General features: G+C 37.4%; 1 protein-coding gene across 1 annotated transcript; it reads left to right on the forward strand.

Annotated features, from left to right (window-relative positions):
- The first annotated feature begins 37,927 nt into the window (after positions 1 to 37,927).
- LOC145108725 (protein TEEBE-like) lies at positions 37,928 to 39,472 on the forward strand. Its single transcript, XM_079045801.1, has 3 exons — positions 37,928 to 38,067; positions 38,155 to 38,652; positions 38,730 to 39,472. Exons 1-3 carry the CDS (start codon positions 37,980 to 37,982, stop codon positions 39,251 to 39,253), a joined length of 1,110 nt encoding a protein of 369 aa, XP_078901927.1. The 5' UTR covers positions 37,928 to 37,979; the 3' UTR covers positions 39,254 to 39,472.
- Positions 39,473 to 72,089: the final 32,617 nt, after the last annotated feature.

Raw genomic sequence — 72,089 nt, forward strand, 5'->3', positions numbered from 1 at the left:
GTCAAGTCTCTCATTGCGTGCAAGCTAAAGGAGGGATAATCTGTCTGTGCTCAAGTACGAAAGATGCAAAGATACGTGGAGCAATTACAAAGTCTCAATGTTTCGTTTGATCAGGAGGTTGACATTGACATGGTCCTTGACTCATTGCGTCCTAGTTATGATATGTTCGTCTTGACTTATCATCTGAACAACATGGAGACGACATTGACACAACTCCATAACTTGTTTCAAACTACTGTGTCAGGAACGAAGAAAAATCATGCCCCTTCTGCAACAAGTGCTCCTGTCCTGGCCATTGGATCTGGCAAAGGGAAAAAGAAGAAGGCTCAGGGATGACCCATGTTGGAAGGTGTAGCAATGTGTCCAAGTCGAAACCCAACTTTGATGTCCCTACGATCAGTGATCCAAAGGAGGCTAGTTGCTTCCATTGTGGTGAGAAGGGTCATTGGAGAAGAAGCTTCCCAAAATAATTGTAGGACATGAAGGATGGGAAGATTAAGGCATCCTCATTAGGTATTTACTCTATCCAAGTCATCCTCATTAGGCATCCTCATTAGGATGGGAAGATCAAGTCATCCTCTAGTTTCTATCTTTATCTTTAGATTACTAGATCTTGTAGCTGATCATTTATGTCCTTTTTGATCCTTGATAGCTTATGCTCTTGGGTTGAGTGAACTTTAGCACCTCTTGAGCTTATTTTGTCATCTCTTAATCTTGTTGGATTGGGAAAGTTTGCATCTTGATCTTATTCTTGACGCCATGCATATTTTGGGACGAGTTTTATGTGATTAAGGATTTAGGGTTGTAGATAGTTTGGAGATCGTGTCCTAACGGATAAAGTTGGAAACTTTATCCATTAAGTCAGTGAAAGAAGCTAGATCTGAAGTTTGGGGCCTTTGCCTAAAGGAATTCAGCACTTAATGAAGATTTTGGCTTTCTGCCAGAAGTCACGACGTGACTTAAGGATTTTCATGACGTGATGGAGCTTAGAGTCACAAATGTTTTGTCTATTATCTCTCATGAAATGACCAAGGAATGGTCACGACGTGACGTTGACTTTGACTGGGTTGCCTGTTGACTTTTGACCAGTTTGACTTGGGGTCAAACTTGGAGGATTAGGTTGATAATTGAAGATTTATCTATTTTGGGTGTTAGTTTGTTCGAGGGGTTGATCAATTCAAGGAGTTAGAGTTATGTTGTGCTTCTCCGTTTCTACTAATCAAGTGAGTTTCTCACTATGTTATGTATCCTATTGTATATCCTTTGTATTGTAGGATAGAGGTACTGATAGGGTACAACTATGATAGTTGGCTAGGATGACTCATTTGTATGAATGTGCAATATAGGACACCTGATGTATTGATATGCTAGACTAGTAGGGTCTTGCCTATTGATCGTATGGTACTGATATGAGTTATATTTGGATAGGGTAACCGGGTTAGTCCAGTTATCAGGACTATATATGACTGACCAGTGAAGGACTTAATTGAGAAATGGTCAAGAGTATGGGAACTAGGGAAGGCTAATTGCCAAAGGGAATATACCATGTTAGGTTATGATATGAATGCATGCTATATGGTTATGTGGTGGCGCTAACTTGGTTTCTAAGTAGTCTAAGTTGGATAGCGTACAAACTCTTGATCTAATGACTGATTGTGATATTCTCGTAAGATTGTTCGCTCTCGGATGGATTATATGTTCGACTGTCTATTCAATCCCTAACTACATATGACTTTGTGCAATGTAGGGAAAGACCATGGGGGAAGCCTGTGGAACTTGATTGTAATACCATGGGGGTAGCCCATGGCATTTGCTCGTAAGACCATGGTGGCATCCAATGGAATTACAGTGAAAGACCATGGGGATAACCCATGGCAAGATGTAAGAGTATGAATTAGATCATAGCATTCATCCAAGGTTGGAGTAGACCCGTTATTTTATGTATGATTGTTGTGTATGCTTATGTGGATATGATATTTGGCGTTTTGGCGATAGGCCAAACTTTTGTGTGCATGTATTGTATGTATGATGGAATATGTCATATATTAAGGACATACTAAGCTTTATGCTTACAGTTGTGGATTAAATATTTTACAGGTCATTCGTGAGAAGACCTCGGCGAGACTGTACACACGCAGTGAAGATGTTCATTTCCACAGTTTTGTAAACTTAACTCTAATATTGTATTATTTTAATTAAACAAGTGTTACTTAACGGTTCTTGGTATAAAGGTTTTAATTGGTTATCATATTTTTAAAATTGAAAAATCTCTTTGTAATTTTTGGGACGTTACAATCGTAATATACTCGCCTCTCGATGCACTGAGTGCCTGCTTTGGTGTACAAAACGTCATGGTGAGAACTCGTAGCAGGAGAGGAAATGATAACAGAAATAGATAGCCTGAGAATGTGCTTGGCTGTGCACTGGTCATCAAATCTGCACCCAAACCTATCACAATGGCAGAAGTGCATGAAATAATACAAGCAATGCTAGTTTAGCATATGGAGGAGACTAGGAAACTGCTCCAAGAGAGTAATATAAAATTTACGAAACCGATCGTTGAACCAGTTTTGAATAAAGTTCAACATAAGGAAGGAAGTTGTAGTAAAGCTGTAAATCAAACTGAAAGACAAAGGGTTTGGAGAAACAACACCGAAGAGGAAGTTGATGGAAATTGATGCAAGTATGAGGACTTCATGGCATCGCAACCACCAAGTCTTTTTGGAGAACCAATGCTAGCGATGGTTATGGATCGGATCTATGAAATGGAAATGGTGTTTGGATGTTGCAACTATAGCAACAAATGGAAAACAATCTTCATAGCCACACAACTAAAGAATGGAGTATTGAGTTGATGGAAACGGTTGGCTAATATCATGCCAAAAGGAGAGGCAAGGAATATATCATGGTAGAATTTCCTTGTTCAATTGAAAAGAGAATACTACTCGGAGAGAGACCTTCTGGAGATAACCAATGAATTGCAGAACTTGAAGAAAGGAGAAATGAGCATCAGCCAGTACGTTGTAGTTTTTAATGGGAAGATGAAATTAGTTCCTTACCTGGTTCCTACTGAACTCTCCAAGGTAGAAAGATTTGCTAATAGATTACCAGTGGATTTTGGTCCAATGGTTAAATTAGAAACTACCTTGGAAGCAGCTATCCGAGTTGCCAAATCCCTTGAAGACATATTCAAAAGGAAAGCCATCAACCAGGCTGGAGTCGGAGAAAGGAGGATTAATGAAGGATCCTCATAATCTGGAAAAAAGCATTGTTTTCAAAACCTAGCACAAATGGAATGAAGCTCGAGGGAAAAAAGGATGCAAAATGGTGTGAAAAATACAGAACAAAGCATTTTGGACACTGCATAGAAGATGTGATCTGCCACAAATGTGGCAAGACAGGTCACTAATCTAACCAATGTACATCCGATCAAAGTATGTGCTTTAAGTGTGGAGGACCTGGGCATTTCGATAAAGATTCCCCAAGGAAGGAAGAAGTTGCACGAGCATTGAAAACGACTCTTAGGGCTATAAAGGAGGAAGTCGATGTCGCTTTAGAAGTCAATGGAAGGAATCTATTTATCCAAGGAGTTCAAGACATGAAGTGGTCACCCCACATAGATAGTCTTGTAATATGTATCCTAATAGAGGCATAGAGTGTAATAAACTTTGAATATGATTGTAATCATTTTCATAAGTTACGAAAAATCTCAATTATGATAAATGTGTTAAGTCACTATGTGATTTTCTTGGATGGTGACATAGAGAACTGAGAGGTAATACTTGGGACGAGTATGAGTAGGTGTGAGAGGTAGTAGAGGCGTACATTATTGAAGCACTGGACTCGCACTTCAATCAGGAAAAGTTACAAGGTTACTAAGTCTCTAAGTAGTTGAGTTATTTTATTCATTTCCATCATTACCTTTCTTCGGTAACGACTACAAAGATAAATACTATTCCTACCCTAGTGGTCATATCGAATCGAGTTTGACTTTAGATAATCAAAACGATCAGTAGAAGTATCGTGATCGCAGTTAAAATTTAGCAGCATGTAGCCAGAAGTGCTACATGCTAGAATGTGATTATATCATATTATAACATGAAGGAGGGTATCACCCATTCTAGAGTCTAAATCAAAGAGACATGAATCTAGCCATTTCATCACGCGATGAAAGATCATTAAAGGATGACCCATTGGTTTTTTCCGTTAGTCAAAGTAAAGAACTTATCTTAGTTTAAGTCAATTCTAGAAAGAGTAGGAGCCTCCAATGGGGACCAAATTTAAAAGGAAGAGTATGTGTAGGACGGAGCATAGTCAGTTGTCAAGAAGTCTAAGAAACTAAATCGAGAAGATATAAGAGTTACGTTTGTTACCAAGGATGGAAAGGTAATGTGCGGAGTCATTATACAGTTAAAAATGAGTTTTTGATATAAGATTATTTAGGATAAATAATCTTAACCAAAGTTATTGTATGTGACAAGGAATTTGTACATATAAAGAATGCTGAAATCTGACTTCGTATGAAGAAGTTATGCTTCTTCGAAGTTTTCACATTAAAGCTGAATTTTTCATAAATTTCTTTATATCTTGATTAATCTAAATGAAATTTGTAGTACTCGTAAAACCGAGAGCGTACATATAAAGAACGTCCAAATCTCACTTCATATAAGGAAGTTATGATTTTTCAAAGTTTCAATGTATTTGTGTTAGCACATAAATCAAATTTTAGATCGGTTGATTATTAGACGAAACAACATAAACGAGATTCGAAGATCTCATTAATATAAGTTTTTGATATAAAGAGAGCTGAGAAAGGATCACGTCGATAGCTACACATGGATATAAAGAACGTCAAATATGAAGTTTATATGACGAAGTTACAAATTTTTGAAATTTTTCCGAGTGCGCCACACGTAAAAGCGGCACGAGGCGCATGCTTCTAGAAGGTGAGGCATTTACCACCATTTTTCAACACATGTCAGCACCAGGTGCATCCTTGCTACGCTGGGCGTAGCCCCTCCTGAATTCCTATAAGTAGCTACGAAAGTTAGCTCATTTTCTCACAATCACTTCAAAAATTATCTCTTAATTCCTCTAAGTTTTAAACTCAACTTTTCTTTAGATTTTAGGAAATTTATCTAGGCTCTGAAGCATCTAAAAGCCTGGCAATCAGAAGCTTTCGGTTTTGGGGTTCTGCCTGCGTGTTTTCCTGGTTTTCACTAAAACCTTTGTAAGTTAAGCTACACTCTTTTGCTTTTAATGTAACTTATATTTATAGTCATAAGTCATTATTATAAAGCTATAAATAAGATTTATCATAATTCCAAGTCATTATACTAATTGATCTAGTTACAGGGATGGTGTTTATGCTAGATTTTATGAAGTGTTTAAAGTGGGATTTCCAAACAATATACTCTGTAAACGAAACGAACCCTACCTTCGATATGATCCTACCTCACTTGATAGATATTGATGTAGAAATTGGGATTAGTGAGTAATCTAGACTATCATTAGTCAGCAAGATTATAAGACTAAGACTTAGTAATGTGAATCTAGGTCATGTCAGAGGAAAAGATAAAGTACCAAGGCAAAGTTTTGTCTAAATTCCAAGGCATCCACTTTTATCATGTGAGTGCATAGTCCTTTTCATGAACATGATTTTAATACAAGTATTAAATATCTATTAGAAAGTTTATATGTGAGATATATGCTCATTTGTAAGATCCTATGGAAGATGATACATGCGGACTTAAGAATCAAAACATAATGAATAAGACCCAATCTAAAATTTAAGCACAATTTGTAAAGATAATTGAAAAGGTTAAAAATGTAGAAGCATGTGCTTGCTTACTACAATACTCTCTCTCTCTCTCACTCTCTCACTCTCTCTTTCTCTCTAGAAGTACACTAGAAATCTATACAATGGGAACTCTCTCAAACCTATAGAATGAATACTATACAAGTATTTATAGCCTAGCTCAACCCATAAATCATATCAAATAAGGGAAAGCCTAAGACACCATCCAATGAAGAGATTTGTCCCATAACATTCTTCCCCTCAAAGCTTGGAATGGATTAGAGGTGAGCATGGTGCGGTTCGGTGTGGTTTTTGGCCAAAACCGAACCGAAAACCGAAACTTTGGTTTTTTGAAGTTTAAAAACCGCACCGTTCGGTTTTTATGCGGTTCGGTTTTTGCGTTTTTTTTCGGTTTTTTGCGGTTCGGTTTTTTCTTTGCGGTTTTTAGCCAGTTCTTTTTATTTGGTTTTGTTTTGCCTTTTGACTAAAACTCAGGTAACTCAACGAGTTACTTTGACTCGGATGAGAAGTCTTAATCATTTTTTGAGAAACTTTATGTAGAGATGAGGAGCCCCAAAATTTTCATCCCCAACAATGTGCGACTCCTCAAAGATGTGAGTTAAAAGCCATAGACTTGACTCTCTTATATAAAATGTGAGAATGGTGAAGGTTTTATCTCAAATGCGATGAGAGATACTCTTATAAGGCTGGAAAAATTAAAGCCCAAATGATATCTTGGAGATGAACCAATACCACCACCTCTTGGTTTGAAATCAAATAACATAATCACTCATCCAACACGCTTCTAATGCTTGAATATAATACGAATTAAATATAATATTTGTTTCACAGTTACATACGATAATAGCAATTAATGTATTCATAAAAATGACACTATCATCACTAGTACTCTTAATATTAAAATGTTAAAAAATATAATAACATTATTTGTTCTTGTAAATATCACTATACTTAAAATAATACAATCATTCTCTGATAAGATAGATATTTATATTTATAGAAATTTTAATTGTCATGAGTTCTTCGTTCTTACAAAGATCAATACTTAATTAATATATATATATATATATATATATATATATATATATATATATATATATATATATTCAATGCGGTTTGGTTTTTTGCGGTTTTTGCAAGACTAGAAACCGCACCGTAACGAACATTTTTGGTTTTTACGAAACAAAAAACCGCACTGTCGGTTTTTATTTCGGTTTCGGTTTATGCGGTTTTTTCGGTATTTTGGGTTTGCGGTTCGGTTTTTGCTCACCCCTAGAATGGATGACCCGGCTTCAATTTCCAAAAAGAGCAAATTTGCGAACAAGACCTAAATCATGACAAAAATGTAGAAGCAATCAACAAATCTTCAAGTTTTCAATGGTCTTCTAATTCGGGTTCTCGAATGTGAGACATTACAATCCAATACAACAAGAACCAAGAGGCAATTTTAGGTCCTTGAGTATCTAAAACTCCAAGGCAAATTACACATCCATGAGCTTAAAAACACACCCCAAAAATATTCAATAAGTACAAAACCTTCATAAAAATGAATCATTTTGAAAAATTGAATCCATATCACTTTATAAACAATTCCCCTTCAAGGTCACATGAGTCTTCAACCATAAATGATCATTTGCCAAATATGAATATCATAAAACTTTCTATTTCAAATACCCATATCTTAATCTCTCCCCATTTTATAATCAAAACATAATTATAAAACTCCAAATGGGAATGAGAAAGTGCTAAATATGGATTTGGCAATACAATTCTCTCCCACAATATGAGATAAAAATGAAGCCTCAAAAAACAGAAAACCCGAAAAATATAATAATTTTCATAAACTTGACTTCCCGGACCACTTTGACTTCAAAATAAACAAGATCTGTTCATGTTACTGGAAAACGTTTTTCAAAAATAATAATCTAAATCCCAAAAAAAATCTCCAAAAGTTGCAAAGATTTAAATGTCTGGGAAATAATTGTCATTTTTTTGAAACTATAGGGACCAAATGTGAAAATATATTATCATCTTCTCCGATTAGTTCCAGATGAAGAAAAAAAAGAGCGAACAAGCAACAACAATAGCAAAGCACATCACCAAATGCAAATAATCCACTTCCCATCGAAGCATAGACTTCCATACGAAACACTCAAAATTTGTTATCAGCCTTTCCTTCCCAATCATTCAACCACTTGACATCCAAATTTGACATTCAACTATCTCCCTATCTAATAAAAGACTCTTTTTTTTTGTCTATGTGTCATCTCTTTAGCCCAAAATTGTTTAAAGTGAACTTCCAACTTTGCCCCTCTAAAACCCGTTTGTCATTGCAGTGCTATTTCAATCCTATTTCAATTCAATCCCTTAAAATTAGGTGGTAATTGATACATTAATTGAATACCATAGAAATCAATTACCAGTCCACGGATTATATGTAAAATGATAACTTCGATTTCAGTATATGAACAAGAAAATCTTTTCCAAGATTAATCCTCTATGGCATCTTTTATGCGATTATAGATACTCCTATGTGGCTTATACATTCTCTTGTGATCTCCATTTAATCATCGAAACGCTATTTAATGGTATCGTTTTCGTTGATTTCTTCTTCTAGTGTTTTTATTTTTAAATTGGTTGTTGTTCTATATTCATAAAATTGCAATCTTAATTTTATCGAATTTTGAGATGACCAGCAAGGATGCTTTCGATTTTGTCATCAAGGGAAATGAGGTCGTGATTTCTCTGTCCATCTCATTTTGTATATCAATGAACCAGTTGAAGATTGGGATACTGATCTGCATCTCTCTTAATAACAGGTTAGATTATTTTCGTAATCTCAAATTTAAGTATGTGTATGGATTTCTTTTTCGATTTTATGTATTCATGGGTTTTTCATGATTTCTGATTTTTCTATAAATAATGAAAGGTTTCCAATAGAGAAACCAAGTTTTTCCCTTCCAATTTGAAGTATTGTTGCTCAATTTGTCGTTATGGTTGATCAATTTCTAGTTAGAGATGTCTGTGTATGTCTCTTAACTTGGAAATCATCTTTTGCCTACCACTTGATTGATAAAATGCATAAGAGAAAAATATTTCGTTAATTTATGGTATGCTCTAAATTATTCTAAAGTACATGTATGTAGTTTTAATTTAATTACAATCATTCTCATTCATAACAAAGTGTTTAAATATGTTAATGGATGTAGCTATGAAATAGATACAAATTTGATGAAATGGCAAGTTTGGAAACAGTCATAGAGACTTTGTTCAAGGTTAATAAAATGTATGGTTTTTGGCTTTAGGCATTGAGTTCATGTTCAAGGATATGCCTATGAGAGATATTACCAACAATGAAGTAGACCTTGGTTTTTTATAAACGGTGAACTACAAAAAGAACTTATAAAAAGTTACCTAATTGTATTCTATATCTTTCTAATAAACACTTTATGATGTAATTTTTTAATGTTCATTTTATGCCAATCTTGTAGCAAATGTATAAGTTCAAAAGTTGATGTTTTGATTAGATGCAGATACACAAAAAGTCATTAAATTTCTTGCAACGAAGAGAATTTGAGGTAAAACATGTACCATTCTGGTAGGAGGAAAAATGATAAAAATATAAATATGGTGAAATGGTACGTTTGTTTTTATATTTTTGTTTCAATAAATCTATCAATTTGTACTTTCGTGTAGACATTTACTAATTGTATATTTCCTTTGTATGGTAAGAGCTTTCATTTTATTACTTGAGAAAAGTAAGTTTTCTTGCACTATCTCCCCTTATCTCTATCCTTTAACAAACGATGATTATTAAGGTTATATACTTTCTAATCAATATCTTAATTCTTTCTTGCTTTGTACACATGCATGTAATTATCTAGTGTTTGATGAATTTAACAAGTCAATTAGCATTTGTTGACTTTTATGTATTTATTTCTATGTTGGGCTTCCCATTATACCCTTTTTATTCACTTTATTGTCACTAATCAGTTAAACCATGCGTTTTTGTTAGGACTTGGATTTGAACGTTGGTCAAACCATACGTGCTTATGGCATGTAAGTCTTTTTTGTAAATTTATATTTTGTTATTAGTGGTTTTTTTAATGCTATGCTTATTGTGAAATTGTATTTCTTGCCAAATAATTAAAAAAAAATCGTTCTCATTTATCTTTTTAGCAATGTATTATTCATACACCTTTGGTAGTGGAAATTTTTTGATTCATTGCAAGTTGGGTCTTTTAAAGCTTAGTCATGAAGCCACTTAAATTACTTCATATTCCAGAAACCAAGTTTTGCCGTTCTAATTTGAGGTATTGCTACTCAATTTGTAGATTGAGATGTTTGTGTATATCTGTTAATTTGGATATATGTGATAGTATTTGTAGTAAACCAGAGGTAAAAGGTGTATATGTTAGACATTTTTATATAACAATGTACTTTCAAAGTACATTTCAAATTTTAGTTTTTAATTTCATTAATTTGATTTTTTTTAGTTTTTATAAAATTATGCTATATTAAAAAAATTATGTTGCTATTTCTTTAATTTCTATTTATAAAATCTACGTTATTTTAACTTGTAGTTTTTGTGTTGTGTTTATTTATTTTTATTACATTTATGTTATATTTAATTTTTCGTAATGTCGTTTGCATGATTGATTGCATTTTTTACACTTTATTCAAATTTATATTCTGTTCTATAAATCATAATTTTATTAAATGTATATACATACAACACATATATTAAATGTGATTTTATTAACTTAATATCACTTTATAAATCTTTTACCAATGATTTCTACAGATTATAATCTAGTTGGAGTACACTTCTACTCCGAAATCATACTGTGAAGACTTTATTCAACCTTCCCAAAAAAAAAAAGTCGATAACAACTCAATTGAAACAATCAACTTCACAATCGATTCTCAAGTCTTCGACCACAAATCTTCATTCTCTCACTATTGAAATTTGACCATAAAGGTTGACTTTGACCCCAGTATGAAAAATTCAAGTCGATATCACCAAAAAAAAAATTCACGAGTCCAAAGGTTCAAGTTTTCGACTTGAACTATCATCTCACTCCAGTGGACATCGAAATGGATTTTGCAATTCAAAATTCGTTACTTCTTGCAATCGAAAATCAGATTTTGACATTTCATTTTTGGTTTTGGAAATTATACGTCCTTTTTTCTTCGTCCTTCATCCAATAATCAACGGAACATTTCGATTAAGCCATCAGAACCAAATCACTTCATTTTCGTATGTTTCGTTATCATGAAACCATCGAAACTGATTCTGATTTCGTAACTTTGGCTTTCGATCAACACCAACAACTCTCACGATTCCAATTTTGACTTTTCTTTGTTTGACCCCTATAAACAGTTATCGACAAACACCAAAATCATTTTTCTCAAATCTATTTTTAGATTAATCACACCGATTCAACAAATTCATCACCAACTTCATCATTCATCGTGTTATTCATCTGATCTTTAGTGTTCTATCAGTTCTTCAAAATCTTGTTTTACCAACAAGTTCATTCAAGCTACCAAATTCTTTTCAAATCGATATTGACTCGGCAATCAGATTACGTAAGTATCGATCAGCAACAATCATCGAAGTTATCAATTATTCATCAAACATTGCTTCACTAATTCCATCCATAAACATTTATTACTCGATCGTAATTTTAAATCAATTCAGATTCAACTCAAGAACACTCGATGGTTAAAAAAATTGAATAAAGATAAAGATTGAACAACTCAATATGATTGATAACAAAGTGTGAAGAAACAATCAGAAGATGTAGGATTTGTAAATTTCAATTCACTGAAAGAACAAAGTATGCGTGAAGAACCGGAAATGTTGAGAATCAACACGAGTAAAATATGAAAACAATTAGATGCGAATAATCTGATTTTTGGCTCAAAATTCGATTATGAATAAATATCATATAGATTGTTTTGGGCTCAAACATTTGGATTGGATTTTTTGCTGAACAGTAACAGATTCAAGATTATGGGCTTAATCAATGAACAAAAATTGTATCACAAAGGATTGGGCTCAAAAGCGTATGGATCAATGAATAGAAAATATGATTGGGCTCTGAATTAAATTCCGATGAACAGTAAAATATCAAAAGACTTTCGGCTTGATTTTGAATAAAACGAATCAAATTTTGGGCTATATCAAAAGATAATTGGGTCAACAAATTTAGAATTAAAAGCAAATAGATTCAATGGAGAGACACACCAGAGATTTCAAATATTTAGGTCAATTACACGAAATTGGTGTCATCTAGGATCGGTGATCGTGAAAAAGTTGTTAAACATTCAAGATTAAGCTCTGATACCACATGTAAGATCTCATGGAAGATGATAAATGCAGAATTAAGAATCAATGCATACTCGATAAGACCCGATGTAACATTTAAGTTATGATACCTTCTTGTTGGAAGACTTGTCATCATTTCCTTTAAACTTCATTTTTTTCATTTGAGAAGAGAAACAAACTTGGTTCTTGCCTTTAGGATTATTATCAAGATCTTGAGTCCGTAAGAACTCTTTAATTTGTAAACATCTTCCAAGTTGAGTCAAAGTTAAATCTTTTTTCTTTTTCTGTTTCAGATTAGGTTTAAAATCTTTTTAGGAAGAGGCAGTTTATCAATGTTCACAACCATATAAATGGTTTCATCCATTTGCAGATTGTGTTGAGCAAATTGTCCCATGATCCTTAACATTTCATGGAATTGTTCCATAACAGGAATGGAGTCAGTCATCTTGTAACCCATAAAGTTAATGACAAGAAACTTCTTTCTAGAAGCATCTTCAATTATGTACTTGGATTCAAGAGAATCCCACGGTTCTTTTGCAGTTTCAACATTTTGAGAGATATCAAATAGAGCATCAGACATACCATTGATAATATGACCACAACAAATGTAGTTATCAATATCCTACTTTGCTCTTCTTCTTGTTGCCTCCAAAGTCTCATCTTCAGCAAATTCTAGCATAGGTGTACTCAGAACATAGATCTGAAGTTGGACGTTATGTCTTAATGGATTAAGACCTCAAAATTGGAAATTGGTCATCTAGGGTGTACACATATGTACGTTGCGAGTACATGCCGAAGGTCCCGATGCTGTGAGGATTTTGAGTACATTGGGCGTACTCCGAGGGTATGCTGAGCGTACTCACCAAAGGGGAGACTTGGGCTTATTTCGGGCTATTTTGGGAATTAGAGACTTTGGGCCCTTGTTGGGCCGTGAGTTTTTCTATGATGGGATTTTTAGACTTGGACCCATTTTTGACATGGTATATCTTTTGGTCCTTGGGACTAATTGTGTATGGGCCATGGTGGGTTAGGCCCAATAAGGCAAGGATTAAGTAGCTTTTTCCCTTAAAGATAAGATTTAGAGTTTGGACCCTCGTGCTGGTCTATTGACCTCATTTCTAATTAGGGTTTATTTTACTTGTGATTTAGAGTGAGAGGACTGTGCGAGTCAGCAACTCAAGTGTGATTTGATACCTTTTGTCTGATGTGAGTTTCCTTTACTGTATCTGTGGGTCGAAGGGACCAATGTCAACCCACTAGTTTATGTTGTAGTATGATGATTGTTTTCGTGACAACGATCAGTTATGCCTATATTTGCTTGATGACTCTGTGATTCTTTTATTATGATATTATGTGGTAGTGGTAGGGGTGAAATATACCCGATCCGGTTAAAATAGACCGAAGGGGATTGTAAGCACCCAGATGTGCTTGACTGTGTCTGGTGGAAATAAACCGAAGGGGATTGAAAGCACCCATATATGCTTGATTGTATCCGGTAGAAATAGATTGATGGTGATTGCAAGCACCCAAATATGCTTGACTATATTTTTGTATGGTATGGAGTATTTTGAGGGAACTCACTAAGCTTTGGTCTTATGATTTTCAGTTTATATTTTAGGTACTTCCAGCTCGAAAGGGAAGGGCCCAACCTGATCGCACTGCATCCACCTATGTTTTTCCGCATCACGTGATTTTGAGATTTTGTACTCTGATAATATTTATTATGATATACTCTCGATTGTTTTGATATGATAATCGTATGATAGGAATGAATGTAAAAATGAAAACTTTATCTGAATTTTTGGGACGCTACAAGTTGGTATCAGAGCCTTAGTTTGAGGGATTCGGGCATACTCTTGGCTGTTTTCTGAAATCAAAATGAGGGCTTGGTATATTTTTCATAAAATAAAAGTTTTATTAAAGGATTTTCAAATAAAAGAAAAGAGGTGTGGTGCTTGCGATCAGCCGAGCTCAAGTAAGTGATTCCCAAAATACTCATATATATTTGTTTTGTTATATGTTATAAGAACTACACACTAGATTAGGGCTAAGGAGCGACTCATGATTTCATGCTACGAGAGATGCCTTTATATACCTGATTGTTTGAGCTTCTAGAATTGCATGCTAGTATGGATTTTAGATGATTGGATGGATTGGCATAATATGTGATTCCTTGTAGCATAAGAGGAATTGGATGTTATATTAGATTTGAATCTTTCTTGGTAGGAAGTGAGATTGAGATGTCCTCTATTTGCCTATGGCTTGGAGTGTTACTGCACGAGTATTGCTTGCTTTGTGCTTTATGGGACCCTTGATGATGTGAGTTAACTATTAAGTGAATATGTTAAGTCACATGTTGCATAGGTTAAATAATCTCAGAGTGACGGATTTGACCCCACTACGCAGCTCTTGTCTGAGGCTGACTGTTGTAAGGATGACTCTTTTACTAAAATGATTATCTAAGCTTTGTTCCATGTGATTGTATTCATGAAGTAGTTAACTGACATTATTGCGAGTCCTTCAGCAGCTGATGGTACGGTGAGGTCGGGAACCTAGAGAGACTAGGATGTGTTGTAGTGGGTTGGTTTGTGCTGCTTAGCGATGGGTATTCGTTTGAGAATGGTTGTATAAGAATTTATGAGATGGATGTAGTCATGAGTAGTTACTTAGAGGATTCGAGATGATTCTTAAGGAAAGTATGGATAAGTGTGGAAGGTAGTAATGGGCCCGTACTATTAGAAGCACAAGATCTATACTTGACTCGAGGAAATTTTAAGGGATTGTAAGGAACTGGTTAAAGAAGATGGCACGGTTTGGCACCATGATGGTTGCAGTGTATTTCCTCATTTATCGGTTTATCAGGTACGGTCATTCAGGCTAATGATGGGTCTGGTGATTGTTTGGGCCTTAGTGGTCATGTCTGTTGGGTTTCAATGGTGCATACCCATGAGAGGTAGTTAATATCGAGGTCTGGAGGGCCTTGATAAAGTAGTGACAGTTGAGTCGTGGGACTCGAGAAGGAAGCAATCATGATAAATGGCTCGAGGATTGTAGTCGTAGGTTAAGTGATTGGCAGATGGATTGGGATGTCACTATCATCGATAGGGGTTATGTACTTCCAGCTTTCCGCATTCGGCGGAAAGAAAGAGTAGATGTGTGATTTTCAAATTTTGGATGTAGTCCCGACATGAGTCTAGAAGATTATGGTTTTCTTTGTCGATAGGTATGGCAGCGTGGGAATGCACAAAAAGATTTTTGTGGTATGGTTGCCTTGAGATGAGATCACGGGTCTGCCTTTTTGAATTTAGTTAGGTCAGGTGCTAGTCAATTGTTTCAGGAACCAAGGAAAGTGAATCAGTAAGAGAAACTTTTGTTGTCTCTAATGTATCCTGACTAAGAGAATGACATTTCTTATATTTATGAGTAATGCTCGCAATGAATTGTTTGTTGGGGAATTATAGGCGAGGTGTGTGGTAGCTCATTTGTCTCTAGATGGAGAATCGGTGTCATGAATGGACAAAATTATTGTGTATCTGCATGAGATTCTGATGTTAGAGGCGATTATGATTGGGAGGTTTTCTAGGCCTCCATTTGAGATTCGGAATAACTGAGTTCGCTTGGTCTTTATCTGGAAGACCAACTTATGTTGTATTTATATTCTAAAGATTCGACGATAATATGCATCCGGTTGAACCGATTTGAGATGTGGTTTGTCTGCAATGTCATTTGGTGAAAGTTCGAATCATAAGTAAGGGAGAACTGGCTAATTATTCTTGAAGGATCATCGCTATGTTCAAGTTTATGATTTCAGAAGAATGAGTCTAAGGGAATTTCAGTTCGGTTATGCGAAACTTTGTTTCATGATTTGGACATGATGGAGCTGTAGAGTAAGTTTTCATCAAATGTATGTGTTCAGAAATGCAAGAGTCGTCTTCGCAGCAAGAAGATGTTGGGTAAGGAGCTTGGTGTAGCCAGTGGTTCTTTTCAGAATGTTCCTGAATAGATCAAGAGGCGTGTGGGATGCTCAATTTGAGCACCGAGAGTTGAGGGATTCCTCAACTCGTTGTATAGATTGCTATCCATGTTCTAGGGTGAGAAGTTATTGATCGGTAAATCAGCTTTAGTGTTTGGTATGTTTAGTTTCACATGGGTTTTGTTCAGTAGTGTATTGGGTTAGTTGTAGTGTCTTCTCGATCGTTAGTCATTTCGTTCATCGTCAAAAGTGGAGGTTTTACGAAAGCTTCGATTGGTGTCAGTTGAAGTTCAATGGATGCGTCAACCTATCATCAAGTTCTGTATGTTTTATATTTTCTTTGGTTTCTGGGTATGTTTACCCTTAATTATGGTGTGGAATTTTGGTTCATAGCAGACTCAAGTTTGATAGTTATCCTTGGCTATTGGAAGTTCGGATGTTGGGGCAGTGTTGTTCAGCTTTCTAAGTGTGACCTTGATCTACATAGAATATAATTTGGCATGTTGTGTCGGTAGGATTTGTAGTGGGATTGATATGACTAAAGTTTTGGTAGCATTTCTAGATCACCTTGGAAGTTTTCTCGAGCTAGTTATATATTTGTGGAATCTGTTCAGTTTCATTCAAGGTGTGGGATCTTGAATTGAACGTTCATGAGGATGCTTTTGTTAACGGTTGAGGTTCGTCATTTCGTTAAATCTATTGGTACTTCACCCTTTGGGTAAGGTTGTAAGGATGAAAGAGTGCAGTAGATCCAAGGTAGGTTATGTGTCTGCCGTTGGGGGTGTACATTGTGGTAGTGCCTCAATTATGGTCATAAGGGGTGCAAGTGTTCTGAGTATGAAAGCATGAGACCGCTTGGTTAGTATGTTGGATAAGGTGTCTAAGTCCATAACTATATTTAGTATGTACTTGACCTGGTTTGGCATGGTCCATTTGGGTTTCATGGCATCATAACAATTGGATAGACAAAATGAGAAAAGGACACTTATGGTTTGTTAATATATTATATGTTCTAATATATTAATATGAAATTATATTATTTAATTAGTATTGATCAAGAATTAATTTGGAATTAATTTTGTGATCAAAAGGAGACTAATTAAATATATGGGGATTGATTTGTAAATCATTCATTCTTATATAATGGGCTTATGGTCTATGATTCACTAGATTGGGCTAGGACCCATTGGGTGCTCCATGGATGCTCCATGGAGGTTAAAACCCATGGATCATGGGGGAAATGAAAAGCCATGCACATTAGGGTTTACATGGTGTAACCCTACATGTGACACACTATATAAAGAACCTCATGGTAAGCAAAATCGGCCACTAAGACAAGAACAAGGAGTGCTAGCCGATTTTGAGTGAAAGTGTTCTTCTCTCAGGTTATTCCAAGAGTTGTGGTGTTGTGTGAAACATTTAAGGCATCACATTTGGGGTGCTAGGCTCAAAAGGTCTTAAGGAATCCAAGCTACAAGAAAGGTATGTCATTCTACTAGTTTTTATATTACAGGTACCCCATGCCATGCTAGTTAGGATGAGAACCTTGGAAAAATCAAATTTGCATGAATATTAGAGAAAACATAGATCGAAGGTTTCTAGGGTTTCATGTACACCATAGGAGTGTTAGAATGCTTAAAACCCATCAGTGGTATCAAAGACAGGTTTGTTTTCTTGATATTTGATGCAAACTGCTTGAAAAATTCAAAAATTTTGTTCACCGTTCAGTGGACTCACCGAGTCCATGGGGGGACACGACGAGTCCAAGTGAAAATGCATCCTACTCGTCGAGTAGGTTCTTGCACTCGACGACTAGGAGGCCCTGTGTGCATAATTTCGAGTTTTGCTGCTGGAAATGAACTAGAATCATTACCCTAAACTGTTTTGGACTTATAAAACCTATTTTTGATGGTGTAATGATTATGCTAATCCATTTTCAATGGTTATTATCAAAATTTTCAAGTTTTATATATATATGTTTATATGATTCTTGAAATAGTTGATATGAATGTTCAGGCTTATGAGTTTAAGTAAGATCATAGGAATTATTTGCAAATTGTTTGATGATGTAATTCTTGATCTAAATGTTATCGATGGAGTCCATAATTTGTCCTCAAGTTATGGATTACCAAAAGTCATTTATTTAAAGAGTCATTAAAGAACCATAGGTTACATAAAATGAAGAGTCTTCATTTTAATAGACCATTAAACTCATAAGTTATTGAATATGAAAGGTTTTGAATAGTTTCAAAACTTGCCCTCAAGTTTTGGAATTTGTAAAGTCACTTTAGAAAACTTTAATTCCAAACCCTAGAGTTTTAAAAATTAAAATTCAACCCTTATACTTTATAGTATTATAAGTTAATAATATATATATGTATAAGAGCAAGTCAGTTTTACCGTTAGTAGGCCTCATTCACGAAGCCGGTCTATAAGGGGGTATAAGATTGTTGCCTATAAAATGGCAGCTTAATGGGTGTCCACTCTCACCCACCGCTTCCTTGACTGGTGGAGGGTTGTTAGCTGAATGGGTAGGACAAGGACTATAATTCTCATTAAAAGTATAATGATAAATATAAAGTAACTAAACTTTTTATAAATTCCCATTCTTAGTTACTTTAGGAAAATGTGAATTTGGTGCTAACTATGAAATTACACTTTGTACCTTACCAAGTCGTTGGTGGAGCGTGTGTGGGTAACCGGCACACTAACATAGACTAGTAAGAGTGGCAAAGGGTGAATTAATATTTATCATAGATCGATGGAGCGCGTGTGGGTAACTGGCACACTGATTAGGTGATAAAGATTAAGGGTACCAAGTTAATTTGCATGGTTATTCACACCTTGTTTGTGATCCTCGGTATCCTAATCACAAACTTGAGAGGGCGCAATCGAGATTTAAACATGCCATTGAAAAGTTCAATGAATCTCAAAAGATCTAGGAGTTTCATTCCAATTAAAACCTAATAATTTATTTCGTTTTTCATGGTGGAAATTGGTGAATTGTCATTCGCCTACCTTCAAATATTTTATAGCTTGGATTACGGCATCCCTCTTCCAAGTTATAAAGTATTGTGTTGGGTCCTAGCCTTAATATTACATTTGGGTGTCTTATTAAGGATCTTATATCTAATCAAAACTTCTCTTTCTTCTTTTCAGATGTCTTCCAACAATGCTGCTTCTGGCTCAAACCCTACCGGCTCGTTCTCTCTCATGAACCTTTATGGGAGAGTCATCTTTGATGGTTCAAACTTTAATGATTGGATCAGGAACATCAGGATGGTCACGCGTTACGAGGACAAGGAATATGTCCTCGACAAGGAGCTGAAAGAAATTGATGAGTCTACTGCTACTCTAGAGGATATCGCTGACTTTAGGGAACATGAGAGATATGCTACCAAAGTGGCATGTATCATGTTGGCCACAATGACAGCTGAACTCTAGAAGTCCTATGAGGACTTTTACCCTTTTGAGATGCACATGGACCTGGTGGACCGCTACCATCAGAGTGCTCATAAAGAGAGGTATGAAATCATCTCTTCAATGATAACAACCCGAATGAAAGATGGTGAATCCATCACGGGCCACATGCAGAAAATGCAAAGGTTTGTGGACCGTTTGATGAAGTTGAATGTGAACTTCCCCGAGGAGTTGGCTATTGACATCATACTGCACTCTTTACCTACTTGTTATGATCAGTTCTGAATGACCTATCACATGAACACGGAGGAGGTCACACTCAGCATGCTTCAAGGAATTTTGAAGACCGCAGAAAGTGGTCTCAAAGGTAAATCGGTTGTTACTACTCCTACTCCTAACACCGCCCCTGTTATGGCAATTGGGCAAAGTAGAGGGAAGAAGAGGAAGACCCCTTCGAAGGGTACCAAGGGAAAGTCTCTTTATGGCTCCTCTTCAAGTGGAACCAAAGGTGGTTCTGTCACTCCTTCTTCCAACCCAAAAGAAGCTCAATGCTTCTATTGTCAGGAAAAGGGGCACTGGAAACGAAACTTCCCCAAGTACCTGCAAGATGTTAAGGATGGGAAGGTCAAACCTACCCATGCAGGTATTTACACTATATTGTCTAATAACTCACCGTATACTAATTTTTGGGTCCTTGGTACAGGTTGTGGTATTCATATATGTTCTGATTTGCAGGGCCTAAGAAGAAGTGAGGATGTGGAGCACGGAAAGATAAACTTGATCATAGGGAATAAGAAAGCTTCACCTGTCACCAAGATTGGAGTTTATTCTTTGTTGCTAAGTAGTGGGTTAGTGTTAGATTTGAATAACTGTTGTTACTCGTCTGAAATGGCGAGAAATATTATTTCTTTTCACGGTTTGTACAAACAAGGATTTACTTTTCATTTTATAATGAATGTGGTGGTATTAATGCTTTTTATAATAATGCTCTTTATTTTAAAGCATTACCTTGTGCTGGTGTATATGAAATTGTCTCGGTTGTAGATAACTTAGGAAATAATGTATTGCATATCGATTCTTCCACTAGTTTGGATAAAGCATCCTTGTGGCATTGTCGTCTTGGACATGTTAACAAGAAGCGCATAGGCCAACTCCAGAAGGCTGGAATCTTGGAGTCATTTGACTTAAGGTCAGATGATAGTTGCGAGTCTTGTTTACTTGGAAAAATGACAAAGTCACCCTTCACTGGTACTTGTGCTAGGGGTGAAGGTTTGTTGGACCTCATACACACAGATGTGTGTGGACCCTTCAGAACCGCCACAAAGGATGCTAACCGCTTCTATGTGACTTTTACTGATGATTACAGTAGATATGGTTATGTCTACTTAATCAAGCATAAGTCAGAAACCTTTGAAAAATTCAAAGAGTTTAAACAGGAAGTGGAGAATCAGCTGGGCAGGAACATTAAGATGCTTCAATCCGAACGAGGATGAGAGTATCCTAGTACAGAGTTCCTTGACTATCTTAAGGAATGTGAAATTGTTTCACAATTGACACCTCCCAGAACACCACAGCTTAATGGTATGGCTGAGAGGCGCAATCGAACCTTGTTAGACATGGTTCGTTCCATGATGAGTCGAGCTTCGTTACCAATCTCATTCTGATGGGGGTATGCCTTAGAGACTGCCGCCCATATCCTAAATCTGGTCCCTACCAAAAAGGTTTCCAAAACACCTCACGAGATGTGGAATGGGAGAGTTCCTAATTTAGACCACATCAAGGTTTGGGGTTGCGAGGCTTTCGTGAGACGTGAGACTCAGGACAAGCTCGAACCTCGTAGTGAGCGGTGTATTTTCATCGGCTACCCAAAGAAATCCTTTGGTTACTTCTTCTACAGACCCAGTGAGAATGTGGTATTTGTGGTAAGGAGAGGGGTCTTTCGAGAGAGTTTATAAGCCAAGGAAACAGTGGCAGGCAAATTGACCTTGAAAAACTTCAAGAGTCAAGCGGTGAGGGAACCTCAAACCCTAGCAATCAACCTGAGGAGGAAACTCCTGTTGATGAGTCCGTACCTCTGAGGCGTTCCACAAGAGTTAGGAATCCACCTAAGCATTACTATGGTTTTCACATTACTGCGGAAGGTGATGCATTTATCAGTGATAGTACACTGGTAAAGTTGGATGAGCCTAACAACTTTGAGGAAGCCATGGCAGTGATGGGTTTTATACAAAAGAACATCCTATGTGCTCATGCAAACCCTAATGCTTGGATCTAGGTTTCTCTATTGTAGATGCAATTCATCCAAGACTCAAGAACCCTAATCTAGCATACAACAATCAATATTATTATAATAAAAGGTTTTAGATCTTACCTTTGATTGTTATGTAGCAATAACAATCTATTCCTTCTTGTAATCTTCTGAAAGCTTAGAGTTACAAGTGTCACACCTCTAATGGCTCACAAACACCAAGAGCAAGAGGATGACTTAGGAGAAGAGAAGGAGGAACCAAAAACGTCCAAGAAACCCTAAGGAATGCTTAGCCACGTTTTTGGGTTCCCTAGGGGTCTTTATATATGGAGGCCATTAGGGTTTTGAACTAGGAAACCCTAATATGACTGCTTAGGCCCTAAGCAGCCCATGGACTCCCTCCTTAGAGGCCTTGGACGAATTCTCATGGGGTTTCCCTCAGATTTGTTCCACTCCAACCTCTATGGAGTCCATTAGCCCAATATCCAACTATCACACAATTGATAGTTCTAGTCCCCTTTATTTAATTAATGTCTTTTAGCCACAAAATTAATTCTTATTAATTCTTGACTAATATTAATTAAACAATATGATTTCTCTTTTAATATATTATTCATATAATATATTAATAAATCATAATTAATCTCTTTCTCCACAAATCATCCTATCAAGTTGCTTTGGTGAAGGCAACCCAAAAGGACCATGCTCACAATCAGGTCAAGTACATACCAAAATAGTTATGGACTTAGACATTAATCCAACAGTCTCCCACTTGGATATGTCTAATAACTATTCTGCGTATGACTTCAAACCTGATCAGCAATCGTAGCTTTCAAAAGCCGCTGTCAACTCTGATCTTATCATAAGCGTGTCCTTTAGATAAAGGATCATATATTCCTCCATTCTAGATATCGTATAGACGTGAGACATGGATTGAAATCATTCTCTCAGTCTATGTGTTGTTTCCCAATTTCCGATTTATGACGACTGACAACAGACTACAATTGAACACATCAACTCAGTCCCAGCTTGGCCAAGCGCTTAGGGTGTGATCACTAAATCATCGAGGGGCCCACATATATCACTTTTATCCCACCTTGGGTAAAAGGAACGGATAAACTTCAACTCAATGCTCGCTTGTACTCACTCACCGATTCACACACAACAATACGTTTTATAACACCAAGTTACTGGTGCGTTTACATATTATCAATGTGTAATCGACTCGCAAGATACAACTCACACATCTCGGTTTCAAGAATATAAGATATTATCGTCTCACCAATCACTCGTGATAAAATCCATGAAGTGATCCAAGTGAGCGTGGGTTTAATCCAATACTCTAATCTTATAGCATCACTCATGAACTCTGCAACAAACTTGTGTTATGTCTAAATTCTTTAGACAATCTACAGACGGATTCATGACAGTCTTCTTTCATACTTACTTCCAAAGTATGAGCGATTGTGGAGGGTTTGAATAATCTTATTATTCGGGAAGTCAAAACATGCAAAGTGAAACACAAGAATAGTACTAATCCTATATGGTCCCAAACCTTTGAGTATAAATAAAACATTTTATTTAATCACCATTTTTATTACTCATTATTTGTTGTTTCGGGTAATCAACTTCTTACTTGAATTATAACAACAGTTGTCCCATGCTCTTAGCATGCACACTATGTTTACCTATGGTCCTTACTTTGTGAAATAGATCAAATGAACACATTTCCAATGATGCTCATTTCACAATTCCTAATCCATTAGTGTAAGAATACAAAATTCTCGCCACTACTAGAATATGTTAGATTCTAATATTTTATGCAACGGTTCTTTCGTAAAATCATAGCGCCAAAGTCACCAAGACTTTGCCAATGAAATTACAAAGTACTCTATTGGAGATTGTTACAAGACAATTCCATAGATGTGAAGTATCACATTCAAAGTACATTCCTTTGAACATCCTTCTTGCATAAAAGTTTCTAATCTAGACATTGATTCTCGATATCCAACTCCCAATATGGAAACATTTCCATATTTGCCATATGACAACTCATTCTAAATAGAATCTTATCTATTCATAATAATGCCAATATAATCCATCTATGACTATACCTCCAATTGTCCGCAAACAACCAATCCTTGGAGAACCTTAGATTGTCCTTGACAATTGTTTAATTATTTTAGCCAAATCCGGTTTTATTCCCTTTTTCCCTCTAAATGCCCTAGGCATTTGGAAAATTTAAAACGGTCGAATATTACAGCACTAGGTGTAAAACCCGTGTAATACACGGATTGATAAAAAAAAGATTAAATATCAAAGTGTAAACAACAAATATTTTTTAAAATAAAATTTTGAAATAATGAAAGAAAAACATATTAATTGTAATTTATTATCATATTTATTACATTTAACACTTTACATATAAAAGTATAAGTATTATGTAACTTTAATTTTAAAAATTCAAAAAATATAAAAACTGACATATGAATATTATTTTATTTTAAAAATATCAAAAATTGAGAAATGTCAAAACTTATGAGAAATTGACATGTGGCAAAATTGCTCTTCATTTATTATAGTAGATTTATAAGAAAAATATTGAATTATAAAAATTAAAGTGTTTTTTTCTCTAAATTTAAACAAATAATTTAGATAAATAAATAAAGGAAATTAATGAAGCTTTAATTTAGTAATTTTGAAATTAAAAGGAAAGTTTATTAAGGAAATTAATATGCATTTATTATTGCATTTAAATACTATGTGAAATTTAATAAAATAGAAAAAACATAAAATGACATGTGGAATAAAAATTAACTCAAAATAACCACAAAACGACATTTGGCAACTTGAATGAGAGTGTGACAAGTGGCAAAAAAACTTTCATTTATTAGAGTAGATATGCAATCGATCCTATACCCGAAGCGTGTGGGATACGATTCATAATGAAAAACGTGATACTTTACCAGGTTCTTGCTATAATATTGTCATAATATTTCTATTTGCCGTGTTCTCAAAATTCGAACTATGAAGAGGGATGTCGTAATCATAATCGAACTTTAAGAATGAAAATAATAAATATATCCTTGACTAATTTAATTAAAATTTCTCGATCTAAGCTTTTAGATTGGAAACGAAGTATAACATTCTCTCCTTTAATTATAGCAAAAACAACTTTTCAACCCCTGCAACTTTGCAAAGTGAAACTTTTGTTTTTTTTTATAATTAATATTGCCAACTTGCAATATTTAAAATAATAATAATCATGCTCCCACTAACATGATGATTATATCCATTCCAGCATAACATTTATACTCCCACTAGCTTTTACATGTATTCAGAAAACGGTTGGACTTCTAAAAGACAATACTTATTGACTTCCAAAGTTCATATTTCCAATACGAGGTGTTTCGATAAGCCTTTATCTAAGCTTCTCAAACTCACACACTTTTCCTTAGACAGCTCACATGTGCGTCTAAACTAATTCAGAACTTATATTACTAAGTCCCAAATGTTCAGACTAATTGCCAAATCTCACAATTCGAACTATGAAGAGGGATGTCGTAATCATAATCGAATTTGAGAATGTAATTTACATAATCGCTATCTCCTTAAAATCTCTCTTAGTGAAAGCGTTTCCTCACAATCATTTTCATGAAGGAGAGAAACCTTATGACACTTAGATTTTATAGCGTATGTGTTCCTATCCATGTGAATTTGCCATAACCATAATTGTAAGATAATGTTTGTGACAAATCCAAACTCCTATGGACAGAACTTGTTCATTCTTGATTTCTTGCCATCAAGGGTCCCACCATTGCTTCCAAGTTATTTAGCAGCTCACCTATGCCAGTCAATGTACTTTCATTGAACAAGGTGTTTGCCTTATGCAGTCTATTGAGAACTCGTAGAACTCATATGCATAAGTAACTTTACTGGAATGGCATAGAAATAAAAAATTTGTCAACATGATAGGTTGCAAACCTTAAGTCGTGTGCTAGTGTTTAATAATAGGTTTAGTCTTGATTAGTTCTTGAACATTTTCAAGATCATTTAGACTCCCACTGACCTCTTGACATATAAGATTCTCTTGTCAAGAAACATTTCATGACAAACAAATATTCAAGAGTTAGTGCAGATTCTTATCAAGACAATCCACTACAAACAGTTGGTCTTAGTTGGTCTTTGTCTTCTCCAAGACATCACAACTTACCAATTTTAAACGTGCAAGAGTAAGAAAAACAATTTTCTACTTCACATTTGATGAGTGTTTTAGAACTTCTTAAGATGTGTCACTCAATTCACAATCTTGGAGTACTACTCTAAGACTTGATTTTGGAACGAAGTATGACTAATCCTTTTGATTTAACCATTTCAACAATTTCCGATTCCTCTTCTTAGCCATACTAGTGTACTAAGATGTCCTTAGAGGATCAATTGTGATATGGTTCTTAATCATTAAGACGATCATAAAACCCGATACAAAAGTACTCTCCCTTCTTCTTAGATTGGAGAAACTTTTTATCTTTCTGCCTTCATTGATTCTACTTATTCGTTTTGCCATTCATTGAAACTTTTCAATGATTCAGAATTACACTTAATCTTGTAAGTATAACCACATTTACTAGACCTTTAGTAAATTATGACGAATAATGTTATTATTATTTATGGTGGACTTGACTAGTGCACAACATTGTGTACTAGTTCCTTTAGTCCTTCAATTGACTCACATACTTATGTGAACAAGGAATTAGTCTTAATTACTTAAGTACCAAGATTTCCATACATCACACAATACAAGTTGTAAGATTCCAAGTTTCTGTCCAATTGAAACTTGGGTGATGGGAATATTTCCTTACTTAGAAAATTATGACATTACCATAAATAATAGAACTAAGAATCACATCCATTTCAACATTGCTAATAATAGAAATACACAAACATCAATTTTTCATACATGTCATTGCAAGGATAAATAAATAAAACAAAATCAAAATTTATTTTATTGCTGAAAAATTTGTCCTTACAACACAACTAATTGAAAAACTATGCTATTACATTTCTTAGCAATCTATCCTAACTCTAAAGTAGCAGCTCAAAAATCCGATCTTCGAATCCATGCGATTGAAATCCATTTCTTCACGATCAGATTCAACACGCTTCTTCCTTTAAGCTTCCTTTCTTTTCTTCGATTCTACGAAACATCAAAAATGTAATCTTATCACATAATGTATCAAGAATCAAAAATAGGAACTTATAGAGTTAGTTAATGGATTTTACCTGAAGCAAAGCCATACGTCTTGACTCTCCCATCTTTTAGATCTCTCAGGTAGACAGGGTAGCTTCGTCTCCAATGCCCCTTCTCTTGGCAATAAAAGAAAATTGGCCTTTTTGGAACAGCACATGGAACTACTTCAGGCTTTGCCTTTCTCTTATGATCAAACTTTTCGACCATGGCATGCCTTTCGTTGCCATTGCCAATGTCCATGGAGGTTTGGAAGGCCGATCTACCAATCAACTTTGCTTTTCCAGTACGCCAAATCATTGCTGATTCAGCAGCAACAAGCAAATAGGTGAGATCGATGAGGGTCACGTCGTGGTCTATCATATAGTACTCTCTTACGAACTCACTATATGAGTCAGGAAGCGACTGAAGAACCCAGTCAACAGCTAGCTTCTCACAGACAACGACTCCCAACATTCTTAACCTATCAATGTGTGATTTCATCTCTAAGACGTGTGCACACACTGACTTTCCTTCTTCATGTTTCCTTGCTAAAAGGGCTTGAGTGAGCTTGAAGTTTTCAAGCCTTTGAACTTGTGGGTTAGGGAGAACAATAGGAGGAGGTGAAGGAAATGAAGCATGATCTCTCGTTCCTCGATCGAATCGTGGAATATCATCTTCACGTGGAAAGCTTGTTCCAAGGGATTTGGGAAGACCATAGTTGTCATACTTTGAAATCTACAAAACGGGAGAAAATTCAAGTTAGTTGATTGATTGAGTCCTTAATAAAACACCCAAATGAGATATTAAGGCTAGGACCCAACACAATACTCTTGAACTTGGGAGAGGGATGTCGTAACCCAAATTGCAGAACATTTAAAGGTAAGTGAATGACGATTCACTAATTTTCCACCATGAAAAATGAAAAAGAGATTAAGTTTTAAATGTATTGAAAACTCCTAGATCCTTTGAGATTCATTGAACTTTTCAATGGCATGTTAAAATCTCGATATGCCCCTCGATTTGTGACTGGGATGTCGAGGATCACAAAACAGGGTGTGAATAACCATGCAAACTTACATGGTGCCCCCAATGTTACAGTCACCTATTCGATGTGCCGGTTAACCACACACGCTCCACCGAACTATGACAAACATCGAGTCACCCTTTGTTACCTTTGCTTAGAACCCATTTAGTGTGCCGGTTAACCACACACGCTCCACTAACGTCTTAGCAAGGGTACAAAGTGTAATTTCATGGAATTGCATCAATTCACTTTTTCCTTAAGTAACTAAGATTGGGAATTTTGTAAAACATTTAGTTACTTTAACATTCATTATACTTTTAATGAGGAGAGGGTTTGCCCTATCCTACCCGTTCGGCTAACGACCCTCCACCAATCAAGGAAGCGGTGGGTAAGAGTGGACACCCATTGAACGACCATTTTATAGGCCATAAACTTATACCCCCCTTATAGATCGGCTTCGTGAATGAGGCCTACTAACGGTAAGACTAGCATTTAAGTTATACATATATAATATTAGACTTTTAATCTTATATATAGTATAAGGGTGTATTTTACACCTTTTAAAATACTATGTGGTCTAATTTAATAAATTACACTTTTAATTTAATTAAATGTAAACCATATCATTATGGATTTATTAACTCTCTTTTAATTATACACTTAATTAATTTAATAAAACCATAAGGGTGCAATTTGAACTTTTTCAAAAATTAGAGTTTTAGAATTTAACATTTTAAAATTAAACTTTTAATTAAAATTTAAATTCCAAAACTTGAGGGCAAGTTTTGAAACATTTCAAATCATTAGGGTTTAGAATTTAAATATTTCAAAATTAAACTTTTTAATCAAAAATTTAAATTCCAAAACTTGAGGGCAAGTTTTGAAACATTTCAAAACTATCTAGATCAAAATACAAATAAGGCAATTAAACAATTAATTGGTGATTATCTAGTTTTTGACCTAGTCTAATTTCATGCAAGATAACTGACCAAATAATTCAAATAATTTAACATTTATCAAACAAGGTAACAATTATCTAATTAGATGACCAAAATCTTTTATTTTGACAAAGATAATCATAAGGAATCAATAAAATTCGTATTTTATTAATTTGAAACAATTATGGCAATTATCCTAAGTCAAAATAGGCAAAAAAATCCGAAAATCCGTCTGTCTGACAGCCAGACTCGCCGAGTCACAAAATGGACTCGCCGAGTTCATCCTACTCAACGAGTCCACGTTGGGACTCGACGAGTTTGTCAGCCAGATGGCCAAAAAACTCGACTTTGCAATCAAGAATGAAACACTAAGCATCAATACAATAGAAACCAATCAAGGCTCTGATACCACTAATGGGTTTTATACAAAAGAACATCCTATGTGCTCATGCAAACCCTAATGCTTGGATCTAGGTTTCTCTATTGTACATGCAATTCATCCAAGACTCAAGAACCCTAATCTAGCATACAACAATCAATATTATTATAATAAAGGGTTTTAGATCTTACCTTTGATTGTTATGTAGCAATAACAATCTATTCCTTCTTGTAATCTTCTGAAAGCTTAGAGTTACAAGTGTCACACCTCTAATGGCTCACAAACACCAAGAGCAAGAGGATGACTTAGGAGAAGAGAAGGAGGAACCAAAAACGTCCAAGAAACCCTAAGGAATGCTTAGCCACGTTTTTGGGTTCCCTAGGGGTCTTTATATATGGAGGCCATTAGGGTTTTGAACTAGGAAACCCTAATATGACTGCTTAGGCCCTAAGCAGCCCATGGACTCCCTCCTTAGAGGCCTTGGACGAATTCTCATGGGGTTTCCCTCAGATTTGTTCCACTCCAACCTCTATGGAGTCCATTAGCCCAATATCCAACTATCACACAATTGATAGTTCTAGTCCCCTTTATTTAATTAATGTCTTTTAGCCACAAAATTAATTCTTATTAATTCTTGACTAATATTAATTAAACAATATGATTTCTCTTTTAATATATTATTCATATAATATATTAATAAATCATAATTAATCTTTTTCTCCACAAATCATCCTATCAAGTTGCTTTGGTGAAGGCAACCCAAAAGGACCATGCTCACAATCGGGTGTAACGCCCGTGTTTCTAGGCTAGACATTAATGTTGATGTAATAGTCTAGGTTAATCTTTGTAACCCATTTTGAAATAATAAAAATGTATTATTTGAGTATCATGTGTTTTATGCTTAATTGCGTGGCTTAAATAAATTAAGAATAAAAATAAGCGTAATAATAAGATATTAGATAAGCCCAATATCTACGAAGGAAGTTGTAGTGGTCGTGGCAAGGGTTCCAGATATATAAAGAATGCCAAACTCCGAGTTATAACGAAGAAGTTATGACATGTCGAAGTTTCGCGACAGAACCGACACGACACTGCGCGATGTAAATAATGAAATTGCGATAGAGCGATATTTAGCCTTAGTGATTTAAACGAAAGTCGTAGAATACGGTAAACCGAGAGTGTCCATAAAAAGAACGTCTAAATCTGACTTCGTATGAGGAAATTATGATTTTTCTAAGTTTCGACTTAGCGGTATACAGCCCAAATCTCGAAATTGAGATCGAGTGATATTTGGCCGAAACAATCTAAACGAGAATCGAAGATCTCGTCGATAGTAGTCCAACGGTGAAAAGACAGACGAAAACGGATGTCAGAGGAAGAAGTTATGAATTTTTAGCGGGGTTTTTTCCTGTCCCGGCCTACTAAAAATAATATAATAAAAATAAAATCAAAATTAGCTGACAGAGTCTAAACGAAAGTTGTAGAGCATAGTCTCACCTACGCGTGGATATAAAGAACGTAAAAAACGGAGCTTGTATGCGAAAGATACGAATTTTTGAAGTTTGAGAAATGGGAGTACGCCCAACGTACATGAGTACGCCCAGCCTACCCGTATACATGGATCGAAATGGGCCACGTCGATCTGACCCAACACTCGAGTGCCCCAGGTTCGTAAGCAATGACGCATTCGATCTGATCCACTTAGTACGCCCAGCGTACTTGGAGAGTACGCCCAGCGTACATGTCGTCGAGCCAGTACGCCAAGCGTACTCGATGTACGCCCAACGTACTGCTTGTAGAGGGAGTACGCCCAGTGTACTCTGAAGTTACGCCTAACGTAATCGCAGGGATCAGCCCCTATAAATAGAACTCGTGGGCTGCCGAGTTTTAGTGCTCAAATTCTTTCCTCTCACTTCTTATTGCCTCGTTTTGCGTGCAACTTATACCCCGAAGCCCCGGTATCATTCCCGAGACCCGAAGCAAGTCCCGAAGCCCCGAGGATCCCGAGAAATAAAGTTTCCGAGCCAAAACTCTGCCCGCGAGAAGCCCGGTTTTCAAGAAAGCATCCCGGTTTCACCGAAGAATACTACTCTTAGAGTCGTAGTGCTGTCCGATCATCGTCTTATCAAGTGAGTGTGTAGTTACTTTCTTCTAACACATAAATACGAAGTATTTCCATAAAATACGTGCTATGTGTTTATATGTTATGTGTTATTTGAAATGAGTATCGGTTGAATGTTTTATACATGTTTTATGTTGTATATATATATATATATATATATATATATATATATATATATATATATATATATATATATTTATATTTTATCTACATATATGTTGGGTAGAACATGGGTAGATAGTGATGTGTGATGAAATAAAAATAACAAGAGGCCTCGATGTGATTGTGATCTAGTCATTCAGCAGAATATGGATGAAGACTACGGACTTTTCTAGACAGTTCTGTGGAATGATGGCAGGCTCATAACCTGTAGGTGTTGGTGAACTTGGGTGTTCATTTGCTGTATTCTATCCCCCTTATGGTTGCCTTAGGACAATCATTGTTGAGGAAACCCCTCTGCAGTAGTGTCCGTCCCGATGAAAATCCTAGATTAGGTCCCTTGTAATAGTTGTTGTCATAGGGACGTAAAGTGAGGATAACGGGAATGGGTAATCGGGTTATTGTTGGTTGGTGAAATTAAATATAATTATTTATTGTGGGTTGAAAACCCTATATGCTCACCAGGCTCCCAAGCCTGACCCACTTAGTTTCTTTGTATTACATGTAGTGGCGCGAGAGCATAAGTTGGAGAATTTGTGAAGATGTTTTTGTTTATAGACCAGTAGTTGTATGTAACTGTGTAAGGTCTATGTTTTATTGTTTATGCTTTTGTCTGTATCGGAACATGACATCCCGAGTTTTGATATATAATGAAAATACATTTCTTTTAAGAAATGCTTTGATAAACCTTATTTTATCATGTATTGTTTTGGGGACAAAATTCCGCAACTCTTTTAAATCAATGGATTTACTCTGAAATTATTTTAAAAGCATAAATGAAACCGGTCTTTTCTGGCCGTGATTTTGGGGATGTCACATCGGGTCAAGTACATACCAAAATAGTTATGGACTTAGACATTAATCCAACAGGCAGGCCCTGAGTCAGCCAAATGGAAAGAGGCCATGGACACCGAGATTCAGTCCATGTATGACAATCAAGTTTGGAACTTGGTTGGCAATGTACCGGGTCGTAAGACGGTCGGGTGCAAATGGATCTTCAAGAAGAAGACCGACATTGATGGGAATGTACACACTTATAAAGCGCGACTGGTTGCGAAGGGCTTTACTTAAACTCTGGGAGTTGACTAAGATGAGACCTTCTCACCAGTAGCGACGATTAAGTCTATTAGGGTTATGCAAGCCATAGCTGCATTTCATGATTATGAAATATGGCAAATGGATGTCAAAACCGCTTTCCTTAATGGAAAGTTGGCTGGGGATGTTTACATGAGTCAACCAGAGGGTTTTGTCGATGCAAAGCACCCTAATAGAGCGTGTAAGCTTGAGAAATCCATCTATGGATTGAAACAAGCATCTCGCAGATGGAATCTTTGTTTCGATGAGAAAGTCGAAGAGTTTGGTTTTTCGAGGAGCGAAGATGATCATGTGTATATGTTAAGGCTAGTGGGAGTATAGTTAGCTTTTTGGTATTGTATGTGGATGACGTACTACTCATAGGAAATGACATCCCAACCTTGCAGGAGGTTAAATCCTGGCATGGGAAGTGTTTCGCTATGAAGGATCTTGGAGAAGTTGCCTATATCCTAGGGATACGAATATTGAGAGACAGGAGTAAGAGACTAATTGGACTTAGTCAAAGTACCTACTTGGATAAGGTGCTGAAGAGGTTCAACATGCAGGATTCCAAGAAAGGTGACTTACCAATCCAATGTAACGCCAAACTGAGTAAGACTCAGAGCCCGAGTACAGAGGCTGAGATAGCTGAAATGAGTCGAGTACCGTGTGCCTCCGTTGTAGGCTCGATCATGTATGCTATGACTTGTACTTGCCCTGATGTGGCCTTTGCTTTGAGCATGGTCAGTAGATATCAAGGGAATCCGGGCAAGGCTCACTGGACTGCGGTGAAGAATATTCTCAAGTACCTACGGAGGACTAGGGACTAGGTCCTTACCCTTGGTAGGAGTGATGACTTGAGAGTTGTGGGGTATAGTAATGCTAGCTTCCAGACTGATAGGGATAATTTCCACTTTCAGTCGGGCTGGGTTTTTACCCTAAATGGATGAGCAATTACGTGGAAAAGTTCCAAGCAGGAAACAATAGCTAATTCAACTTGCGAATCAGAGTACATAGTAGCAAGCGAGGCAGTAAAGGAGGCGATATGGCTAAAGAACTTCATTTGAGACCTTAGAGTTGTACCAACTATTAAGGAGCCTATGGATATTTTCTGTGATAATGAGGGTGTAGTTCCCTTAGCTAAGGAACCAAGGGATCACGACAGATCCTGGCACATCGGCAGAAAATACCACTTCATTAGACATCGGATTGAAGAAGGACTCCTCGTGGTAAAGAGGGTATCATCGGATGAGAACCCATCAGATCCCCTCACGAAGGGACTATGTAGGGTTAAGCATTTGCAACATGCGAGGCGTATCGGGCTGAAGGATGATATTAGTTTTACAGATTAGATAGCTGTTTATGAAACTTGTAAAATGTAATTGACATTTGATGATTAAATAAAAGTTGTTGTTTATTTATAAGTAAAGTGTTTCTATCTTGTGTCAATTATTTACTATGGTTTCAATTTTGAATGTTTTGACTTCCAGAATAATTACTTTATTCAAACTCTCCACAGTCAGTCATATGTTGGAAGTAGGTATAAATCAAGACTGTCATGAATTGGGCTTGTAGATGTTTAAGATGTTAGACATAGCAAAAGTTGCTAAAACATTCATGAGTGCTCATAAGTTCTGAGTATTGGATTCAACCCACGCTCACTTGTATCACTTCATGGAATTTATCTCGAGTGACCGTGAGACGGTAATATCATATAAGTCTTCAAACCTAGAGATATGAGTTGTTGATTATGAGTTGGTTGTGTATTGATTGTACGAAAACACATCGGTAACTCGATGTTATAAAACGTGTTTTTGTGTATGATTCAACAAGTAGTTAGTACAAGCATATGAGTCGAAGTTTATCGATTCCTTTTAATCCTTGGAGGATTAAAAGTGATATCTGGGCCCCTCGATAATTTTGTTTTGACCTATGTACCGGGCCCGGTCAGAACCAAATTGATGTGTTCAGTTTAGTTCTATGTCAAACAAATCGGAAATCAGGAAACAAACTGCTGGACAATAAGTACGACATTGTTCCATGTATTTGTCTGGCTGATATCTAGAACAAAGGATTATATGATCACTTATCTTAAATGGAAGGTCATCTTAGTTCCGCGAGACTTTGAAAGAGCTACCATTGCTGGTCAGTTCCTGAAGTCATACATGTAACTATAGTTATTAGACTTATCCAAATGGGAGACTGTTGGATAAGGTGTCTAAGTCCATACTATATTTAGTATGTACTTGACCCGGATTGGCATGGTCCATTTGGGTTGCATGGCATCATAACAATTGGATAGACAAAATGAGAAAAAGACACTTATGGTTTGTTAATATATTATAAGTTCTAATATATTAATATGAAATTATATTATTTAATTAGTATTGATCAAGAATTAATTTGGAATTAATTTGGTGATCAAAAGGAGACTAATTAAATATATGGGGATTGATTTGTAAATCATTCATTCTTATATAGTGGGCTTATGGTCTATGATTCACTTGATTGGGCTAGGACCCATTGGGTGCTCCATGGATGCTCCATGGAGGATAAAACCCATGGATCATGGAGGAAATGAAAAGTCATGCACATTAGGGTTTATATGGTGTAACCCTACATGTGACACACTATATAAAGAACCTCATGGTAAGCAAATTCGACCACTAAGACAAGAACAAGGAGGGCTAGCCGATTTTGAGTGAAAGTGTTCTTCTCTCAAGTTATTCCAAGAGTTGTTGTGTTGTGTGAAACATTTGAGGCATCACATTTGGGGTGCTAGGCTCACAAGGTCTTAAGGAATCCAAGCTATAAGAAAGGTATGTCATTCTACTAGTTTTTATATTACAAGTACCCCACGTCATGCTAGTTAGGATGAGAACCTTGGAAAAATCAAATTTGCATGAATATTAGAGAAAACATAGATCCAAGGTTTCTAGGGTTGTATGTACACCATAGAAGTGTTAGAATGATCAAAATCCATCATAGTATTAGTAGCATGATTATCATTTGGGTTATAACCTTCGATTTGGAACAAGCGTGTGACCGTCTATCTCATTCTCTGTTTGTGTGCGACCATGTTTTCGTCTAGTTTTATGTTGATATCAGTCTGTGTTGTGAAAGGAATTGTGTGTGATAGAAGGGCATGGCCCATGTTGTGTTCGGTTAGCATTAAAAAGGATGTTGATTGGGTTCCTATGGTGCTGGTTGTGAGTCTTCAGGCTATGGATGTGATGATGGAAAGATCGGTTTAGTGCAGTGAGCTTATCATTTAGTGGATAGCAAGTGTCACGATGTATTGTGAACTGGTGGCTGCATGATTGATATGGGTAAGACCTGATAGTCTTTTGATTGAGACTCTTAGGTCTCAGATTGTTAACTTTCTTGTGTTATTCGGGTCTTAGTGCATTGTGGAGGTCGGGAGACTTAGTGACTAGTTGGTTTGGATCATTTGGGCAGTTAAAGGTTGTTAGGAATTATAGTTATGCATCAGTAGTTGCTTGCAGTGTGTTTTCATTATGAACTCTGTTAGCTTGTGGGCTGTCTATTAGGAGTTTAGTTACCAATGTTGGGCATTCAGTTAAGAAATCTCGAGTCATGAAGTTCATTGTGAATGTCACGAGTGATTTGTCAAGTGGAGGTACACCTGAGCTAATATGGGATTTAGATGCAACGTGAGTATTTCTGGGTATTGGGTTAGTTGTCAGTGTATTCTCGATCGTTAGTCATTTCGTTCATTGTCAAAATCGGAGGTTTTCCGAAAGATTCGATTGGTGTTCCGACGAGTTTGCGCAGCTCATCGGAGATGAACGGTACCATTCGCAGTTAAGAAGTCGTTTTCACAAATCAGAACAAAACTGCGAAACCAATGTGGATTTTTCTGATGAGTTCCGATCTTTGCAGCTCATCGGAAGCGAACAATACCACTCGTAGTTAAGATGTCATTTTCACATATTGAAAGCCATTTCCGGTTCCGAAATATCGTTCGCAATTTGGAAGCCATTTTCAATTCCGATGAATCTTGTATAAACTTTTTGGAAAGGGAACTTCCCTAACGAAGGTTTTCGGGTCAGCTTTCGCGCACCAACTAATCCCCTGCTGCAAACATGAAGCTTTGCTTCATGTCCTGGAGTCACTGCAGGTGAACCTCTATGGCTACAAGGGTTGAGTGGTGCCAGGATTTGAACATGAGTCAATAGGTTATCCACCATATCTTCCACATGTCTTACCAAGTCACCACAACCCAAGTGGTTGTGTGCACTCCACACCTTCCTTACTTGTTTAATGTTTATCAAGATTGATTTTGGTCAACAAGTCAATCCATTACACTTAAATATAACTAATGAAAACAATTCACCTACATCATCTTGCACCCTTACCAAAATCTGATCACTAAACCGAAGTTCTCTTGACTCATATGTTGGATTCGGTCTTGGAGGAGGTCAATGGGGGCTTCCAAGAATATCAACAAGAAAAATAAGCTACTATTTTCTTTGGTTTATGCAACATGTTGGTTCGTTTAGATAACTAGAAACTCGGTTATTTTTGTAACGGAGAACACCTCGCTCTCTAATTAAGGTTGCATAAGAGATTCAAATCCAACTATTTAGTTGGATTAAACATCTTGCTAAATTTTGTAGCCTTAATTGACATTATTGGTGCAGTCCTCCTTTTACTGCTTGTAAGTTGTAATTTCCTGGTCTAGGTCCCTGCTATGGTTAATAAAATCTTCCGTAGTTGTAAAATGAATCCTTTAAATACTAAATGAAGAAATAGTTTGTTCACAAAAAAACAATTTCATGAGCTCTTTACGAGTTTAATACTTGAACTAAAAGTAAATTCATAAATTTCAAACTCTGTAACTCCATCTTTATAATAAGTCAGTGAATGAAATGATGTTAATTTCTAACAGCCAAAATAACATACTAGCCTTTGTATTTTCTTTTTCTTACTTTCCTATCTCCCCGTGTTCAAATATTAAATATACATATCGAATCTATAATTCAACAATAAAAACGCTTACACATGTATTTGACTTTTACAACATTTGCATTAGTTGTATAGATCGTGCAGGAATTTTAAGGAAAAAATAACCTCAACACCGTCTATCTAAACATCCCTCGTGGCCATCGCATCATGGAATAGAATCCTTTGTATATCGAAGAAGCAAACGAGTTTCCTCTTTCACCTTATAAATTACAAGCACAGAACCCCTCATTTTCACCATCCAGATCCAACTTCTCTCTCCTATCTCTGTGTAAAAATGGCAAAGTTTGTCTCCATTCTGCTTGTTTTCTCCTTGGCTTATACTTCTGTTGTTTCTGCTGCTTCTCCTCCAACTCCAACGGAAGGTATGTTACAATTTAAAAAACACACAGTAGCATCATTACACAAATAAACAACCATTGACGCCATTAATGTCGGTTGTCTTTATGCAGGTCTCTTACCAAACGGAGACTTTGAACAACCACCGAAGGCAAGCAACATTAGAAAAAAAGTCCTGATTGGCAAAAACGCTTTACCAAAATGGGAGATTAGTGGTGTTGTGGAATACACGCAGGGCGGACCTCAGCCTGACGGTATGTACATCCCCGTCGCACACGGCGTCCACGCCGTCATACTCGGGAACGAAGCAAAAATCTCCCAAACAATACCCGTGAAAGCTGGATCTTTGTACGCTATAACTTTCGGAGCTTCAAGAACTTGTGCGCAGCAGCAGGTGTTAAGAGTGTCTGTGCCATCACACTCGGGGGATCTTCCGCTCAAGACTTTGTACTGTGCTGACGGTGGCGATGTGTATGCGTATGGCTTTAGGGCTAATTCAAGCAGCGTGAGGTTAACCTTCCACAACCCTGGTGTAGAAGAAGACCCCAAATGTGGCCCAATCATTGATGCAGTCGCCATTAAAGAACTCCACCCTCCCAGACTTACTCCACGTAAGTAACTCTCAGAAACTTTAAATCAGATCAAAAGCTCATTCCTATGATCAATTCATGAATATTTTTTGTTGCAGATAACTTGGTGAAAAATGGTGGATTCGAGGAAGGTCCTCGTCTATTAGTAAACTCCTCCAATGGCGTCCTTCTCCCTCCTCAACAACAAGACCACACATCTCCTCTCCCCGGGTGGATCATCGAGTCTCTTAAAGCTGTTAAATTCATCGACTCCAAGCATTACAACGTCCCACATGGCGACTCAGCCGTTGAGCTGTTGGCCGGGAGAGAAAGCGCCGTCACACAAATCCTCAGAACAGTACCTAACAAACTCTACACCCTTTCATTCGCCATTGGAGATTCCAAGGACTGGTGTCTTGGAGACATGATTGTTGAAGCATTTGCTGCGAAAGAGAACCTGAAAGTACCATTTAAATCGGAAGGGAAGGGGGAGTGGAAGATGGTTAGCATGAAGTTTAAGGCGACATCTTCAAGAACCCGAGTGAGCTTCCACAGCTCATATTACCACACTAGGGCTGACGACACCGTGTCCCTTTGCGGTCCAGTGATTGATGAAGTTCGCGTGTTGTCGGTCCGCGCCTAGAGGTAAATTTGGTCTGTTTTAGTTCGATATTTGTAAATCAGACATTCCATGATATTGGGTGACATTGATTGAAATGCATCATGTGACCACAATATTGTCAACTGTAATTTGGTTAAATAAAAAAAGATGAATTGCAAAAGAAGTCTAAAAGCTGGCTGCATGCACTTGTATTTCTTTTCTATTGAGTTGTAATAAACATAAACTTGAATTCTTTTATTAGAGTTATGTTTAATTAAAAAATGAAAACCATATTTACCAAAAGATGTATAGTTGAAAAAATAATCAGTAATACGTTTAATATCGAAAAGATCCATAACAATTAATCGAGTCAAATACTTGTACAGTCAGTTTTTAACAACACTTGAAGACTCGCGTGTGAGAGCTTTTACCTTTATACATATCATGTAGTAAATGTTCTAATTAATTGATAGAATAAAAAAATATTTAGTCAACTCATGACGCCTCTGTCGCACTTTAAAAAACTTCCCTTTCCAATCGGAACATGCAAGGGGCTCAACGTTTTCTTCCAAACCTTCCGCAATGTCCTCTTTATTATGGTTAATGATTCTTCATTAAATCAAAAACATACAATTACAAAAATATATATACAAGGATACAAACTAAAATAACCACTTTTTTTTATAATGCAACTCACAGCTTATACAAAATGGCGCCATTTCTGAAAATTCTGAAAAAAAAATGGAACTTAACATTTAAAGATTTTTCTTAAGAGATACATGGATTCCACGAGCCAAATTAATTTTACATGTTTATCTACTTAGATATTATGTCGTTATTTATAAAGTAGATGTATGGAATGTGAAGAACATATCTAGATACCAAGAAAAAATATGGAACATATCTTCTATGCAGGCCTAGATTCTATTTTTACAGTAATTTTTTGATAGATTAGTTACTATACGGCTTCTTTTGGTCAAAAATCAATTTAATAACTTCATAACTAAATTAGTAAGTTTAGTGTGATGTTTTATATGAAGATTTTAAGAAAACAGATTGTACACTGTCAAATATGTTAAAGTGCGGAAGATGTTGAATATGGTCAAGATCTTGAGGATAAACATATTGATATTTGTTATAAAGACTTCAAACGAAAAGAATGATCGGAATCGTGATTAAATCTAAGATGTAGATAAATATATGTTTAGAAAATAGGACAAAAATAGTGTTAATGTTGTAAATATGTTGAATATAGCAATAAGTCTTAAGATGTTCAATATGTCGAATATTCAACAAAGATATTAAAAATATTTTTAGTATATGTATAATGTATCAAAAATACGTATAACTGTAAGTATTTTAAAAACACATATTGAAAGTTGAAGATAAGGACATATAAATGTAGACATCAATGCGAGAACACGAGATATACAAGGAAAATTCGTAATCATTTAGGATCTCCGTCATAAAGCCTCGGGTGGTGACTAATGTCACTCTTCCTTAGAACCTTTATTAGAAATTAATAGGAGAATTGCAAGTGCAAATTGATCGTGAGTAGTATGAGCAAAGGCTAAGAAGAGTAATTAAGTGAGTGTATATGTGTGTACGTGTATGTGTACCTTTAGTCTAAAAATTTGGGATTTTCCTCTATTCTTGCTTGGCCAAGTGTTTCGGGGAGACTCAAAGTATATTCTTGTTGACCAAGTGTATGATTGGCTTAGTCTTCATTTGAATATATAACTTTTTAATTATGCATAGAGAAATACAAAAGATGTGATGGCAATTCCAAAAAAAACTGGCTTGATCAGGAGTTTGGGCCATTCAAGATGTTAGTATAGATTCATGCAAGATGTTAGATATAATAAACTAAAGGTAAAAAATATCACCCATAACAATTACTCCCAGAAATTACCATCTCAAGATCTTGAGAAATAGGGATTTTTAGAGCCAAAATCATATTGTTAGGTGGTGATGGAACATGGCGCTCGTATCCGAGATAAGTCTCATATGTCCATGTTCCTAGGACATTCAAATATTCCACGACCTAGATTTTTGCTTGCAATCTTCTTATAAATGCAAAACCTTGTTTAGTCTTACCATAATTACTCGCCGTCTTGAAGATTCTTCGATTTTATGTAAATAATTCTTTCTTTTTCTCATATTGTTTAACTTCCTTTTTGTTAAATATCATGGGTAAGAATCTTACTAGGTCTACAGTTAGGATTAAAGTACTAATCTTTGAGGATTTCATTAAATCGGGAATACTACCCAGGTTGAGAGTCATAAATGTGCATATTCAAATGTTGAGATCAAATCACTTCAATCATCAAGGCAGTTCCCAATGGTACTGTTTTTAGGGTTTTACTACAAGGCTAAGGCTTGATTTTCTTTCTTCGACATGGGTTTATTTTTACGAACTTTGATTCTCAATCGGGCTTTCGTTGTCTTTTCCTTTAATGTTGAGGCTTTTCTCTCTATCGGTCCCTCAGTGAAAATCTAAAAGATACTTGTTATAGGAATAAGAAAGGCAAAGGGCAAGGCTATAAGTCCTGATCCCAAGAAGAGGAAGATCACTATGGAACTTAGCCAGAGACTTTTTGAGGGTTTAGGACCATTTGAGATCAAACATAAAATCATTACATTTACCCAAACTGTAAGTTAAATCTTATTGGATCACTTGTTCATTATCACTGCTAAAAAGAATTTTTCTTTTAAGATACTACTCTGATGTTAAGGATACTGAGGAGATCAAGCGGGATCTTGAGGCCTCGAAGAGACAGATGAAGATCAGGTTGTCTATAAAGAAAAAGAATGGAAGAAAAAAGAGAAAGATATTAGGCTTAAGTTTAAGGATCTTACAGCCAATAAGAAAGAGGTGTTCAAGAGGTGTGTTGAACTTATGCAGAGGATTGAGGAGATAACTAAAGACGAAGGGTTTTATTCTGCATTCTGTGTCTGAGGAAACATTTATGATGACGGATGATCTCAAGAAAGGTAATGAATCTTCTTGGGATCAAATGGTGTGTGATGAATCTGGTATCTCAGTCGAGGTTGTATTGATTTATAAGGTAAGACTCGTTCGTCTCAAGCCCAGCCGAACATGAGAAAATAGAACAACGTCAGACGTTCTTCGGGTGTCGAACCTGGGAGAAGCTTCGATTCTTAATTCAGATTTAAGATATCGGTGATCATTATCGAATTATCAATGAGATGTGGTTGCCTAGAGCATACATGTTTGTCGTCAAGCTAGTCTGATTTTATACTACCTTTGCATAGGAAAGTGGAGATAAGGACAAGCCGAGCAGGTCCCTGTTTCATCTTCATTAATGCACCTAGTACGAAGGTACAAAAGCAGTACTTATGAACAGTCGAAAGTTTTGTCATTCTCGTTATCTAAGTTGTATCGAACCATTGGTCCATTAAAGGCTGTTTGTGCATAGTTCACAATGTTCCTCACAAGTCAAGTGGTTCGGCTTCATCTTTCATGGTTAATCATTTCGCGATACACTCATTCGGACGATGTATCAGTGGTCCGGGTTCGGCTCGACCGAACCACTTTTGTTCGGAGGTGACATACCTCATTAAGTCCCCTAGGTTCGGATTATTTTTAATAATTCAAATTTACTTCTCTTTTATCAACACCAGCCTCTAATAGATAGACTTGTCTATCAAATCAGGTATTAGATTCAACCGTTCGGCCTCCCTATGACTCATCATTACCAATCTTATTACTGTTACCTCGAAATTACTAATTGCCCCTTATTTATCGGGCACGATTGAATCATTTTTCTTCAACTGCTTCTTCGATTTTAACTTCCCTCTACTCTCTATGCTTCTAATTCTTGTAACTTCTTTGATTTCTTCCTTCATCCCTTTATCATGGTGGAAGATAATCATCCCGTCGACACAGATTTCTCTACTTTGACTCAAGGATTATCCGATGAAATCATCAAGTCTTTCCACAGTGATCGCCAATTCAAGCCCATTCTTCCTTCTATGGACCAGCCTGTTAACATCTCTCCAGAAGGCTATGTCGGTGTTTACACCGTGTTCTTCAGTTCTGGACTCCGCCTACCCTCCTTTGAGTTCTTAAATTCCATTCTTGGGTATTATGAACTCCACATTGCCCAAATTACTCCCAACAGCTTCAAAAAAATCGTGTGTTTTGTGTTACTGAACAAAGCCCTAATCATAGGTTCGTCTTTATCTTGTTTCATCAGTTTTATGTAACTATGACGAGCGGCGATTGGGTGTCTTTTTCTTTGCGCTCTGGAGCTATCAAAATATGCGACGGGTTACCCACCTCTATCAAGAAATGGAATACCGAGTTCTTCTTTGTAGATGCATCTGCTTTCGGAGTTGTTATGCAGTTTGAAAGCCTTTTAAACCGTGACCATGAACCAAACCCTGAACTTACTGTAGATAATCAATACACTGTAGACCGATTGGTTGCTAATTCTATCAAATGGTCTGATCATGACGATTCGATTCTCGAAATTGTCGGACAATCAAACACGCTTCTTGAACGCCTTCTCCGAAAATGTAATACCCATATTCCAAGGTTGTTGAGGGGCCTACCATGAGATCTGAAACTCATACCGAAGGTGAAGCAGTAATGGAGTTTGAATCTAGTATTGACTCCCACGTATAACCCTAGTCTGGCGATCCCGCTGTGATCTTTTCGTCTCGCTTTGACAAAAGAAAAAAGAAGGACGATCAGTCTAAACGTAAACCGCCAGGTTTTTCATTTTCCTATGTGACAACAATCAATTTTGGTTAAACAAATTCAACAAAAGTCAACCAGGTCAACTCAAATCGTATTAGGATTTTAAGAGAAATGTGATATTTCCTAATGTTTCTAATGTACTATTCACAACTTATAATACAAAGTACCTCTCTGGTTGCCAATTATCGAATATAAACCCTAATTAGGGTTAGTAACGTAACAACCTGATAATTCAATTGTATATTATTTGGGTATAAATAATATCCATAACACAATGTAGTGGAGTTCATAAACCTTACACTACATGACAAATTAATAACGAAGGTTACATATACAAATTTTTGGTGAATTCGTCACCAAATGCGACAGATTCTATACCCGGCTTAAACACTCAGATGTTAACGAAAATAATTAGGAATTATCCTAATTTTCGTGTAATGTGCTATTATTTTTGATGATATTGATTTTTATAATAATTTGAATTTAAATGATTCACATTAAGTAAATATACATCAGTTTTACCATACTTTTTATAAAAATCACAAACTTTTATAAAAATTACTCATTCTTTTATTAAAAAAAACAAAAGAAACATTTTTTGTCTTATATGGTGATGACATCTTTATTAAAGAAATAATATTTTAATAAAAGTCAACCTCTACACCCTACACCCTACCAACCCCACCCCTCCCCCTCCCCCTTTAAACTTATGCCCCCCTCCCCCCTTTCACTTCATAATGTTCATATTCTTCATCCTTCATCTCCTTCCTCTTAAGAACAAGTTTTCTTCTCAAGGTTAATTCTCCATAAGTTGGTTCTTCATCTTTTGGTATGTTTTTCCTTACTAATCTAGTGATTCTACACACATATATACTAGTTTTGTTGCAATTACACACATTAGCATGTGTTAATATCCATAGGATATTTCGATCTTCAAGTGTTCTTCAAGTGTCTTCAAGTGCTCTAAGCTTCAAAACATTCATCTTCATCTCTTTATCCACCAAGAAACACACTCAAGGTAAGTTCATACCCCTTATTTTTGATTTTATCCAAGTTTTAGGGGGGGGGGGATACAACTAAAGTTGTATAATAACACAAGTTGTTATACATGCTTTGTCTCCAAGTTGTGTAAAAGTATTATTTACATGAAATAATGTTATTACCTAGTGTTATGAGCATTTATGTTTGGTATGTTGTTTAAAATTCAAAACTACGAAAAATGAGTATAAACTTGCTATATGTTCTTGAGAAAAGGCCACAAAAACAAAACTCTAAAAACTATGGTTTTTATGAACATAATATGACTTTTCTAGCAAAAATGGTTTTAACCAAGTTATTACATCATTTTTGTGGGATACAATCCAAAATATGTTATTTTGGACATGTGTTATGAAACTAGTTAAAATACCAGGGATTTGGTTTTACAAAAAGAAAACCTAAAAACCTACCATTTTTATATAAAAGTAGGGTTTTCTAGCAAAAATGGTCATGACTAGGTTCTGGTACCATTTTTGTGAGATATGACCTAAAATATGTTGTTTTAAACATATAAGGTTAGTTTGACTTGACATCCACAAAAAGGTAAAAATAAATTTTACCAAGTTTATAACTCAATTTTTACCGTTTGGTGACATAAAAATGGTCAAAACTAGCAAATTGGCATCACCATAATAAATGTTCATATACTTGTGTTAGATATAAATTATATGTTATTTAGGGACATCTAAACATGTTAACTTATATATATGTGAGTATATGGGCACATCAAAACATTTGTAATAAACTATAATAGGTATAGTTTATGGGTCAATGACACTATTTTACCGTTTTGATACAATAAGAATAATTATCTAAAAGTAAATACTATGGAAAGTTGATATTTAAACTTACAAGGGTTTTCATTACACTAAACGTAAACTTGTTGAAACAATTATGTGAGACAAAGTCTTCACCATGCCCACTAGAGTACACATTAAAGTCCTGAAATATAACTAGAATCTCGGTAAGAGAGCGTGGCACTTGTATATAGATCTATACAGGACTGACAATCCCGCACCTAAGCTTCTAAATAGCTAGACCGGCAGGTCTGGGATGACAAATGTCTAACATTCCGACGCCTGAAGAACGTCGTAGCAGGCCAACTTCGGTTTTAGCGTGGTTGTAATAACTCACAAGTGGACTCAACAATACAATTGGTCTACGGGGTAACATGCGTTCAAATGGTTCTATATAAGAATAAAACTACATAATACTATTTTAAGTATAGAAATACTTACACATTTTTGGTCATAGGGCATTTAAGACTACAACTCATTTTTAAGAAAATATTGGATGTTCTAGGAACATACACTATCATTTTACAAGGAAAAAGTTACAGATTTTTCACATAAAAAACTCTTATGAACTCACCAACTTATTTGTTGACACTTTTCAAAACTACTTGTATTCTCATGGAACCGTTAAACAGGTAACCACAAGGCTTTTGAGGATGGGACGTTACGGCGTCATACTATGTATTTTTGTCATCATAATGTAATTGATTCGAAACATACAATACTTGGCAACAATGTAATATTCTCAATTATGTTTATGATGGTTGTGTTTGGTTTGATTCACTATTGTACATTATGTTGTGGTACCGTTCATGAAAGTCATCCACCCCAAGATGTTTTCGCCATCCTGGTTTGGGGGTGTGACATCCTAGCCGGCACGAAAGGTGAGCACATCATCGAAGCGTAAGAGGGATCTTTCTTCGTCTGAGGGAGTAACCGTCACCGAAGTAGAACATATGGAGCCTCAATTCGTTCCCCAGGACCAACCGAAGAACCCTACAGACGTGGTTTCGCAAAAGTGACTTCATTCTACTCATCACATCAAACATGTGAACCTTCCTGATTCTAATAAGGTGGTTGAAGAGCCTTCCTTGAACAATCCTTCAATTGCCAAGCCTCCAGTGCCTCCAAACACAGATCCTTCCTTACTTCATGATTGCCCAGTCCAAGATGACCCTAACCTGGTAACTGCTATTAAGGCTTTATTTCATCCTTCGCCAAACCTTACACCACCTCCTTCTTTAAGTAGTTCTCATATCACAGATGTTATGGTGATGAATCATGTACTAATCCCTAAGGCATTTGATACTAAGGTTCGGTCGATGATGTCCCTGCTACGGAAGGATGCTAGCCAACGAGATTTTTTAGGAAAAGATGTTCAGTTCTAGTGTTGCAACCACAACTTCCACAACTACAACCCCTGTCATTGTGGTTAATTGTCACACATCGAAACCGATGACGGAAGCGTTCCGGGGCGGAGGACGTCATGTGTAGTATCACAACAGTTGTATCATAGTAAGCGAAGTAAACACAACCATTACATTATAATAAGAATATTTACATTGTTGAAAACATGGTTTATACATAACAGTATATAACAAAAGTAAAAGACGTGACTCCAGAATGTTCCGTCTTCTCCAAAAGTTGGCAAGAGTACCTGTCTATTGATGCCCTGAGAATACAAGCTGTTTTAAAATATCAGCATAAAGCTGGTGAGTTCATAAGCGTTTAGTTCTGAAGAAAGAAATGTTTCTTTGATCATTTGAAAAGTGTTTCCCAAGAAAATCCTATATTTTCTTATGAAATATGTTTGATTATCCATTAGTTATATGTTAAACAGCCTGTTTATGAAAGGTTGAGTTATTCCAGGAAAATCCTATATTTTCCTTAAAAGTTGATAGTTGGTTATCGATTCTGAAATGAGGTGTACAAGTATCTACCATACTTGTATCGTTAGATGTAGTTTCCTTGAAAAACCCTGTTTACTCTCTGTGAGATGTATTAGCCGTATTACATAAATAAAACTAATAAAGAAGTAGTGAACTAGATCCTAAGAGCATTACTAATGCCCTCTAGTAATCAAATCGGTTATTACTTTGAGGTTAGTTCACTTGTTTCATTATTACAAAAGTAAATCTCTGTTATCTAGGTTGCGAGTTTTATAACCATACATTAAACTAGATATGGCACGTAACGGGGCCAATATCCTTTTATGACTTTGTCACCCGTAGACCTGAAGGTCCCATTGTAGCTAGCAGCGAGGTGCGGGGTAGTCAGTCCCGTATAGATCTATACACAATAGTCACGCTCTCCCTACAAGAGATTCTAGTTATAAGGGTTAGTCCTACACTCACGAAATCCGGTGGAGTGTTACCAAGGACGTGTCTCCAATCCTAAAATAACAAACTTACAAGTAATAGTACCAAAAATTCTGTTTATGTTTTGTATAAATCCTTTATAAAATATCACATTTTATGATAAGATTTACAAGTTGCTTGCTTTAGTTTTGAAAACTGTTTCTACGAGTTGATTTCTTAATCGATTGGTAAAACGGTTTTCTGAGTTAAAAGCATGCTGAACATATAATCATTCTATTCAAAATGAGATAACTTGAGCACAAGTTTCCTTGTACTTTTGCTTGTATTCCCCCCTGAAAACATGAAAAAAATTCGGAAAAAGCGTAGGGGGTATGAACTCACCTGAAGTGAGTGATTGGGATGAACGGATGGTATAGGATGCTAAGTGTCAAGTGAAGACTTGAACACACACACGGATCCTATCAACATATAAAGACACATATATGAATACAAACAACTAATTAACCAAGTTAAGACACCCTAGGACATGGAAAACACTTTGATTCAAGTGCTAGAAGTACCAAGGGTTGCATCTAAGGGTTGTAAAGCCACTTAAAGGAAGTTTTCGGTCCATGAAGGTTTTTTGGTCCATGAAGGGTTTTCGGTCCATGAAGGGTTTTCGGTCCATGAAGGTGACCGAAAACTCATGATGTTTGGTGCATGTGGTGATTTTCAAGGGCTTTCAAACATGCATAGGTGTTCTAAGTTTTATCCAAAGTCTTAAGTGAGTTTTAAGGTCTTAAAGGCACCTTTCTTTAGGGTTTTCGGTCAAAGGAGATGCACTATACCGAAAACTCCTTTTGTTCTTGGAAAATGACGATTTCAAGGCCCTAAATCAAGTATCCTTACTAGATAACAAGTATAGGAGATAAATACTTACAGTATGGAAGCAAAGAAGGGTGTTATCGGCCCAAAACACTAGTGTGTGTTCTTGGTGTTCTTGGTGTTCTTGGTGTTCTTGAAGATTAAACCCAAAAGATGAAGTTAATGGATGAAATCGAAGGGTGTTACTAGTTAGGAAGATCTAATAACAAAACAAGGGGAAAGAAACACTTACATTTTCGAGAATTTGAAGATCAAAGTGAAGAACTTGATGATACTTGAGAGAGTTTTCGAGTTCTAGACTTGTAAAAAGGGAAAGAATGATCTAAATGATCATGAAATATATATATAAGATGGGGTTTTCGGTCACCTTGACCGAAAACTCTAAGGTCTTGACCGAAAACCAAACTCCTTTTTGAGGAGGTTTTCGTTTTGCTTCATGTCTAGAATTTCAACAAATTCATCCTAACACCTATTCCTTTGATGTACTAAGTTTAGAATATTCTGTTAGTCCAAAAATAATACTGACGTGAACAGAAATAAATCCGAATTGATTTATTTAAACGCAAAGTCTTTCCCAAACTATCAAATTTGACGGAATTAAATAAAAACCCGAATTTGATTAACGAAAATTGAGTAAGGATAACGGAAAAAGTTCCGGGTTGTCACATCATCCCCCCGTTAGAGGGAATTTCGTCCCGAAATTTGAACATAAAATACAAATCATGGATTAGAAAAGAGATGCGGATACTTCTGTTTCATCTGATCTTCGGGTTCCCAAGTGAACTCAGGTCCCCGCTTGGCATTCCAGCGAACCTTCACTATCGGGATGCGACTGTGTTTCGTTCGTTTGATCTCTCTATCCATGATTTCGACTGATTCTTCTACGAAGTTCAGATTCTCGTTGATTTCAATTTCGTCGAGAGGAATCGTAAAGGTTTCGTCGGATACGCATTTCGTAAGATTCGAAACGTGGAATACAGGATGAATGTTGCTAAGTTCTTGCGGTAAACGAAGTTTGTAGGCTACGGGACCGATCCTAGCGAGGATCTCGAAGGGTCCTATGTATCTTGGATTTAGCTTTCCACGCTTTCCGAAGCGTATCATGCCTTTCCAGGGCGAGACCTTCAGCAGAACACGGTCTCCAACCTGGAACTCCAAGGGTTTTCTTCGTTTATCGACGTAGCTCTTTTGTCTATCTCGTGAGGCCTTAAGTCGTTCTCGGATTTGTACGATCTTTTCGGTGGTTTCGCGGATGATTTCTGGACCAGTGAGAGTATTGTCAGGGACTTGTCCCTTGGCTAGCTGCGTGTCACCCACCTCAGCCCAGCACAGAGGGGAGCTGCACTTGCGACCATAAAGGGCTTCGAAAAGCGCAACCTTGATGCTGGTATGGTAACTGTTGTTGTAGGAAAATTCAACCAAAGGAAGATGAGTGTCCCATGACGCGCCGAAATCGATGACGCAGGCTCTCAACATATCTTCCAACGTCTGAATTGTTCTCTCACTCTGTTCATCAGTCTGAGGATGGTAAGCTGTGCTCATATCCAACTTAGTTCCAAGAGCTTTCTGTAGTGACTGCCAGAATCTCGAAGTGAACCTGCTATCTCGATCGGAGATAATGGACACAGGCACGCCGTGCAGTCGGACTATCTCTTGGATGTACATTCGCGTGAGTCTCTCCATTTTGAAAGTTTCTTTGATTGGCAGGAAGTGGGCGGACTTCGTCAACCGATCGACAATTACCCAGATGGCGTCGTGCCCACTCGGAGACTTGGGTAGTTTGGTGATAAAATCCATAGAAATTTTCTCCCACTTCCACTCAGGTATATCCGGCTGGTGGAGTAGACCGGAGGGTTTCTGATATTCGACCTTCACCTTGGCGCAAGTCAGGCACTTGGCCACGAAGGTAGCGATCTCTGCTTTCATGTTCGACCACCAATACAGTTTCTTGACATCGAGGTACATCTTTTCCGAACCTGGGTGAATGGAGTATTTAGTCTTGTGAGCTTCGTTCATTACAACCTCTCTGTAACCACCGAACTTTGGGGTCCAGATCCGGTCCATGAAATAATAGACTCCGTCTCCCTTGATCTCTAGGTTCTTTTCCATTCCTCTCAAGGCTTCACCCGGCATGTTCTCCGGTTTTAAGGCTTCCAACTGAGCCTCCTTGATTTGCGCGGATAAATGGGAATGGATAGTCATGGTCAGTGCCTTCACTCTACGACCTGAGTATTCCTTCCAGCTGAGGGCATCTGCCACCATATTGGCCTTGCCGGGATGGTAGCGGATTTCGCACTCGTTATCGCTGAGTAGCTCAACCCATCGCCGTTGTCTCATGTTCAGCTCCTTCTGGTCGAAAATATGTTGCAGGCTTTTATGGTCAGTGAAAATAGTGCACTTGGTTCCGTAGAGATAATGTCTCCATATCTTCAGTGCGAAGACTACTGCTCCCAATTCCAGATCGTGTGTTGTATAGTTGACTTCGTGTGCTTTCAGCTGTCTTGAGGCATAAGCAATGACTTTTCCCCGTTGCATGAGCACACAGCCTAGGCCCTGATTAGATGCATCACAGTAGACAACGAAGTCCTCCGTCTCTTCGGGTAGAAACAAGATAGGTGCGCTGCACAAGGCCTGCTTCAATGTTTGGAACGCAGTTTCTTGCTTTTCACTCTAACAAAAGGGTACGCCTTTCTGAGTCAGAGTGGTTAAGGGTTTGGCATTTCTGGAGAAATTTTGGATAAATCTGCGATAGTAGCCAGCGAGACCCAAGAATTGACGGATTTCTGTGGGCGTCTTCGGTGCTGACCAGTTCTCTATCGCTTTGATTTTGGAGGGGTCCACGTGTATGCCTTCCTCGCTTACCACGTGACCTAGGAAGGTTACTTTTCGAATCCAGAATTCGCACTTGGAGAATTTCGCGTATAGCTTATCCTTCCTTAGGGTTTCCAGCACCGATCTCAAGTGTTGTCGATGATCTTCCTCACTTCTGGAATAGACAAGTATATCGTCGATGAACACGATTACAAACTTGTCCAGGAAAGAACGGCACACCCGATTCATCAGGTCCATGAATAATGCCGGTGCGTTGGTTAGACCAAAGGGCATTACTACAAATTCGTAGTGACCATACCGAGTCCGAAATGCTGTTTTAGGAACATCACTCTCATGGACTCGCAACTGATGGTACCCTGATCTTAGGTCTATTTTGGAAAAGTAACTAGCTCCTTGAAGTTGATCGAAGAGGTCGTCGATTCGAGGGAGAGGGTAACGGTTTTTGACTGTGAGCTTGTTCAGCTCTCGGTAGTCAATGCACATCCGAAAGGATACATCCTTCTTTTTCACAAATAAGATCGGGGATCCCCAGGGTGAGGAACTCGGTCTGATGAATCCTTTGCTGAGCAGCTCATTGAGCTGACTGGATAACTCCTGCATTTCTGCCGGCGCTAATCGGTATGGGGATTTAGCTCCGGGGGTAGCTCCGGGGACTAAGTCGATACGAAACTCGACTTGGCGTTCGGGAGGGATTCCCGGGAGGTCTGCGGGAAAAACATCGGGAAAGTTGCAGACTTCGGGGATGCTCTCGAGGTCTTTAAATTTCTGCTTCTCGTTAATGAGGCGAGCTAGGAATGCATAACACTCCTTTCGCAGGGGTTTCTGGGCTTGGATGCATGAAATGATACGGAGGTTCGAACTGAGTTTATCGCCGTAAATCATGAGAGTTTCATCAGAGGAGAGATTAAGGCGGATAACTTTTTCGTAACAAAGGATATCAGCATGATTGGGGCTCAACCAATCCATGTCGATGATGACATCAAAGCTTTTTATGGAGACTGGCATAAGGTCGATGGGAAAAGAATGATCGTTTAGGGTAAGAGTACAACCTACATATATATCATTAGTGCTTTCTTTCTCACCGTTAGCCATCTCGACGGTAAATGTTTCAGTTAATGGTGTCCCTGACCACCTTCATGATTTTGGGGATGCGTACCACCTCCCTGACCACCAGATCCGCCAGGATTCATCTGTGACACCGCGGCAGCTACAGCAGCAGTAACAGCTGCTTGAAACATAACGGGATCGAACTGAGGGGGCGGTGGTGGTGGTGGAGCGTCTTCATTCCTTCTGATAGGTCTTTTTCGAGGAGGCATCTTGTTCTAGAAACAATCAGGAAGAAGAGGATGGTAAGTCCTCAAGATATATGAAACAAAATATATCCTATCCTGATAATAAAGTGTTCTACCAAGCGATAAGCAAAGGAAAGTTACTAATGAAAGTAAGTTATCGCTAAGAAACGAATAGGTAGCAACACTAGGAATGAATTTCTACAATGTATTCGGCTCTGACTAAAATACTCCTATAGTATTTTAAGTTGTATTGATACTGGGTAAGTTTTAGGCCTGTTGCAACACCAAATTCACTCCCAAGCACATGTTGGTCATGTCTCGAATGAATATAGTTGATCAGGCTATATTGACCCTAGACATGATTACATAACTGCCCAGGTTTAACCGCAGTGTTCAACATCCAAAATACTTTTGTTTTGTTCTACTTATGATACTGATTCTGGTACGTAGGTATACTTGTATACTTTTTGAGAAAATACTTGTATTTTAAAAGTATACTTTTAGTTCAGAGCACTTCAGCCCCTTAGTGTTTATAGTTGTATACCATGTAAGGTTCGGTATACTTAGTTCACTATAAACAATAGCTCTGATACCAATCTGTCACACCCTGAAACCGATGGCGGAAGCGTTCCGGGGCGGAGGACGTCATGTGTAGTATCACAACAGTTGTATCATAGTAAGCGAAGTAAACACAACCATTACATTATAATAAGAATATTTACATTGTTGAAAACATGGTTTATACATAACAGTATATAACAAAAGTAAAAGACGTGACTCCAAAATGTTCCGTCTTCTCCAAAAGTTGGCAAGAGTACCTGTCTATTGATGCCCTGAGAATACAAGCAGTTTTAAAATATCAGCATAAAGCTGGTGAGTTCATAAGCGTTTAGTTCTGAAGAAAGAAATGTTTCTTTGATCCTTTGAAAAGTGTTTCCCAAGAAAATCCTATATTTTCTTATGAAAGATGTTTGATTATGTCACACCCCCGAAACCAGACGGCGGAAACGTCCGAGGGCTCGCGTGACTTAAATTGAATATCATCACAATGAATATACATGAATCGTAACATAAACATCACCATGCATCAATACATTACAACTGATATTGTTTACATCCCGTACATTGTTTTAAATATTACACATTCATAACATAAATTGTTTGAGAGTTTTCAAAAACATAACATCCTAACATTACTTGATATTACCCTTCCGCTTACCTGTTACCTGAGAATACAAGTTATTTTGGAAAACGTCAACATATGAAATGTTTGTGAGTTCATAAGCAATGTTGTGATAAAAATGATTTGTGTAGTTTGTAAAACCCAGAAAATCCGATATTTTCTGAAAAGGCAATAGTTTGTCAAAGTGTGAAGATCCATAAGTTGATGCATGAATGATTTTAAAACGTGTATATAAAAGGGAGTTTTGTATTATAGTTATAGTGATTACAAGCGAGTGGTGTCGAATTCCCCGAAAAACCCAATGTTTTCCGATAACGAAAGGTATACTTGTTTACTAATTGTTATACCTCCACAACGAATGATTTTTGATTACTCTTCCTTGATTACTCGGGTGGTGTTGGATATTATCAATTCTAGTGAGTCGTTACAACGATGTCTGGTAATGACTGGTTATAACTGCCAACTACGAACGACCCATAGAGGTGTCGTCCGTTGTTACTCACTTAATCCAAACCACCTTGATTACTATTGACTAACGACCTGAGTCTGTTTAGTCTGATTACTCATAAGCCTTAGCAAACGAAGAGAAGAGGAGTACGAAGTCCTACTACTATCGTGAGTTACCTTAGGCTGTCGGGGATGCGAAGGACACGTTGGCCCATCTCGCATTTGATTACTTTGATCTTACTAGCAATACTAATGGACCACTAGGGCCCAATAGCGCATAAAAGCCATTGAAGGTCCCTTTATATGGAATTGGGTCATAGAAGTCCCAATAACGTATAATCATTATCCCTTGGGCCCCAAAGATCATGTTAATGGATTTGCAAGGTCCAACAAGCATGATTTGAAACTTTCAAGCCCAAGTGTCGAATGTTTACTTGTCTTAGGTATCGCATAACTACTGGAGGGTTCGATTGAACGATTGTTGTTTTTGTATCGACTCGAGACCGGTGGATTTGTTTACAAAGATATTTGGATTTAAGCGTGTATTCATCTTACAATTTTTCGTTAGTCGTAGTTTAGTATATTTGACTCAATACTCTATAAATAAATTAATTTACTTAGAAATAGTGGTTTGACCTTTTCAACCCCTTTCTTTTTATAAAAATAACAATTTTAGTCATTTATATAAAAGAAAAGACATATTAAGCCCTTAAAACATTTTCTTGACACTTTTGCATCATAGACTTGTTTAAATGATATTTTTGACTCAAGACTTATACTTTGGCAGTTTCAGCCCTTCCAGAATAGTATTTTTCGGTTAAAGCCCAACCTTTTTGCAATTTTTACAATTTTAGCCCAAAATCTCAAAACCTTACATTTTTTATCCTTTTTGGAAATGAAAAGCATTTTTAACCCTTGAAATAATTTTGTTACACTTTTTATCCCCTGTTTTGAAGAATTTACCATTTCAGTCCCTTTAAATGTCAAATTTTTGCAATTTTGGGCTTATTGGGCCGAAAAGCCCAAAATTTAGCCCATTAAGCTAATATTTACATTTTAAGTCCTTTGAAGATCATAATGTTCATAAAAACAATTATTGTAACTGTTTGACTCTTTTGACCTTTAAGAAACCGTGATTTGGCAACTTTTAACCCATCTTTTGTATATTTGACAATTTAAGCCCAAAAATGAGTTTTATGTTGCAATATTTTTATAATAATCTTAGAGATTAATATTTTTGACTTGTTTAGTGTAATATAACTTGGATCATGTTTGTTTTCCTTCTTATAGCATAGATCTCGAGTTTTCTTCCCTTTTTGGTTACATATTTTCCACAAAAACACATAAAATCACACATACATGCATAAAATCATACATAGCATACACATACACATAGATCTACACATTTTACTTGTATTCTCCCCCATAAAACTTATGAAAACCAAAAAGAGAGGGGTATGAAGCTCACCTTTGCTTGTTGTTTTCGGTTTAGAAGGAAGAAATGAAGAAGATTCGATCCTAGCAAGCCTTCTTGGAGGATCTCGAACTTAGAGGCTTCTTAGATGATGATTTTTGTGGAATACTCTCCTTGAAAAGCTCCTAAATCTCGAAAATTTGATGAAGAATGAAGAGAGTTCTTATGTGTTTGAGAGAGATTTTTGAGAGTGTGTGTGTGTTTGAGTTGGTTTCGGCCGAGAGAAAAAGAGAGAGGAGAAAGAGAAGTGAGTGAAGTGATGTGTGCATGGGAACATGAGATGAGTGCATGGAAGTCCAAAAGGTAATAAAGAGGTGGCAAATGGAAGTCAACTCTTCCTCCATTTGAGTAGTTGGGCCGAGAGAAGAGTAAGGAAGAAAAGAGATTGGGCCTTTTTATGCTTAAGCCCATATTATGATCTAATTAGATGATTTTTGGCCCAAAATAAATCCAGGAATGATTTTTATGATCTACTAGGGCTATATAAATTTGTTGTGGTCCAATAAGGCCCATTAAAGTTAATCTAGTTCATTTTAGGCTTATAAGGCCCAAAATATTAAGTTTCATGTATATGGGTCCAATTAGAGTCCATTTAGGAGTTCTAAGCCCAAGATAGTTAAGTTGGAAGCTTATTGGTCCATCAGGCCCAATAAGAAGATCCTTATCCAAAATGGACTTAAACCGGGATTTCTAGGGCTTCCAATTCTTTGTTGACTAATTGCAGTGCTTGTATGAGGTGTATGATGGAAGTTTTGTTGTTATTGAATAAGCATCATACATGCTTTCACATTGTTGGTTCACAATTGGTATAATTGTTGTAGTAACAAAGCATCAAAATTCCTAGTTGTGACATCATCCCCCCGTTAGAGGGAATTTCGTCCCGAAATTCTTTTGAAAGCAAGATTTAAGAATGCGAGAATAAGTGAGGGTACTTCTGCTTCATTTGATCTTCGCGTTCCCACGTGAATTCTGGTCCGCGTCTCGCGTTCCATCGAACCTTCACAATCGGAATGCGGCTCTGCTTAGTACGCTTCACCTCTCTGTCCATGATTTCGACTGGTTCCTCGATGAACAGGAGATTCTCGTTGATTTCGATTTCTTCTAATGGAATGATGAGAGTCTCGTCGGATAAGCACTTTTTCAAATTGGAAACGTGGAACACGGGGTGTACACTGTTGAGCTCAGCGGGTAGCTGCAGTCTATAAGCCACTGGACCGATTCGGGCAAGAATCTCGAAGGGTCCAATGTATCGAGGGTTTAGTTTTCCCCGCTTTCCAAACGAATCACCCCTTTCCAAGGAGAGACTTTTAATAACACCCTATCCCCGACTCTAAATTCCAAGGGCTTTCGCCGTTTGTCAGCGTAGCTCTTTTGTCTGTCTCGTGATGATTGCAGTCGGGCCCTAATCTGAATTATATTCTCGGTCGTCTCTCGTATGATTTCCAGTCCTGTTAATGCATTGTCTGGCATTTTCCCTCTTGCTAGCTGGGTGTCTCCTACCTCAGCCCAACACAATGGTGATCTACATTTACGCCCGTACAATGCCTCGAAAGGAGCGACTTTGATGCTTGAATGGTAACTGTTATTGTACGAGAATTCGATCAAAGGAAAATGGATATCCCACGACCTTCCAAAGTCTATCACACATGCGCGAAGCATATCTTCTAGCGTTTGAATGGTTCACTCGCTTTGACCATCCGTTTGCGGGTGATAGGCAGTGCTCATGTCAAGTTGTGTTCCCATAGCTTTCTGTAGCGATTGCCAAAAGCATGAAGTAAACCTACTATCTCTATCCGAGATGATAGATACGGGCACTCCGTGGAGTCTCACGATTTCTTTGATGTAGATTCTTGTCAGGCGCTCCATCTTGTATGATTCTTTTATTGGTAGGAAATGAGCGGATTTTGTTAATCTATCAACTATTACCCATATGGTATCCAAACCATCCGTCGACTTGGGTAATTTGGTCACAAAATCCATGGTAATCCTTTTCCATTTCCACTCGGGAATTACTGGTTGCTGTAGTAATCCGGAGGGATTCTGATATTCCACCTTTACTTTAGCACATGTGAGGCACTTGCTAACGTAAGTGGCAATCTCTGCATTCATGTTAGGCCACCAATAATGTTGCTTAACATCCAAGTACATTTTGTCTGAACCCGGATGGATGGAGTATCGCGTCTTGTGGGCTTCGTTCATGACTACTTCTCTGAATCCCCCAAGTTTAGGGACCCAAATGCGGTTCATGAAGTAATTTGTTCCGTCTTCCTTCACTTCAAAGTTCTTCTCCATTCCACGCAACGCTTCGCTTGTTTTGTTTTCTGCCTTCATGGCATCGAGCTGGGCTGCCCTGATTTGAGAGGTTAGGTGGGATCGAATGGTTATGGAGAGAGTCTTCAAACAACGATTCGAGTATTCTTTCCGACTCAAGGCATCAACTACCACGTTAGCCTTGCCTGGGTGGTACTTGATTTCACACTCATAGTCGTTCAACAGCTCAATCCATATTCGTTGCCTCATGTTCAACTCCTTTTGGTTCAAAATGTGCTGGAGACTCTTGTGGTCGGTGAAGATGGTGCACTTAGTACCATAAAGGTAGTGCCTCCAAATCTTCAGGGCGAAGACCACTGCTCCCAGTTCCAGATCATCAGTGGTGTAGTTTACCTCATGCGTCTTTAGCTGCCGGGATGCATAAGCTATCACCTTTCCACGCTGCATGAGTACACAGCCTAAACCCTGATTTGACGCATCACAGTAAACTATAAAGTCTTCTGTTCCTTCTGGTAGTGACAGCACCGGCGCACTGCAGAGTGCTTGTTTCAGAGTTCGGAATACAGCTTCTTGCTTGTCCGTCCATTCGAAGGGTACGCCCTTTTTGTGTAAGCGAGGTAAGTGGCTTTGCTGTTTTGGAGAAGTTTTGAATGAATCTCCTGTAGTAGCCTGCGAGGCCTAAAAATTGGCGAATTTCGGTAGGTGTTGTTGGGATCGCCCATCTTTCGATGGCTTGGATTTTAGAAGGATCCACATGTATTCCTTCCTGACTAACAACATGTCCCAAAAAGTTCACACTACGGAGCCAAAACTCGCACTTAGAGAGTTTTGCGTATAACTTTTCGGTTCGCAGGGTTTCCAGGATTTGTCGGAGATGTCGGCCGTGTTCTTCCTCGCTTTGAGAATAGACAAGGATGTCGTCGATGAAAATGATGACAAAGTTATCGAGGAATGGTCGGCAGATTCGATTCATTAGGTCCATGAATGCGGCAGGAGCATTCGTTAGACCGAAGGGCATTACGACAAATTCATAATGTCCATAACGAGTTCGGAAGGCGGTTTTAGGAATATCCTCCTCCCGGACTTTGAGTTGGTGGTATCCAGATCGCAGATCTATCTTTGAGAAGTAACTAGCTCCTTGGAGCTGGTCAAATAGATCGTCGATTCGCGGAAGTGGATAGCGGTTTTTGATAGTAAGCTTATTAAGTTCCCTGTAGTCGATACACATCCTGAAGGTACCGTCTTTCTTCTTGACGAAGAGAACCGGAGCTCCCCAAGGTGAGAAACTAGGTCGGATGAATCCTTTGTCCAAAAGCTCGCAGAGTTGACTGGACAACTCTTGCATCTCCACAGCAGCCAATCTGTAGGGCGATTTGGCGATGGGAGTAGCTCCTGGTATTAGATCAATTCGGAACTCGACTTGTCTTTCTGGGGGTATCCCCGGAAGATCCTCTAGAAAGACATCCGGGAAATCACAAGCCACAGGGATGTTTTGAATATTGATCTCTTCTTTGGACTTATCCACTATATGAGCTAGGAACGTCAAGTCCTTCTTTCGTAGGTACTTTTGTGCCTTAATGCACGAGATAAGACAAAGGTTCGTGCTGGGTTTGTCTTCGTAAATAACTAGGGTTTCGTGATTTGGGAGATGAAGGCGAACGGCCTTCTCGTGACACATAATTTCAGCATGGTGGGGGCTTAACCAGTCCATGCCGATAATCACATCAAAACTCCTAATGGAAACAGACATTAAGTTTATTTGAAAGACGTAGTGATTTAAGGCCAGGGTACATCCGATGTAGATTTCCCCAGTGGATTCTGTTTTCCCATTAGCCATTTCCACCGTAAAGGTTTCATTAAGCTTCTGGGGTTGTTGTTTTAACAAATGCTTGAATTTATTACTCACGAAACTTCGTTCTGCCCCGGTATCAAATAGGATGCATGCATAAGTGTGGTTTAGGAGGAACGTACCGGTAACAACAGCGGGATCCTGAACCGCTTCTCCCTGACCCATATCTAGCACCCTTCCTGTTCCTCCGTTCCCAGGGTTGTTGGTGTTGGGGCAGTTTCGACGGATATGCCCAGTCTTTCCACATCCATAACAGGTGGGGCTTGATCCTGTTTTATTGCCGCTATTGTTGGTGTTGTTGTTGTTGCTGTTGTTGCGGTTATTGTTGTTGTTGTTTCCTTGCTGTTGGTTCTGGGGAGGATAGGTCCTGCAATACCTTGTCGTGTGACCCTTCCGATTGCAACTGGTGCATTGCATTTCCTTGCATTCGCCATTATGATGGAGACTGCACTTGTTGCACTTTGGGAGATTCCCAGAATACTGCCTAGGAGTGCTTGGATTAGCTGAGGCTGGATCATGTGGTGTGGAGGGTACTTGGGTGGTTGCAGCGTTGACTGTCACTGTTTGTTGCTTCTTTGTCGACTCCGAGCCTTGTCGCCCTTTTCTCTTGTTGTTCTTTCCTTTCTTGTTGTCACTCTCCTTCTTGCCTTCACTTTCCGCTGGCTTCTCGCCCTTCTTGTTGTTGTGGTCGTATAGTTTCTTGGCCAACCTCTTGGCATTGTCGAAGGTTTCAGGATTTGCAGCGATTACATTTCCTTGAATTGGGGAGGTCAATCCCCAGATGAATCATTCGATTTTATTTCCTTCTGACGTAATCATGCCAGGGCACAACAATGACAGCTCGCTAAACCTTGATATGTATGCATCTATATCAGAGTTTCGGACGGTGAGATTCCACAGCTCTTGCTCCATTTTCGGAATTTCGCCACGAGGGCAGTACTCAGCCATCAGCATTTCTTTCAGCTCCGTCCATGGCATAGCGTTGGCTACGGGGAGAGTCATGGCCTCTATATGTCCATCCCACCAGGTGAGAGCCTGGTCAACAAATGTGCATGCGGCGAACTTCACTTTCACCTCCTCAGGGCATTCACATATCTCAAATACCAATTCCACTTTTTCCATCCATCTCTTTAGGGTTATCATTCCACCCGTGCCATTAAAGGTTTGTGGCTTGGCGTTGGTGAAGTCCTTGTAGGAGCATGTTCTGGTAGGTCCGTGATTTGTTCCGTTGTTCGAACTCCCAGCCCCTTGTCCATTGACTCCGCCATTATTCCCTTGCTAGATTTGCGCCATGGCTGCAGTAACTGCAGCAGATACAGCTGCTTGGAATGCAGTTGAGTTGACTTTGGGTGGGGTTGGTCCAGGGTTTCCACGAGCTGGTCGTCGAGGCATCTTTCTGTCATGGAACGGAAAGATGTTGAGTGCCTATGATTTTTGTGAGATTGTGGTCCTATAAACTAAGTGTGTTGCATGAACTTAAGTGGTTTCACAGGTTAGCATACCATCATGGATACATAACACATAGCAGATCACAACAGCACAATAAAACACATAAAATCTTCCATTAATAATAACCGCAATTTGTTATATGAAAATTTGCTCGAAAGAGCATACATAAGTGGTGCAAGTTCGGCAGCGTAACGGCTCTATGAGTAGTGTAATCACTTAAACATAGAGTCGATGGTACATAGCATAGATCACCTAAGCATAATACTAAAGATAGATAAGACTAATCCTAACACTCTAAGGAGCGCTCGACGGCGGTAGTAAGATCATATACCGAAGTGTTGTGCCAACAACTGGGCCATCTCAGTCATTTCTCCGATGACTTCATCTCTTTCCTGTCCAGCTTGCACCGCTCGTGCTTCCATGACGAATAGTTGTTGCCTCAGGGCAACAATCTCAGCTTCCGGAGAGCGATTCTCCCTCGCGGGATTCCCTGGTGGGGCGGGGTGGTCCTGCTGCATCTCGCTGGTAGGTGATGTGGCAGAATCCTTGCCTGAGTCGTGTTCTTCATCCATGTCGTCATCGGTACCGTCAAACTCGTAGTCTGTGTCTGTGTACTCGTCGGGCCCCACGCCGTGTGCTCCTCCCTGATTTCCCTCATGCTCATCCTCGATCATCCCGTGGGCCACTAACACCTGATGAAACTGAATGCCTTGGTGTTCTCCTTCCATTGCTACTGAGAGGAGGTATATGAATAAACTATTATTACTCCTAGGATGTTTTTGTTATTATGTAAGTTGAGTTGATGTTCTCTTCTTGGTAACAAGGGTATGTTTTTTTTTTTTTTTTTTTTTAGGTTTACTGACCATCGAGGTTTTTCCCGGAGCATGTGATAGTTGCACTTCAGAGAAATGTAGTTGATCAGGCTACATTCACCCCTTACTACAACCATGCACAGTCCCGACTTAACCGAGATGTCAGTGTTATCTTGTTTGATTTGGTAACATGTTCTTTTTCGCTATATCACACAAGTAAAGATGTTTTTATCGTTGTGTTTTATTTGTTTTGTTCAGAGTTGTTTTAGTCCCTCTTTGGTTTATAGTTGCATATCAATGTGTGGTTAGATATGCCAGTTCACTATAAACAGAGCTCTGATACCAACCTGTCACACCCCCGAAACCAGACGGCGGAAATGTCCGAGGGCTCGCGTGACTTAAATTGAATATCATCACAATGAATATACATGAATCGTAACATAAACATCACCATGCATCAATACATTACAACTGATATTGTTTACATCTCGTACATTGTTTTAAATATTACACATTCATAACATAAATTGTTTGAGAGTTTTCAAAAACATAACATCCTAACATTACTTGATATTACCCTTCCGGTTACCTGTTACATGAGAATACAAGTTATTTTGGAAAACGTCAACATATGAAATGTTTGTGAGTTCATAAGCAATGTTGTGATAAAAATGATTTGTGTAGTTTGTAAAACCCAGAAAATCCGATATTTTCTGAAAAGGCAATAGTTTGTCAAAGTGTGAAGATCCATAAGTTGATGCATGAATGATTTTAAAACGTGTATATAAAAGGGAGTTTTGTATTATAGTTATAGTGATTACAAGCGAGTGGTGTCGAATTCCCCGAAAAACCCGATGTTTTCCGATAACGAAAGATATACTTGTTTACTAATTGTTATACATCCACAACGAATGATTTTTGATTACTCTTCCTTGATTACTCGGGTGGTGTCGGATATTATCAATTCTAGTGAGTCGTTACAACGATGTCTGGTAATGACTGGTTATAACTGCCAACTACGAACGACCCATAGAGGTGCCGTCCGTTGTTACTCACTTAATCCAAACCACCTTGATTACTATTGACTAACGACCTGAGTCTGTTTAGTCTGATTACTCATAAGCCTTAGCAAACGAAGAGAAGAGGAGTACGAAGTCCTGCTACTATCGTGAGTTACCTTAGGCTGTCGGGGATGCAAAGGACACGTTGGACCATCTCGCATTTGATTACTTTGACCTTACTAGCAATACTAATGGACCACTAGGGCCCAATAGCGCATAAAAGCCATTGAAGGTCCCTTTATATGGAATTGGGTCATAGAAGGCCCAATAACGTATAATCATTATCCCTTGGGCCCCAAAGATCATGTTAATGGATTTGCAAGGTCCAACAAGCATGATTTGAAACTTTCAAGCCCAAGTGTCGAATGTTTACTTGTCTTAGGTATCGCATAACTACTGGAGGGTTCGATTGAACGATTGTTGTTTTTGTATCGACTCGAGACCGGGGGATTTGTTTACAACGATATTTGGATTTAAGCGTGTATTCATCTTACAATTTTTCGTTAGTCGTAGTTTAGTATATTGACTCAATACTCTATAAATAAATTAATTTACTTAGAAATAGTGGTTTGACCTTTTCAACCCCATTCTTTTTATAAAAATAACAATTTTAGTCCTTTATATAAAAGAAAAGACATATTAAGCCCTTAAAACATTTTCTTGACACTTTTGCATCATAGACTTGTTTAAATGATATTTTTGACTCAAGACTTATACTTTGGCAGTTTCAGCCCTTCCAGAATAGTATTTTTCGGTTAAAGCCCAACCTTTTTGCAATTTTTACAATTTTAGCCCAAAATCTCAAAACCTTACATTTTTTATCCTTATTGGAAATGAAAAGCATTTTTAACCCTTGAAATAGTTTTGTTACACTTTTTATCCCCTGTTTTGAAGAGTTTACCATTTCAGTCCCTTTAAACGTCATATTTTCGCAATTTTGGGCTTATTGGGCCGAAAAGCCCAAAATTTAGCCCATTAAGCTAATATTTACATTTTAAGTCCTTTGAAGATCATAATGTTCATAAAAACAATTATTGTAACTGTTTTGACTCTTTTGACCTTTAAGAAACCGTGATTTGGCAACTTTTAACCCATCTTTTGTATATTTGACAATTTAAGCCCAAAAATGAGTTTTATGTTGCAATATTTTTATAATAATCTTAGAGATTAATATTTTTGACTTGTTTAGTGTAATATAACTTGGATCATGTTTGTTTTCCTTCTTATAGCATAGATCTCAAGTTTTCTTCCCTTTTTGGTTACATATTTTCCACAAAAACACATAAAATCACACATACATGCATAAAATCATACATATCATACACATACACATAGATCTACACATTTTACTTGTATTCTCCCCCATAAAACTTATGAAAACCAAAAAGAGAGGGGTATGAAGCTCACCTTTGGTTGTTGTTTTCGGTTTAGAAGGCAGAAATGAAGAAGATTCGATCCTAGCAAGCCTTCTTGGAGGATCTCGAACTTAGAGGCTTCTTAGATGATGATTTTTGTGGAATACTCTCCTTGAAAAGCTCCTAAATCTCGAAAATTTGATGAAGAATGAAGAGAGTTCTTATGTGTTTGAGAGAGATTTTTGAGAGTGTGTGTGTGTTTGAGTTGGTTTCGGCCGAGAGAAAAAGAGAGAGGAGAAAGAGAAGTGAGTGAAGTGATGTGTGCATGGGAACATGAGATGAGTGCATGGAAGTCCAAAAGGTAATAAAGAGGTGGCAAATGGAAGTCAACTCTTCCTCCATTTGAGTAGTTGGGCCGAGAGAAGAGGAAGGAAGAAAAGAGATTGGGCCTTTTTATGCTTAAGCCCATATTATGATCTAATTAGATGATTTTTGGCCCAAAATAAATCAAGGAATGATTTTTATGATCTACTAGGGCTATATAAATTTGTTGTGGTCCAGTAAGGCCCATTAAAGTTAATCTAGTTCATTTTAGGCTTATAAGGCCCAAAATATTAAGTTTCATGTATATGGGTCCAATTAGAGTCCATTTAGGAGTTCTAAGCCCAAGATAGTTAAGTTGGAAGCTTATTGGTCCATCAGGCCCAATAAGAAGATCCTTATCCAAAATGGACTTAAACCGGGATTTCTAGGGCTTCCAATTATTTGTTGACTAACTGCAGTGCTTATATAAGGTGTTCGATGGAAGTTTTGTTGTTATTGAATAAGCATCATACATGCTTTCACATTGTTGGTTCACAATTGGTATAATTGTTGTAGTTACAAAGCATCAAAATTCCTAGTTGTGACAGATTATCCATTAGTTATATGTTAAACAGCCTGTTTATGAAAGGTTGAGTTATTCCAGGAAAATCCTATATTTTCCTTAAAAGTTGATAGTTGGTTATCGATTCTGAAATGAGGTGTACAAGTATCTACCATACTTGTATCGTTAGATGTAGTTTCCTTGAAAAACCCTGTTTACTCTCTTTGAGATGTACTAGCCTTATTACATAAATAAAACTAATAAAGAAGTAGTGAACTAGATCCTAAGAGCATTACTAATGCCCTCTAGTAATCAAATCGGTTATTACTTTGAGGTTAGTTCACTTGTTTCATTATTACAAAAGTAAATCTCTGTTATCTAGGTTGCGAGTTTTATAACCATACATTAAACTAGATATGGCACGTAACGGGGCCAGTATCCTTTTATGACTGTCACCCGTAGACCTGACGATCCCACTGTAGCTAGCAGCGAGGTGCGGGGTAGTCAGCCCCTATAGATCTATACACAATAGTCACGCTCTCCCTACGATAGATTCTGGTTATAAGGGTTAGTCCTAGACTCACGAAATCCGGTGGAGTGTTACCAAGGACGTGTCTCCAATCCTAAAATAACAAACTTACAAGTAATAGTACCGAAAATCATGTTTATGTTTTGTATAAATCCTTTATAAAATATCACATTTTATGATAAGATTTACAAGTTCCTTGCTTTAGTTTTGAAAACTGTTTCTACGAGTTGATTTCTTAATCGATTGGTAAAACGGTTTTCTGAGTTAAAATCATGATGAACATATAATCATTCTATGCAAAATGAGATAACTTGAGCACAAGTTTCCTTGTACTTTTACTTGTATTCCCCCCCCCCCCTGAAAACATGAAAAAAATTCGGAAAAAGCATAGGGGGTATGAACTCACCTGAAGTGAGTGATTGGGATAAACGGATGGTATAGGATGCTAAGTGTCAAGTGAAGACTTGAACACACACACGGATCCTATCAACATATAAAGACACATATATGAATACAAACAACTAATTAACCAAGTTAAGACACCCTAGGATATGGAAAACACTTTGATTCAAGTGCTAGAAGTACCAAGGGTTGCATCTAAGGGTTGTAAAGCCACTTAAAGGAAGTTTTCGGTCCAAGTGGTTTTCGGTTCATGAAGGGTTTTCGGTTCATGAAGGGTTTTCGGTCCATGAAGGTGACCGAAAACTCATGATGTTTGGTGCATGTGGTGATTTTCAAGGGCTTTCAAACATGCATAGGGGTTCTATGTTTTATCCAAAGTCTTAAGTGAGTTTGAAGGTCTTAAAGGCACCTTTCTTTAGGGTTTTCGGTCAAAGGAGATGCACTATACTGAAAACTCCTTTTGTTCTTGGAAAATGACGATTTCAAGGCCCTAAATCAAGTATCCTTACTAGATAACAAGTATAGGAGATAGATACTTACAATATGGAAGCAAAGAAGGGTGTTTTCGGCCCAAAACACTAGTGTGTGTTCTTGGTGTTCTTGGTGTTCTTGAAGATTAAACCCAAAAGATGAAGTTAGTGGATGAAATCGAAGGGTGTTACTAGTTAGGAAGATCTAATAACAAAACAAGGGGAAAGAAACACTTACATTTTCGAGAATTTGAAGATCAAAGTGAAGAACTTGATGATACTTGAGAGAGTTTTCGAGTTCTAGACTTGTAAAAAGGGAAAGAATGATCTAAATGATCATGAAATATATATATAAGATGGGGTTTTCGGTCACCTTGACCGAAAACTCTAAGGTCTTGACCGAAATCTCCTTTTTGAGGAGGTTTTCGTTTTGCTTCATGTCTAGAATTTCAACAAATTCATCCTAACACCGATTCCTTTGATGTACTAAGTTTAGAATATTCTGTTAGTCCAAAAATAATACTGACGTAAACAGAAATAAATCCGAATTGATTTATTTAAACGCAAAGTCTTTCCCAAACTATCAAATTTGACGGAATTAAATAAAAACCCGAATTTGATTAACGGAAATTGAGTAAGGATAACGCAAAACGTTCCGGGTTGTCACATTAATCATGCTTCTATCATTCCTACCACTTATCTTATCAACATGGATGAGTTGATAACTTCTTCTGAAGGAGGAACGCCTGATTCGATAATCGAAGGTGCCATAGTGACTGGAGTCACGCTAGCAGTTCTTCTGTTCCAAAATTTGGTAAATTATCTATCCTCATATTTCCACGTAACTATTTTTTTTATATTTCTTATTTCTTACCCGTTATGTTGTTTGTCAAATTTTCAGATTTTTATCTACCAAAAAAGCAACCCCCCCTGTTCTTCCCTGATATCTTTAGCTTTCTCCATCCCATCCTTTTTGAATCGATTCACCACCAACTCCTTTGTCAATAATCCATCTCTTGGCAAGATGACTAATAAGGAAGGGATAGACAAGGCTCAGACTCACATCCTTGAGGGACTTCATTGGATGAACGAAGTCTCTTTGCACAACAAAGCTCGTGTGGTGGCTACGGCTGCCAGAGAAATGAAGTTTGACAAGCTATCTGATTGCATGGACAAGCTTCGATCTAGTTATCAATTTCTAGAGCGAGAGAAGAAAAAACTGATATAGGAGAACATTTACTTAACCTCTTCCAACAAATAGATATCACTAGACTTGGTTGAGTCGACGCACATTCAGGAGGAGCTTCGTCTTCTAAACCAAGACCTGTAGCTGAAACTTGATGAAACAAGAGCTCATAATGGTTGGCCAAGGCTCTAGAAGAGGTGAATTGTTGGGTCTAAATTATGGTTTATAATTTTCTTTTCTAGGCAATTGTATTTTTTAGTCTAGGACCGTAAACATCCTTGGTGTTTGCGGTTAGATGTGTTTACGGGTGTGTTCACAGCCAGGTTGTGTTTACGGTTCACGGCCGTGAACCCATTTACGGCCCATGTTCCCCATATATATATATATATATATATATATATATATATATATATATATATATATATATATATATATATATATATATATATATATATATATATATATATATATATATATATATATATATATGTATATATATATATATATATATATATATATATATGTGTATATATATATATATATATATATATATATATATATATATATATATATATATATTTATATATATATATGTGTGTGTGTGTGTTAGGGGTGAGGAGTGGTAAGACGAGAGTACGGCTGAGAGTAGAGAGGAGCTTAAATGAGTGAAACTCAAGGTGTGTTCTAGAGAGAGAAAGTGAATCTTATGTAAGGAACTTCATTCATATCATTAATACATTCAAGATTCATATTCTTCTTCTTCTTCTCTTCTATTTTGATCTGGCATCATCCGTTTGATCGGGATTCCGCACCATCAAACGAATCTGATTGATACACAAGCAGATTTGGGACTTACAAGTCGTATCAGAGCAAGGTTGTATCAATCATCTTTGTCAGATCTGGAGCATATTTGATCTTATTTTTGAAGGATTTCTACGTTTTTGGATAGATCTTCGCAAAATAAAGGGGTTTGTTCTTTGTGTTTTTGATAAAAAACGAGTTTTTGATCGAGTTTTGGAGCAAAAAGGGTGAAAAACGTTGTTTTTTTCGCGATCTGAAGCAGTGTTTACGGCCCTTGAAGGGTTCTCGGCCTTTGAAGGGTTCACGGCCCTCGGAGTTTACGGCTCAGCAGTTTGCGGCCAGCCTTGCTTCGGGCGTTTACGGCCTGCTCGTTTGTGATCCTCGGGTTCACGGCTCTGCCTCGTTTACGGTAGATCCTCTTGCTCGCGTCGCAATCTCGGCTAGCAGGAGTCTTCGCATCGTGCTTCTATTAAAAAAAGGAGGGAACGGATTTTTGGGGCTGCCAAGATTCGAACCCGGGTGCCTCGCCTCAAGAACCAACACGCCTTCCAGTTGATCTAGCTTAACACACGCTCCAATCCTTCCAAACTTAATTCAAAAGGACTCATTTTCGAACCCAATTTCGCAATTTTGACACTTTCAGCCCAAAAATCAATTTCTTTTATTTTTAAATTTCATTATCAACCAAAAAAAAATTTGTTTTTACTTTTTGACTTTATTTTTGCCTTTTGACTTAAAATTTTGACTTTGACTTTAAAGTTTGACCTTTGACTTTAAACTTTGACTTTCTCGTTTGACTTTCAAATTTTCAAATTTAGCTTTTCGGTTTGACTTTTAAGTTTGATTTCTAAGTTTGACTTTTTAGGTTTTCTTTGGAGGTTTATAGTCAAAGGGCATTTTTAAAACTATGAGTTATTCAAAAATCAATGTCAATGAATGTCACACCCCAAAAACCGGAACGACGGAAACGTTCTGGGGTGGAGGACGTCATGTACAGTATCATAACAATGCATAATAGTAAAGACAAGCAACAACATCCATTGCATTAATATAATAGTTAAGTACAAGTGTGTTCTTTTGTAAGTTTAAATGACACCAAAAATGTACAATCAAAATGAAGACGAGTCTTGGATCCACTTTGTCCTTCAAAAGCTGCATGGGTATACCTGTCTTACTGGTTCCCTGAGAATACAAGTTATTTTGAAAGAGAGTATTAGCATAAAATGCTGGTGAGTTCATAAGTATTTAGTGTCATTTCTTGTAAAAAAATGTTTGTAACAACGTAATGTAAGTGTTAGTGAAATGTTTGTAAAAGTTGCAATTGTTTGTACTTCTTAGAAAATCCTATATTTTCTACTGAAATGTAGTCTTCTACCAAGACCCGACTTTTGTACGTTCGTTCATTTGTAAAAGTATGAGTTTTCCCAAGTATGACTATCATTATCAAAATATAGTTTTCATTAACATCTATGTGAGAAGATCACAAAGTAAATGTGTTAAGGAAATAACATTTTACCTCAGCAGTGACACTGCTGACTATAAGTGATAAATAACAGATTCTGGGTAGTATAAAATGTACAATACACCTCGGGGAGTCTTTTTGCCTTTAATCATTTGTCGGTTAATTAAAGGTTTGAATGTGAACTCGTATGTAACCATGCTGATCGACGACTGAACAATTGAAGGCAAAAAGACTCCCCGAGGTGTATTGTACATTTTATACTACTCGGAGTCTGTAATTTATCACTTATAGTCAGCAGTGTCACTGCTGAGGTAAAATGTTATTTCCCTAACACATTTACTTTGTGATCTTCTCACATAGATGTTAATGAAAGCTATATTTTGATAATGATAGTCATACTTGGGAAAACTCATACTTTTACAAATGAACAAACGTACAAAAGTCGGGTCTTGGTAGAAGACTACATTTCAGTAGAAAATATAAGATTTTCTAAGAAGTACAAACAATTGCCACTTTTACAAACATTTCACTAACACTTACATTACGTTGTTACAAACATTTTTATACAAGCAATGACACTAAATACTTATCCGGGTAAAGCCAACGTAGTAGCAGACGCCCTAAGTCGGAAAGAATATTATGGTCGAAGAGTCAAGTCATTAACCATGACTATCCATTCGCATCTGTCCACACAAATTAAGGAGGCGCAACTCGAAGCCTTGAGACCTGAAAATGTGGCGGGTGAATCTCTGCGAAGAATGGATAAGAACTTGGAAGTCAACGGTGGCGGAGCTTTATATCTCATGGACAGGATCTGGACACCGAAACACGGTGGCTTCAGATATTTGGTCATGAAAGAAGCGCACAACACTCGTTATTCCGTCCACCCAGGTTCAGATAAGATGTATCTGGATCTTAAAAAGTTATACTGGTGGCCTAACATGAAAGCAGAGATTGCTACCTTCGTAAGTAAATGCGTTACTTGCGCCAAGGTCAAGGTCGAATACCAGAAACCATCGGGTTTACTTCAGCAACCAGAGATACATGAATGGAAGTGGGAGCGGATCACTATGGACTTCATAACCAAATTGCCCAAGACAACGGGTGGACTTGATACCATTTGGGTCATCGTCGACAGATTGACCAAGTCCGCACACTTCCTGCCCATCAAGGAAACTGACAAGATGGAGAAGCTCACAAGAATATACATTAGGGAGATCGTACGACTGCATGGTGTTCCCATATCTATTATCTCCGATAGGGATAGTAGATTCACTTCGAGGTTCTGGCAGTCACTACAAAGCTCCTTAGGAACGAGGTTGGACATGAGTACAGCCTACCATCCACTGACCGACGGACAAAGTGAGAGAACTATCCAAACCTTGGAAGATATGTTGC

Source organism: Lactuca virosa, chromosome 1 (genome assembly GCF_052849685.1).
Source record: "Lactuca virosa cultivar CGN04683 chromosome 1, Lactuca_virosa_CGN04683_v6, whole genome shotgun sequence".
NCBI classification, from domain to species: Eukaryota; Viridiplantae; Streptophyta; class Magnoliopsida; order Asterales; family Asteraceae; genus Lactuca; species Lactuca virosa.

Bases quoted from the DNA above. Each gene is read 5' to 3' on its own strand.
- LOC145108725 (XM_079045801.1), top strand. From the start codon at position 37,980: ATGGCAAAGTTTGTCTCCATTCTGCTTGTTTTCTCCTTGGCTTATACT. The intron at 38,068-38,154 runs GTATGTTACAAT...GTCTTTATGCAG, and splicing joins TCCTCCAACTCCAACGGAAG to GTCTCTTACCAAACGGAGAC. The intron at 38,653-38,729 runs GTAAGTAACTCT...TTTTTGTTGCAG, and splicing joins CCCTCCCAGACTTACTCCAC to ATAACTTGGTGAAAAATGGT.